This window comes from Spea bombifrons, chromosome 2 (genome assembly GCF_027358695.1).
Source record: "Spea bombifrons isolate aSpeBom1 chromosome 2, aSpeBom1.2.pri, whole genome shotgun sequence".
Taxonomy (NCBI): domain Eukaryota; kingdom Metazoa; phylum Chordata; class Amphibia; order Anura; family Pelobatidae; genus Spea; species Spea bombifrons.
The window spans coordinates 95,622,816-95,694,904 of NC_071088.1; the positions used below are offsets into that span (position 1 = coordinate 95,622,816).

Here is a 72,089-nt window from a genome sequence, read left to right on the forward strand (position 1 = left end):
ATGTTGGTGACGTCCTTATTTACAGCTACTATCTTCCGTGGCAAAACGTAGGCTAAACTTCTCTCCCGTTTTTTTTTTCTTTTAATGCTCACACCTACATCCGGCAACGTTAATTTTCCTTTAAAGTAAACCTGTCACGCAGTTGGGGGCAGAGGTGGTGTAGCTAGAATGGCAGTTGTAAGAGGCAGCTTGATATCCTTGGTAGCATGAAGTAATGCACCAGTCGGGATCCATGTCCAATAAAGCATAGAATGGCTTCCTACCTTCTAGCATCTTTCAGCCCTAGTAGGTAGGATGGCTAGGATTTTTGCAATGAAAACGTAGGTATGTGCTTCATGCTAGATTGTGTCTTATTTATAATCAGTGAGACATTAGTCCTGAATGTGAATGAAGGCCAAAGACCAGATAAGATGCAGTGGTTTTACAACATGAAAAGGATAGGCAGACTAGGTGGCCTAGATGGTTTTTACTTGCCATCAAATCATATGTTCCTATGTTAACTTGCACTGATGTCTCTCTTTGCACATATTCTACGGTGTGAGAGGACTTGTGTAATAGGGTGGTATTACGCTACACAATTTGATGTGCTATAGTTTTGGATACTAATGAAATAGTTTGGGTGACAGGTTGACTTTTCCGCAAATCAGTTTTGTTTACCTGTTTTATTCAAGCAGCAAACACGATTCACACAGATATTAGATATATAAACGCAAAGTGCCACCTTTAAGGTTAAACATCTGCAGGAGCCTCTCATCATCACTTCGGACCAGAGTTTGGACTTCACAAAATCCCTTATCTGTAATAACGCAATGTGGAATTAAAGGTGCATTCCTTTCTATTATGCGTTGCTCTAAACGGACCTGACATGGATTGCAGGATTTAAATCCAGTATTTTATATTTTTGAAATACGAGAGGCAGGTGTATGCCTATCTGCCGCCAACAAATTTAAGTATATGGTTGAACCTATGCGGTATAAAGCAGCCTTTTGACTCTTCAGATGTTATTTTGCCAAATAATGGATTGCACCTTTAAAAAAAAAAAAAAAAAAAAAAAAAAGTTTACGTAAAGAAAGGAGTGGTTTCCCCTAGAGTATCAATATGGCTTGATAGTTTTGCTTCTTATTAACAATAAATGTATTTGTTGTGCATTGTTTGCCGTAGGAATGATGAATTACATATTTTTGTTCCCTCTTACAATAAACATCTGCATTCCTCAGCTCAGCCTTCCTTGTATGTATCTTATAATTGGTTGAGCTGCTGATGGCAGGTGTTGCCAAGCTAACAGTACAAATCATTTTAAAGAGGAAGCTGGCGCGTATGGCAGCTGAGGAGCACACTCTGCAGGACACTGGACAAGACAGTAAATATTCAACTTTTAATGCTGATTAAAGGAGTATAGGTAAAGAATACGTAGGTATACGTTATTGGTGAGACAAACTATCCCCTTTATTTTGTTTTTTCACATTTTTTTTTATTTTTTTATTTTATTTCATAAATGCCTCCCAGTTTTGTAGCTGTCCTTGTTGATATGTGTGACTACGTTAAAAATGTTTGACTAGGGCCGGCTAAGGTGGGTTTAAGTGATTGCTGGATTGGGAGGGCTGAGTGTTAGTGCTAGATGATGTACATAGTTGAATGCGCAATTTTGATGTTTTTTTTATTTGTATTGGAGAAGCAAATGGCGGCTCTTGTGCTGCCCTGTAAGTCCCCAAAGCAGTTGAGGCAGATTAGAGGAAGAAAAACCATTAAATGCTTCCCGTTTCTAACATTTCCCTGTATCCTCCATTTAGGAAGAAGAACGTGCTAAACGTGAGGAGCTAGAGCGAATACTTGAAGAAAATAACCGTAAAATAGCTGAAGCCCAGGCTAAATTGGTAAGTGTTTTTTTTTTTTTTTTTTTTTTCTTCTATATGAGTTCACCTTTCATTTGGCAACGCTTTACAACATGTTCCTTTATCGACATCATTTAGATGTTCGTTTCAATGAGATCTCAATATGTGATAAAACCATTACAAAATTAAATAAGCAACATATGTCACGCAAACCCACCTGGATCTCCGTGGTCACATTTCAGATTCTGTTTTGGCAATAAGGTAGAAACTGAGTGGACCTGCCACCCTGAGACATATAGCCTAGTTTCAATAAAATATGAGCAGAACAATTGCGCTGGTCGCCAATCAAAATTTTACGTAGCTTTATTGATGGTTAATTATGCCAAAAGCCATTATGGGAACAGCTTCCCCTTTAAATTCTGTCTCCCCTTTTGTTTTGTACTTGTTGGTTCAGACAGCCTTTATAAGAGTGTAGCAAGTAGGAGGGAGTCAACTTCATGACAGGAAGGCTGATCAGACATTGGTAGCTTTCTCAGGTTGTTGCAGAAATGAGCTCCTCTTGGGTAAACCTTTAAATGACGTATAATCAAACTACTAGACTTAATTAAAATGATAAAAACACAAAAGTAAATCGGTGAATTGTTCTAAAAGCTGTTCTCGTTTGAGGAAATAGCAGTTCACCAGAACAAGCAGACTATAATTCTCATTGTAGACAATAAATCTCAGCAGGTTTTATCTGCAGCTTGATCCTTTTCTGTTATGTGGTGGACAGGCTTTACTATTCCTTCCCATGATTCGATTTCCATCGATTACCGCAAACAATGCTGTAAAGGCAGTGTTCAGCATGCTCGGAAAGCTAGGCTTCCTTAAGCAGTCAATGAATAGACAGGATAACTATCAAACACTGGGTTTCTCTCGCACTGCTGTTATGCGTTCTCAATCTTTGCATACTTTAATATCGGCGGCTGCAGCAAGTTTAGTGAAATCCTAATATTTGTAAGCTGTCATGCCAATTACATGCTTATGTGAGACTGCATAAGCATGTAACTGCATTTTAACATCTAGGGCAGGGTTCGTACAAGTCGGCACAAACTAAACTAAACTTTTTTGATGGTACCTATATATGACCGTGTCATCTTCTCTTGCAGGCTGAGGAGCAATTGAAAATTGTTGAAGAGCAGAGAAAGATTCACGAGGAGAGGATGAAATTAGAACAAGAGAGACAGCGTCAGCAAAAAGAAGAGCAAAAAATTATATTAGGAAAGGGGAAGACCAGACCAAAACTATCGTTCACATTAAAAAGCCCAGATTAACAGCAACCTCTTGAACATCTCTCAACCAAATCAAGACTTTGTATGATAGCTTCATGTTGAAGTGTTTTTTTTGTTTTTTTTTTTCCTTTGAAGTCTGGAATGTCTGTCGTAAAAGGGGCTGTGCTCTGAATCCCTTATTTTTTTTAGTATATCATTTCTTGGATGAAATTTAAATCCTTATCAGATCATTAATTTGTATTTTACAGATTGTTTCATTAACTGTATAGAAATCTTAGTGGACTGGGTTTCCATGATTCTTTGTAAGATTTGATAAGGTTTTAACTGACACCACAACCCCCCCCCCCCACACCACAAACATTTGCTGTTATATCTGAAATTCTGCAGTACGTTAGGTTGCATCCTGGGTTTGCATCCTTAAAGTGCCCACGGTATTGCTGGAGCTTTGTAGTATACTAAAACAGTTTAATGTCCCCATGATGCTGTTCCACTTGCACTTGATGATCCAGGTACAGGTAAGGATACAGGCGGTAAAGGAACTTCTGGGAGGTCTCTCTCTACTGCAGTATTTTCAGTCCAGAAATGGTTTTAATTAAATTAATGCAACCCAACCAGCATTCCCCTTCTATGTAATGACTTCAAATCCCTGAATAAAGTCTTAAATGCTTCACGTATGTTGTGAATGTTTTAAGGGTATTTCTCATCGGAATGAAAACATTCTTTTTATCCGGCTTTTTTTTCCCAGGCAAAATCCAAGGTGCTTGTGTATTTATCTATTTTCTGTGCTCTCCTGTGAATGTTAGTTTTTATGATGACTGCATCGCATTTTCCAGCTGCAGTATAGTGTTTAAACAGCTGGCTGGCATAACTGCCTGAGATAAACGCGTGAATACCTAACGCCTCCTAATTATAGCACAAAAATGCATGCAGTAGCAATCAAGTAAATTCATCATCATCTAGCATTTTGGAAGCTAACAAACCTTTCTGCAAACGAAGAGCAGGCATTGCAGAAGCAATAAAATACAGGTCCCATCAATGCAAATGTTAAACAATTACGTTTCCTTCGACTATATTGCCAAGTGTTTTTTTTTTTTCGTTTTTTTTCTTTTCATGCGGAAAAGCTTCATTGTGTTCCTGTTTCCATTCCTGAAAGGCTTATTTTAATTGTAAATGCCCTCCGAAATCTGTAAAATAAACTTTTTTTTAACCTATATTTTTCCAGACTTCATTGTTGGTTATTACTATTACTTGGCTGTAAGGCTGTACCTTTTCATTTTGCAAACAAAAAAAAAAGCAGTGGTTTATTTTAAAAAGATGTGGAACAGCTCCATTGCAATCCTACGCAGGATGAAATTCATAAACGACGTGATCTGTTCATTGGCCGCAGAAGGCCAAACTGTAATACACTTACATAAAGACGGAGACGAAAATGACTAAACGCCAGGAAAGGCAAGCTAAATATAGCATTGCTCTATTTAAGTGTAGGTTGGTGTGTCGCTGAAACTGGGAAAGTGTTGCTAAATGCTTCTTTCAATGCAAATTATTTTCTTTGCATATTTTCATTTGTGTGTGTGTGTATATGTATGTGTGTTACGCATACCTGTGCTAAATGGTTCAACATCCCCAGAAAATAATGGTGGGTTATGTTACTAAAAATAATGAGATGCCTCCCTGCTACAGCTGCCTGTGTGTATATTTGTACTGGAAACAATAGACCATTCTTGCTGCAGGCTATCATTGGACCACCAGCAAAAAAACAAACTTCCCTGCTGTAAAAACATGTCTCTTTTGGATGTATACAAATCTTAGAGATTTCTAAGGATCTGATTTTATATATATATATACACACACACACATACACTTGTTTTGTTTATATGTAGTTGTCCAGCTGCTGTTGTATCACTGTGTTGAGCCTCTGCCTTTGTCTTCCAATGGTTTAAACGTGTTGCAAATGCTAGGAAAGCTGGAAGGTGCTTTTCTGTAGGAATGCATAACACAATCACTTTGTGACAAAGCAGGTGGTTAATTTTGGATGTTTTTTGTAATGCTGCTTATGGAGAGCTAAAATTTGCAGTTAGATTTCTTACCTTCGTTATTCTACAGTTGTGTGCACTGAAGAAAAAAACATTACCTATTAAAATTTGAGTTCTGCCATATAAAGGGACAATTGAGCTCCCTTAAAGTTAACATTAAATTAAAAGTTCCCTATAGATAGATCTAGGAATCTGTTACGGGGTGGTTCCATCTCATTTTACAAGTGGCAATTTGAAATTATATTTACACCACTGGGAGCATTGAGGTAATCAGCTCTCAGGATTTACATGTCTATTCTTCCCTTACATTTGACCACCTCCCAGGGGTTTCCAAAGGTTCCTGGGCGGACCTCCATGTTGCCATTAGTTATCTTTTTCCCTATAGCCTTTGTGCTGGCTCCCTGGGACAGGCTTTTCTTCCAGGCCGCCAGTGAAGGTCCAAAGAAGTTCCAATAAGTCTGTTTTCACAAGAAAAAGCCATCTTGCCTTGTGGTCAACCTTCATGGACTTCTGGCAGATATCTTGGTTTTGTCTCTATCGTGTCTATCAGTAGCCAGTGACTTTTTGGAGGATGTATTTTGTGTCATCACACACAGATGGAGAGTGCCTCAAGTAGACCTTTGGAACGAGATGCACTGAATCCAGTCCTTCAGCTATTGTCTTCATGCACCTTTTGAGCCATTGGAAGAAGCTTCTCTAAAACAACTTACCTGTAAAGCTATTGGTGGTCATTATATCTGCCAGAAGAGTCTGAGCTTCAAGCATTCTCCATTCAGGAACCTTTTCTCATAATTCTTGACAGGGTAGTCCTGTGTCTATCTCCAGAGTTCCTACCTAAAGTGGTTTCTGACTTCCATGCAAACCAAGAGATCAAATGGGTGGTGTTCTGCCCCAATGCTAGGAGTCCCAAGGAAATTGTGAATTCTTGCCCAGGAATTCTTTGCCTGTTTTCATGGTGGCATATTTTTTTCTACCATTTCTTCTTTTTCATTTCACTAGGGAGGGGGGATGTTCACTTTTTTTTTATCTTGTTCCTGCCCTACCTGATAGCTGGAGCCAACTCTCCTAGTGCCACCGTAGGAATGGACAAGAAAAAGGAATTCCCATAAAACCTTACACATGAATTCTAAACAGGATAGTGACATAAATATATTTTATAGGTGGAAACCAATGGTACATTTGTTATGTTGCAAATCATATTACTTCGACTATGAAGTTTTATGTACATTTTATATTAACTTTAAATACATTTTTGTCCCTTGGGCCTTCCCACTAATGTTGAAAATGTATGTGGACTGGCTACACAGGTTTATCACGGGAGTAACATAGTAGTCTGTGTAACACAGGAGTGGTTGTTACGCTGCACAATGGAAGAAGCTCTCTGTTTATGAGGAAGGGAAATGAGTAATTGTTATGGGAAACATAATTTTCTGCTGTTAATAACTCGGCCCTTCTTGCAGGAGAAGCTCAGAGGGTTGGCCCTTCAAATTGTGGTGGTGACTTCGGTACCCAGTAAACCGTTAAGCTCACTTACAAACTCCCAGTTTAGTGAGTCTAGCTGTTATTTGGCAGACATTTCATCCTCTCACTTATACTGAGCTCACTCTTTGTGTTTCCACCAAGGGAGCAGGGTAAAGGAATGATGCGCCATTTACCATAATAAGCACTACATAGGGTGATTAAGGTGAGGGCTTATAAACTAGACTGATTTGTGATTTCAGTTTCTGCCTTATCAAGGAAAAAACCCAGTGAGCTTCTCTTGGAAGAAGGTCTGAGATGGCCCGGCATAATGCATGAGAAATGTGGGAGAATTTCTGTTCGGAACATCCTTGCTGATTACTTCACATGTAGAACCTTGCATCATAATTACTCCATATTAATATATCTAATTGTCCCTTTGTATTTAGTTTTATGCTGTAACACACCCTGCGTTTATGGAAGTTTAAGGTTTCTTAAACTGACTTAATCACATGACTGGAGAAAATGCATGTTTTCTTCAAAAAAGTCTTATACCCTACAATGCCAAGGGGGGGGGGGATCCAACCGTAGCACAACCTACTGAGAAAATACAACTGGAGAAATTTGCAAAAAATGATAAAAGTCCTGAAATATAAATCAGTGTGCACGAAATACATGTATAACAAACGGTCAAGTAGACAAGACGCGTATAACAAACATGATGGACATTCTTGCAACACCACTTACATAAACAGCATTCTTTTTTTTGTGATAGCGTCCTTTTGTTGTTTTCTGATTAATTCCTCAAAGATATGCAAACACTAATAACTGGTTGTGGTAGGGAACAAGATAACCTATCTTAGCAGGCTGACAAGCTATCTTATCTCCTTGAGCATGGCTAAACCAGTGACTGAGCACTGAGTAGCTTAAGGTTCCATTTCTGAAGGCCATGCCCACAATAACTTGCTTAATAAACATTCAGTTAAGAATTTAACAGTTCAACTGGATACTCTTAACAGATGTAGCCATGTGTAAAGCAAATATCTGACTACCATTGTTTCTTCGTAAATCAATCATTACCTAATGCCTCTGACCACCTGTGAGGAATATTGTCAATCAATGTGTATTTCAGGGGAACACTATAGTCACAGCTTACCAGGTCAACATATGATCCTCAAACTTTTATAGCCGTGCAGACCTCGGGACATTATTTACTTACACATGGGAACATATTTTTAACATTTCTTAAATATAGCTTAAAAAAAAAAGATTTAAAAAAGGGTTTCTGTCACAATGAAATCTAAGTACTGTCCACATATGGCGTTTCTTTAGTATTGTCTCAGGTTCTTTAGGTACAGTCATTCTTTTCACGCAGCATCTGTTCCACTGGGCCAGCAATACAAATGGCAAATGTGGCCAGTATTCATAGCACCATATTTAATATCCTGTGCTGTCTTGGCACAGTCCTTCATCGTGTACATGACCCCGTTGGGGTTATCGGAGACCTCCCTTGTAATGGGCCCATTGAGAAGCATGCTTATCCAATAGGGTGACCGGCCCCCAGTTTTGCTGCCATTCTATGACCTGTTGGCCTAGGCCAGTATATGTGTATAGTGCTAGCAAGTAACATGTATAGATCAAACAAGATATACTTACCTTGATTGTTCTTCTGCAGCACTGTGGAATAATATGTTTTGCCCTTCAAATTTACTCCAGGTTATCCTACAGATGGTTTGTATGTTTTCAGTTGGGTCCTAAGTAGACAAATATATGGGCCCCATTTCTATGACTAGCAACTCCTGTGCTTCTTACTGCTGATCTCCGGGATTTGATGTTATACCCCAGCGTTCCTCCTATTAAGGACGTGCGACACCTAGGAACGCAATGCAATGACGTCTGTGCCAGCTAGAGTAGCAGAGCTAAAACACATACAAATGGCTAATATGCAGCTGGCTAAAAGTATTATTATTATTTTTAAACTCAATATTTTTGAAAACTTATTTTTAATCTGATACCAGTAATAAAACTATCTCCCCTTTAAATTGTCCAGTTATTGTACCTTATCCATCTCTGATCACCACTTTTCCCTTTTCTCCCTTTGCAGACCATCGAAAATGTAAACCCCCCTTTCGTGTTGCTTCCTCCCATCTTGGTTAAATTTTATTCATTATTTTGGAACCCTGTCCAAGCTGCTGGAAACCGATTTGTGAAATAACCATGATCAAACACACCTCTTTGAAGGCAGAATAAGATCAAGGATCATCTGATTTGATTTAGCGATGGGAGCTTAACGGATCTGTACCTGGTTAAAGTATTTCTGGCTTTTAAATGCTGTAAAGCTCATAAAAAAGAAACTCCAAGCGTGCAGAATGGAAATATATACATGTTATGCTACAATCAGTCTCGTAAAAGAGCTTTTATGACATAAATGCTACTATTGTTTCTTTTAAAGTATTTGTAGGGGGGAAAAGTCTGACAATTTAATATTTAATTGTTTCCAATAAGCAAAGGCTGATGCTGAAACCCTGGCTATAACATCAAGGATTTCTCAAAAGGCCTCATCCCATCACTGTCACCAGGATCACCAAGTCTTGGAGGTGTAGAAGACTGAACAAATAGATTGTAATCTCCCAACCTCTGGACCGGTATGTTTTAATGAGTGTTTAAGTTGTCTTTGTTAAATATTTTTTACCGTCCTTTATTGTAATAGCTCAACAGAATCTGCTGGCGCTATATAAATGAATGCAATGTAATGTAAAATATGGATATGATTGTTGAGGGCTCTGATGAAGAACTGCTGTGGTCCAACTAATATGTCCTTCCTCAGGCTGCCCAAGTCATCTGCTCCACTATCTGGGTCTTCCTTGACTCCTGACTCATCCTGCCTGCTCATTACATGCTATTTGCACACTTGTAACATCCAGTATTATCCAATGTTTACCAAAGGGAACAGGGAAGTGAAAAAAGACCCATGAATCACTTGTCATCGTATAAAAGGAAAACAATTGTTACACAATTAGTACATGTGTTAAGTTAAATATAAACCTGTGGAAACCTCAACAGGATGGCCCTTAATTAAGAAAACCAAAATATTTTCTTAAGGCTCTGGTCTGATTGACTCATTGTGGGAGAAACTCAAGATATATGTAATAAAACATGATTTCATAATTATTGTTATAGAAACTATGATCCCTCTATACCTAATGTATTGGTGTGTCTTAGTTCTAGTTTTGTCATACCCATTCAATGAATGTACCATAAGATGATATGTGTAAATTGTTGGAGCTACATAAATTATTATTATTATTATTATTATTATTATTCCTTATTGTGTTATGATGCCAAAATTCCTGGTAACAGAATACCAATGACCCATAGATTGCAGTACAAAATGTGATTAATATGATACATTTTGGGTATGGTCTTCAAAAGCAGATAGGCAGCTCTAGATGTTGTAGACTACCGTTCTCAGTGACCTACAGTGGACTAGGTGTCACTGCTGATGTGAGATGTTGTCCATTGACAATGAAGACCAGAAGTTATCTATCAGCTTGGACAATCTGACTTTAATAAAAAAAAAAATATTTAGGGCAGTCTAATAGGAACTTGTTTTTAAAGTGAGCAGATGTGGGAGCTATAAGAATGTGGCCATTCTCCACCAACCTTCTGAACTTTCCATGGCATTTCATGTCCATTCAACCACAAAGCCTGAAACCTGGAATTCTATGGCTGTAGTGTGATAGTTTTATCCTGACAAGTCATTACTGGACTCAGTTTCAAGTTCTCCTGCTTAACCATTGAACGAGTGATGGAAATGCAGTCCCAGGCACGCATCGGGGTAAATAATCATCAAAATAATAAATAATGGGGTGTCCTGAAGGACCTCCAGATCATCTGAGTATCACAAAGCCCATGACAGGACATTAGCTGTTAGTGGATTGATTCTCATTTCACCCCCTAATAGGATTTTGAACACACAGTCTACAAAATCATAGGATTTTAACCCACTGAGGGCAGTTGGTGTTGGCAACACGATTAGGAGACTTCAGAAGAGAAACAGCTATATGGTACAAAGTAATACAAGTGGAGACATTTACCTGCTGATTCCTTTATTTTAATAATTTGACTTTTTGTACATAACCCACGATGTATTCTTTAGTACGATGTACCCGTTTATTTGAAAAGCGGCAACATATTCCGCGCAGACAAAACACGATCTGCGGCAATCTAACAATCTAATGTTTAACCATAACACAAAAGCATAACGTTTCACCTTCTTTGGGTGGCTTAGAAAAAGTGTCTGTCTTTAAAGCTGGATTTCCCCCCCCCCCTTTTTTGTTAGTATTATCACTTTGTTTAGGATCTTATCAGTAATTTAGGAGTCCTTTGATGTGAAAGCCCTGCTTTTGTAAGTGTATGTTTGCTGTGAGGATGCTTGGAAGGCTTACTCATTTTTAAATGTGTAGGGTTTTTGTTGTTATTATTTTGATTTTTTGTTTTGGATTTTTTTTTTCTTTTTTTGCCCTGTCTGACAAGTCTTCCGGGAAATATTTCCTGTGTAGTGTCTGCCCTAACTCTTTTATTGTGTAATTCGCAAGTGTATTTGTGTGGGCTTGTGGTAGCCTTTTGACACCTAAAATAAATCGCATAAATCAAACAAAAGCCCATGATTTAAGGGGAGAAAATCAGATCAGAGAATCCCAGATGTAATTATTTGTATAAAACAATTAAACATAAACATAGATTGGTAGATAACAGATATTTATTTATGTATTACAAATAAATAAATTATATATATATATATATATATATATATATATATATATATATATATATATATAATTTATTTATTTATATACTTAGACATTTCCATAATTTGTAAAACATTAAATATCTATTAACTACATATCTATCTATCTATCTATCTATCTATAGGATTTTTTTCTGTTTTTTTTTTGGTTTTTTTTTAAACAATTCTAATCCAGGTGACTCGTTCAATCGAATTTTCCTTGAATTCAATTTTAAATTCGATTTTTTAAAAAATTAACCCTGTAAATACAAATGTTGGTTCTTTTGATCGCCCGTGATTTCATTCTTGCACGTAAGTAATAAACATTGTGGCAGACAGTGGCATTCCCACTTCGCTATGTAATGTAATAACCATGCAGACTGAATGCATTTAGATGTCATGACTTGGAGACGAAGCAGGAAACGCCGCAACTAAATGGAGAGAAAGTGACACATTTTACACCGAATGACCCGACAGACAACTTATTAGTTGATTATTAAATCAACACAGCAAAAGCAATCTTTACATATGAATCAGGAGCTCGCCAGCCACGTCTGTACACAGATCATACCCCCGAACCCTCTTAACCCTGTCCGACAGGATACAACGAAATCATTAGAATATTACATTCAATCCGAAAATAATAATAGGCACAGACTACCGGCTACATCCATATGTGATCAGGGTGTAAACATACACAAACATAAGAACAAATGCATTCGTTTACATACAACTTCAATTAGTTAAGACTCTAATTCCTCAGTTAATATATATATATATATATATATATATATATATATATATATATATATATATATATATATATATATATATATATATATACGTTTATACACACAATATATATATATATAATATATATACACACATTCACACATATGTATATATAAAATACACACACACACAGGTATATATATATATATATATATATATATATATATATATATATATATATATATATATATATATATATATATTGATTGGATAGTGGGACAGAGATAATATGTGACTTTTAGAGAGAGGATTATGACTGATAGAAGTTTTCTCCCAAGGTATGCTTATCAGAGCAATTTGTTTGCTGGGATATTTTTGGCAAAAATCAAAATGAAGTTATATTTGGAATCAGTGTAAGGATCTCCATTTCCTTTGGTTTACTTGGAAGAAGGATGCAGCAGAGAGAGAGGTCACTACATACCCAGAGCCCTTTACATCTATCACAACGTGTGTTATTTTAAACAAAAAGAAACAAGAAAAGAAAGCAGGAACTGCATGGGATTAAATGTGGATGTGTGACATGAACAGTTTTAATGTATGGAGCCTGTTCCTCCATATGCATGCCTCGGAACATATATACAAGAACACTGGTTTTAAAAGGATAGTTTTTTTTGTTGTTTTTTTTAATACAAATCATTTTCTTGATTTGGTTCCCTTGATAGATAAGACCCAGCAGACACACACACACACACACACACACACACACATACATACATACATACACACTCCTATTCACTCCCAGCCAGAAACACACACATGGATCTGGACACATGAGTCGCCTGTAATTACTCATACCTCCTGGTTCCAGGACTGGAGATCTGTGTTTGGATATTCGTTGTTTTTGTGTACACTAGTTGATGGATATCTGTCCAGTTAGAAAGCCTGTCTCCTACCTAATGTGATCTGATCCCATTCTAGGAGCCAGAGCCCTTTATTCTGATGAAAACCGGATCCACGACCTTTGTGAAACTGCAAATTAAATTAATAGTTTGCTAGGAAAAAGACCTTTGGAAAATGGAGTGCGAAAGACAAACTGCTTTCTTGTCTTTGATGAGGCAAAACACATTTCTCAGATAAGAAACCACATTCATGCAAAGGAACTGGAAATGTGATCAAGAAAATCCCCATGTCTTCCAGGTTATGAGAAAAAATATACTATTTAAAATCCCTTTTTCCAGACTTCTCTCTGATTTAAGAGGTGGGACAGCATTCAGATCCTACTTGGCAATTATGATGGATTGCTATATAATCCTAGACCATTGATAAAGCAGCCTCTGAAGCTCCAGATGCTGTGGAGTGCAAATCCCATCATGCTTTGACAGTCAGCCACTCTCAGCTGGTGTGCCATGCAAATCCTAGCATGCTCAGACATCCTAGTTATGGTTGTTCCCAACATCATCTGCACTCTAGACATTAGAGTCTAGAAATGACATTAAACTGGCTCCCTTTTTGTGTATAGCAGCACTGTTTGCTTGGCTGGCTTGATGAGAGTCTGTTTTAAAGTAATCTTTTCATCATTTTGCTTGTGTTTGGTGCCAGGGATCCAGAACATTTACCAAACACTTTATCTTCATCACCCATCACTCAAAATTAATACATCAAAAGGGAATGGGGGAAAGAGGGTGCAACATTGTACCTGCACAGTGACCTGAATCATTCATTCATTCTCAAGCCATTGTGGCCATTGGATTAGTTAACAGATAAAGGGCATTGTCCAGCCAAAGACCCCCTAAAGCTCTTGTTTTCTCCCATTCTCCTTTTACAGTGTTTACTCCTATATGGATACCGTTATAAGAACAGGACAATGGAAGGCAGCATTTGGCAAAACAAACCACTGATGGGTTTAACTCTCATCATGCTCAGCTACAGACAGCCACATACATTTGTGCCAATCATTAATCACATGAAACAATTTTCTTGTCTTAAAGGAAACTGCGATTGGGTTGAGCTTCTTTAATAACAAGATTGGGTGCTAATATAGAATTTCTTGGGAAGTTTCAAATTAATTAACTTTTACAAGGGTTAAGGAGGTGGGTTTTAGGACCCAGCGGATTGCTGTTAAAACTGGGTTGTAAAAGGTGGCCGCTAGTGGGCGCTGTGGCTCCGTGTAAACGTACAGCAGCAGGCGCTGGGTCACATTAGACGTGCAGCTGCAGACTGGAGCATTAGGAAACCTCCCCCATCTCTGTTTTAGCCTGGGAAAGAAATACTGCCCATGAATTCTACAGGGCTTCTGAGACGTGCACTGAAACCTACGATGAGTCCATAGGATCCCAAAGATCACCTGCTTATTAGGACAGGAACCATATAATAATTGATAGTAATTAATTAGCCATCATGTATAGGCTGTAAATAAATATATGGTGAATATGGTTTGTTCCCATCTGCCTCTGATCGTGGCTCCTGGCCGCAAAGTGTTAATTGGTAATAGGTGGTGCGAAATATTACTATGCTTGCTATCTCTCCCCCCCACCCCTCCACTAAGACACCTCTTAAGAAAGTGAGATTACTTCCCAGACTTGGTGCAAAGCACTTGAGGGGACCAGCTACGGATCTACGTTAGTTTTTGTTTTATCACATATTTGCTTGTCGCAAAAACTGACACTGCTATGTGTGACATTGTGCAGACCCTTGTTGCGCTGCAGTATGTAAATCAAACAGGCCCCAAAGGATGTGTTAGGGGGAGGCACAGGGGAGACAGGCGGCTGTGGTGGTAGTATATGTGTGTTTGTGTATGTGTGTATGGGGATTGTTTGGTAGTACACCCCCCCTCCGCTTCTAAATTATAAATATATACAAAAAGCTATGTGTTATCTGTGCTGCAATAATACACACAGTAACGCTTATTTATATAGCGCCAGCATATACCGTAGCGCTATTACAATAGGGGACTGTGAAAATACTTAACGAAGACGATTCCAAAATACGATAACATTAACACGCGTTAAGACATACTGGTACAGAAGCAGAAGAGGGCCGTGCTCTTCTAAACTTCCAATCTATTGATAAGATAACTTTCAGATCTACATAAATATTGAGTACAGAATATTATTATCCGGGCTGTGTACTAGATTGTAAGCTCCTTTGAGCTGTTTAACTATTGTCCAGCTCGACGGAATGGTGCTATATAAATCAATAAATAATAATTTTACTTTTCCATGTGATGCTTTTTCTTATTGTTCCTGTATTTTTTGCTATGTTGCCCAAAATATTAGCAAAAACTCTAGCTAAAGAATAAGAAACAGTGTTGGCAATTAGTTCCGTGCAGTCTTCTGATCCCTTTATCCCCTAATTCTGGTTTATATTGGATTCTCTAACCCAAGACGGAGGTTAAAGATACGTGGATCGGGGCTTCAAATAGTGGTTCTCTATTAGAACAGATACAGCGGAGATAAAAAAGCAAAAGCAAAAAAAAAAAAAAAAAAGCAATAAGCTTCGCTAACAAAGTGTATACATAGTTGTGCCCCCTGTTTAAACACCTGGTGCCCCCAACTGCATGCGCATACAACATCCCGACCTTTCGGAAAATAACTCATTTCCCAGAGACGCTGACCTTAAAAGCACTTATTGACAGCTTTAATATTAGTATTTAGTACATGTTTACACAGATCGCCTGCTTTGCTTTATTTTCGCGTTCGTTCCAAGCGACATAGATACAATGGTATAAAAAAAAACAAAAAATAAATAAAAAAGAACATTTTTGTTTTATTACACTGGAAGGAAGAGGATGTGCACGTCGGGAGCCCGCAGAGCTCTTTGGAAAGTGTACATACTAAGCGGAGCGAATCCCATTACAATAACACACCTATCACAATACAGTCTTATTACGGACCACTTTAGTACCGGGGAGAGGGAGCTTTAACAATGTCAGTGTATATTTTAGAGTTTCTTCCATCCGGGCCTCTCAGGCCTTCTAGAGTGGATCCTGATCTCTTTTTAAATTACCTTCACTTCCTCAACCAAAACATATTTATCCAGCATTTCCCAAGGGTGGCTATTTTCTTACAAAATAAAGTTTCTAGTTTAACGTGAGATATGTTGCTGGTCGTTCCGGTCCTGTTGCATGAAGAAGAGAACTAGATGGTCTCGAAAGTTTGCAATCTATCGTACTTCAGTTAGCCAATAAAGGTATCATCCTCAGCAAATGTCTTTGTTTTCTTTCTATGGCTAACATGGTAGAACTCTACGCTGGAGAGGTCAGCAGATACCCTGGACCTTCATGGACAATAAACTCCATCAGACACATAATCTGGTTATCTGCTCTTAATCAGGCCCCTGTAGGGTCAAGGAGTCTGGCTGCCCCCTAAATCCAGATATTCAACATACACTTCTCTAGATAAAATTAACTTAATCTACTCTGCAAATAAAAGGGGAGAAAAGGAGACACTGGTGGACGTCTGGACATGAATTCATCAGATTTACCTAATGTAGTTAGTGTAATTAGTTCTATTTTAAATATATATATTTATATTTTTAATATTATTGTATACCCCTACTTTATAGAAATGTGAACATTTACGTAGATATATATACTCAGATTATATATCAGATTATTTATACAATACAAATTAAATATACATTATTTTTTCTTTTACTTTATATAAATGCGAACATATATATATATATATATACATATAAATAATATATATTTTAAATCTATATATATATATATATATATATATATATATATATATATACTCACATTATGTATACTATACTAATTATATTACCTATATATTTTATATTTGAATTAATCTTACAAATCTTAAATTGTTCTTAAAGTTTCAATATATATATATATATATATATATAAACAAAACTGTTACATTAATATCATTATACACCACATTTGTGTGTAAATATATATAATATTGATGTAACAGTTTTGTGCATCATCGCCCTAAAACGTAAGCTTTTTTTTTATCCAAAACAATGAAAACAATGAAAAAACCCAAAAGTTATTGTTGTAGTTGAGAGATTTTATGGCAATGGGTATTTTTTGTCTTATGATAACATACATTGAGCGGGAGTTCAGCAGAAGTTTATCTGTCTAATTCCTTTAATGTTATCAGAAGAAATCTTGTTACCCTAATCAACGCATTCGATTGAATCGGTGGCGAAGAAACAAAGCGAAGCTTGTCTGTTTAGACGGTGGAGTTGCGGGTGTCAGTGGGTCACGTAATAAATATTAATGCGGGGCATTCAGGATGCCGGCGGCTTCGCGCTGTATTGTATGGGAGGTCTATACCTGTCAGCCACAATATTCCGTCCTGGAACAGACAATCTCGGGCTGCGCTCTCGATTGACGCGGGACGCGGCCAATCACTGCGTCTCCTGCTCGTCGCAGCCAATGAGAGGGGCGGGCTAAGAGAGGGGCGGGCTGGGTTTATATACATACAGCAGAGTGCTAGCCGCGGTTACTTTGGTTCAGTAGCAAGTGACTAGAAGAGCTGCTCGGGATCGGGGAGCTGCCGTGTGTGTTTGCTGCAAGTCACTGGCATAGAAGGGCAGGAGCACCCGTTTGGGATTTACCCCAGTGTTTCTCCCCGGAGCCTGGGATACATATCTCTGTATATGGACTGGATTGATTGAGCTCACGTTCTGATTTAGATCGCTGCCACTCTGGGCTGGCTCCTTCAGGATTTCTGGTGACTGTGGTTGGTTCCTTCAGTCATATAGAGCAATAAGGGAACGCTGCTGGATGCTGGATCCCCGTGTTTACCATCGTGCCCGATTGGGATACCTTTAGGATACAGTGGATCCAAGCAGGAGTTGGCAGCTTGGAGTTGATTCTCTTTATACCCCTTGTGCTAGAATAAACCAGGAGTGAAGACTGTCCCTCTCAGGGGTGCTGCCCGGAGATCCTTCTGAGCACCTTCACTTTTTTTTTATACCAGACTCTGTGTCACCTCCGCCCCAGATCGCGGAAGATTTGTCACCGTATAATTGTCATAAACGCTGCAGCTTTTTGCACGTCGTGTTTCGGGGTGTTGGATCATCGGATCGGGGAGACCCATCACCATGGCGTTCAGCAGGGACTCTCTTTGGAAGTACAGCTTGGGCTTTTGGATCCTGTTGATCAGGACTGCTATTTCCAGATCCATAGTGTTAGAACCTATATACTGGAATTCCTCCAACCCCAAGTAAGTAATTATTATTATTATTCATATTGTTGTTGATATTATTATTATAATTATTTTTTGCTACGGTTGCGTTATTGCGGACAGCTAGGGTGGGCTGTGCGTAGTTACTGTGACCTCTTGGTGCAGACGCTAGCCGACTGATCAGATGCCCGGTCCTTCTGTTGCCCCAGCCAGGGGAGCGATGTGCCTCACATGCTGCATACTTTGTGCTGATTTAAAGCATCATCTCTCATTTATCCTTCGCCTGTAAATATCATAAATATGGACCCCCACATTCCCATTAAGGGGCCTGATCCCAAACTAAGGGGCACCATTGGAAAGTGCCCTGGGAGTGGCGGGGGTTCCGTGGCAGCAGCCCAGTCGCCCATTCTCATAGGCTTCATCACTCTGTAGATTAGGTCTGCATGGAGAGCCCCCCCCGACTCACAAATACAGCCCACCACCCTCTCCAGCCAGAAGGGCCTGGGTCACAATACGTAAATGATAAGGAATGATCCGCATTGCACCTAGATCTGACCGGAGGATAGAAGGGGGTTATCCGGCTCAGGGTCCCTCAACACGATAAAGGGGTCAACCAACTGAGATATGTTTTCCTTGACCCACAATCTTAATGTTAAATTGGGCAGATCTAGTGTGGGCTGCGTGTTACATATTCGGGTCTCGGCATTAGTAAGACCCCATCCTAGGATTTTAGGGGGCATCTGATATATGTATCCACATGAAACACAACTGCACTATAAATGCTCCTAATTCTGCTCCCCAATACACATTAAACTATTGGTTCACTTTAATTCCCTACTCCAAGCTAGCTGAGGCCATCCATCAACTCAGAATTGGGACTCCACTTGGCATGTGAATGGCTCTGATGGCACCAGAATCACATAGTGGCTTCTTTCCATGGTCTCACAATGCAGGCTTGTTGTAGGCAGACTGACTGCTGGATGTGTTCTGCTGTCCCCAGTTAGACTGTATATAAAGTCCCAGGTGGAAGACACCCTTCCATTAAAGTCATGTTACTATGCAGTGGTCACCAGTTTCATTTCTACAGGACTAAGGAACACATTATTTTTTACATTCCCTAGCCATAAACATGAATCATACCTAATCAGGTGGCATAACCTTTCTATATATAGACACACATATGTGAAAATGCTTCATATTCTTACTTCCCTGTAGAGATAGGGGAATCCCCACTAAAAAATCCACTTTTCTCTAAAGTGGAGTTTCAGGGTAGAATTGATCAGATGCCCTCTGAGACTAAGGGTACTATTTGCAGACTGCTAACAAGGTCCCCATCTTCTGATCTACATAGCACCAGTCCTTTAAAGCTTTTGCAGTTTCATTTTGGTTTTGTACATTATACCCCCCCCTCTTACAACTATTTTAGCTTCAAGCTACAGTGATCTGGAAAAGGAAAACATATCAGTTTAGAATCTGTTCTTCAAAGGTTGGATTTTTTATAAACAATGTTATCCCTTCTCTTCCCTCCCCCAAGGGCAAAAGGATCAGCAGGGCATTTCATGTAGGTCCTTTGTAGTTTGGGTGCTATTCCAGTGCACTGTATAATGTATAAAAACACACAGGCTTATATTATATAAAATGGAGTGGATTTTTCAGATGCTATGCCATCAATATTTACTCAGATAGGGCATGTTTCTTCCTTTCTAGAACATTAAATACAATGAAACTATCTAAACTCTAATATAGAAGACAAATACTTTTTAAGATTCAAACCTCTCATAAGGCTGGTTTCTAGATGTTGGCCAGTGTATTTCTCTACGAGGACCTGCTTTTTATCAATGTAAATCCCATGTTCCTATAATGACTCCGGTAGACTAAACGGGGAAGCTGAAAACACTGATCAGTTAAGTCCTACAGAGGTCACTCTACCAATGCACATAGTGAGATCTTACATTTAGGATTTCCACTCCTTGCTTTGTAAGCTTTCATGTCCAACTGTTCTGAAAATCTCATCGTATTTAAAAGCTTGATTTTTTTTTTAATACTCCTGAACAAATCTTAAGGTAATCAGGTTTTTTTGTTAATTATTCTAGATATTCCCTTTAAAAAAAAATCTTTTTTATACTCCATATCTGTTGCCAACCACCTAAGTTTTGCCGAAGATATTGTCTAAAATATATATATATATATACCATCTTTTATAATATTAAAATGTAACCCTGGAGTTTTAATGAGATTATAAAGTAGTGAGGACAGATTCGCCAATTAAAATATACCACCTAGAATTTTTATTGCCGTTGTCGAATGTTGTATTCAATATTAAGTATGTTTTTTTTTTTCTTTTGCCACTTCTCGTTATATTTAACTATAGTGGGTGTCTTGTGTGGTACTTAAAATTGCTGGGAAATATAGATAATGGACAGTAACATAGATCAGTTGTGGTTATAGAAATGTATTTTTGCTCTTCCTTATAATTAAATGATTGAGTGCCTGCTCTTAGGTGCTTTTATGTTGTAGACCAGCTCTTGAAACCAATATTATGGATATGCAATATACTAGCTGCTAAACAGAGCTACTGCTGATTAGCTGTACCAGATAAAAATGACTTTCCACACAGTTTGCCAGTTGCCACTTGAAATACTCCGAAAAACATCTCTCTAATGGAAATTGATTGAACAAAAAATATCTATCCTGTATATCAGAACCCCACATTGCTTATTCTTGGCCATTATGAAAGTGCACATGAAATCGGGAAAAAAATGTATTATGGGGTTTTATGTAAATGTAATTTTTTTGGTATGAATTTAGATTTTTTTTTTGGAAAAAAATATAATTGTAATAAAAATAAATGTGGCCAATGAGAAAGAGGTTAGGTATTAATAAATCATTCTACGGTGATAAAATCTTTTGAGGAGCTCTCTATGAATGCTCCTGGCCGTCGGTCTTTGTATTTTAAAGTCAGATTTTTGTAGGTAAACAAATGAACATTCAGCCTTATGTGAATGCATCCTTGAACTCTGCTCCAGAGTTTGCATTTGGGTTAATCTTGTCGGTTTTAATATAGAATGAGAAGAAAGGGGAACACGCCAGGGGTGGAATTGTTAGTACTTTTACATGCACATTCCTCACATTTTGTCAGGATGATAAACTGGAGGTAATGGTCCTTGTTTGAAGGGACAACTGAGCCAGCTCTTCAACAAAGTGTCTGGCTGAAACCGTATCTCGGTCTATGGTACACTGCTGTAGACAGGAATTTATTTAGGAATCCTTTCCCTTGGGATGACACTGTTAACCCTCACAATTAACGCTCCAAGCTAAAGAGAGAGTGAACACTAAGCGGATTTGCTAGGAACCTGCTCACCCAAAATGTTGCTGATGCCACTTGATGAGTTAAGGGACATCATTGATTTATTATCCTACTTAGACAACTTCCAACACCTGCACTGGACATTATCCCAGGTCAACTATTGACATGCACAACGCTCATAAAAAGCCAGGGGTAACGGTTTCTCCTTATGCATATTGTGTGGTTTATCTGGGGTTTAATTGTTACATTATCTACTGTCATTATCTAAAGCCCTTGTTTGTAAACCTCACTCAGGTAAAGGGCTTCATCAGTTGCCTTTAGTTTCAGGTCTAAATTGCTACTTAAAAAAAAACTATACAAAGTTATCCATCCGACCATGAAACTTTGCTGAGTTAATAGTTACTTTTGAACATCTATTAAAAAAATGTTTTATCATTAAAAAAAAATCGGTAGCCTCCCTTTTCCAACCCGCCCTTTGGATAGTGGTTACCCTTCTAATGCATGCGCTGCCATCTTTGCTTTGGTAACTGTAAGGCCTTGCATACTTTAGATCTTAATCTATATGTTGAACCTGCTTTTATTACAATTACTGATGCTATCAATTCTTTCCAGAGGTCTTTTGTACGGTTGTATTATTTTAATAATGGAACAAGTCCGTTTATCTTAAAAGTATCTTTAATAAATAAAGAAATAAGCATTGCATACTTAGCAAAATAGTTTTTATGGTCAAAGTTTGTTAGCTTTTAGTCGGCTTTGGAAAAATGTTATTGTAACGTAAGTTAAGATACACTTTATGAATATAGTTTCCGGAATATGTATAGCGCGGCAAAAGTGCACAAAGAGATTGAATTTGTACAGCAGAGGGGGTTATATTTTAGTTCCATCTCAGGATTTGATTTTGGAAGTTGTTTTAACCCTTATGTTCAGGAACAGTCGGTATAGGAAATGGGTGTGCATTATATTTTATATCCGGGTGTCAAACATGATAATTATCCCACACGTTCTAAATGGGGATTAAGATACAAACAGACGCATTTATAAATGGCTCGTTATTTTTAAGAATAACGCATGATTATAAAGTAATGCAGATCGAGAAGATCATTTTTTTTTTTTTTTTGCCTTTCCATTTGCCAGATGGTGCATTTGTTTTTATGGAAACAATACACGATATATTAAAATGCAAAAAAGTTCATCAAGCCCTTTTGCGTAGAAACTGTGTTGGTTTTGTAGATCTGTTTTTGAGGAAGCTATAAAAATGGAAGTTTCTGCTTTTGATACATCTTGAAGTATTGACATCTTAGATGTTTTTTCTCTTTTGTTACCTTTAGTGATGTGCCAGTAATTTTAATGATTCATTACCTGCTAGAACTTTGGCCATTAAGACACTTGCCCGCTTTATTTGGTACGATTCAAATTGGCCTTGAAGAAGACAGTTGTAGGTTTCTAGTCCATCCACTCTTAAGTCAAGTTTCTGCGAAACCTTCTTATAGTCATCAGCGTCGACTGTTAATAACATCATAATTAGAATGCATTAAAAATAATGATGAGAATGAAACATGTCTGAGTGGTTTGGATGAAATGAAAATGGTTTACATCAGCTCTCAAGAGAGAGACGTTCAAGCAAAAGTCTCAAATCTTAATTCCCTCTCTCTTTTGCAAAAAATAAAAAAATAAAATAAAGGGAAAAAACCTTTATTTTAGAAGATGAAAGTATTCAACGTAACAGCGCAACAGTTCAACCTATTAAATGTTCATATATTTAGTTGTTGAATATGTCAAATATTGATGGTCTAAGCTTTGTAGTTGTGTGTTTGCAAATTAGAAGAAACTTTCCTTAAAGAAAGCCGGTGATTAAATTGTTCGCACAGGCCTAATCTTTTCCTTCCTTGCTGGCTGACATAAGAAAAACCTGTTTTTCAGGTCATTTATGGTACAATTTTGGAGCTTTGCTCATGAGTTCATTCTTTGTGTGTGTGTGTGTGTTTTTTTTTTTTTTAAATGGGTGTGTAGAAGTGTTTGAGATATTTTGATTTAGTAATACTGGATTTGGACTTACTCTCAATAATTTTTTTAACCCCCCCAAAAAAAACATACAAAAAAAACATAACAAATAGCATTAAGACAGCATGGAAAACCCCTGTGGTGCCATCGTCTCTTTAAAGTCTCAAAAGACAAAAGATGTGATCCAAACGGCCTCCTTCCCTCATGGCGGAAAATGTTAAACCTTTTTACAGCGCTTTCCTGTTTAAATCTCATTTTAAATTCAGTGCCATACTAACTGTGTGAAATAAGCAGATTTCTTTAGTAATCCATTTTGTACTTTCACATTAAAAACAAAGCTGACACAATTTGTTCTTCCTTTTTAAGCAAATCAACCCTTGGCCGTAGTTAATAAGGGATTACATCTCGGGCTAGATCTTATACAGAGGTAATGTAAATCAAGTGCGAAATCTAAAGAAACTGATCCCTTTTGGATTGAAACGTTCCAAAAAAGCTATGGGGGGAAAAGCAAGGGGGCAGTAATCTGATTGTATAGCAATAGAACCACCATTTGTTTTCTTTCTCCCACCTTACAAAGAAAAATTTAGTAAATCCATGCAGTTCCTACAAATCCAAAGGCAGATAAAGGGGGAAACCATGGCAACATATAGATTAGCTTGATGGTGGATGTGACATGTTTTTGAAAAGCGTCCTGAAAGAGTTGAAGGCCTCGCTTGGGGCTATAGGGTATTGTGCTCAAAGTACGTACAGCGGAGACGTTGGGCTGGCCCAGTGTTGGAGAAGGCCTCGTGTGACTACGCAATTGTATCTCTAAAATGGTTGTAGAGTCGATAGATCATGCCAAGACACCACGTGTATGCCAGACAACTACCGTATTCACTTAGACCTTCGCATTTTTAGTTTAATTTAACGACTGAGTGTAACTCCTAGGAATATTATCCTTTTTAACCACTGGTTTTAAACGCTGCAGTGTCGGCAGTAGCAGCCGCATCTCCGGGATTAAACGGAGCTCTGAGATTCTTTCTTATATGTATATATTGGCTCTGAGAAGACATGCTGAGAAGCATCAGAGAACAGAGAGGGTAGGCAGGGACAGGGGTTATCTGAATAGAAAAACAGAGGCCTTTTGATTTCAAATGTGGCTGTTAATGCGAATTCCCCACTGCAGGAGGAGCTAAAAATAAACATGTCACTTTGAATCCCTGATACATATTTATTATTGAAAAATCCACGAAACGACAAAAAAAAGTCTTCAAATTAACATATTTTTCCATTATTTTTTTTGTGCTGTGAGGCGGCTCTCACTTGTACATAAGCATTGCAGAACGTCATGTTAAATGCATCACACATCTCTTTGTTTAAAGTCATCGGCTTTGTTACGCAGTAAAGCAATAAAAGAGAGAGAAGATTTCCTGACTTTTGCTCTTCAGCTGAAAGCAGAGCAGTAAAATAAAGAGAGAGGTAAAACTGTTTCGCTTTTTGTTTCCCGACGCACTTTGTCGCTGTAGACACAAGATGCATGAAGGAATGACACTAAGGAGGTCTTTAAACTTCACGCTGGGTTGTGGTCTTACAGGTGCAGGAAGAATAAAGACTAGTTGTTTTATGGGCTGCCCGCATGTGTGCTATTGGAACGGAATTCTTTATGATGGAAGGATAGCCCAGACTGGGAGAAAAAACAGAAGCCAATACTAACTGTTCTGTCTGCACGAATAATCCTAAACACACTTTTTTGATTAAGTGCGTCTCAGATGATTTCATTAAATCATGTTTCTTGGCAAGAGTGACTTGGATAACTTTCCAGGTTTTTACATCTTTCTTTGTTGCCGGGGATTGAAGAACAGATACCTTACATTCTAACTGTAGCCGAATACTGCCATCGTAAACATGCGCACACATAAAGCAACCGAAAGAGAAGTAAATCTGGAATGGATACATAGTCGTGTTCAAATGTTCTCCGCGGCAATGGTCAGTTTGTGGTGGGGAATATTTTATAGACTTTCACTTCCCCTTAAAACGTATTTCGTAAAACAAAAGAACAATAAATTAAGTAATTTAAGAAATTCGAGTAACTTAATTTATGACCTACTTGCATATGACTGCTTTGCGGCCCAATAAGGTTCAATGTGGGGCCAGCCAGTTGAAGGACTCTATACGAGTTATATGGTAAGCCTACTGCCTCCAGTGGCTTTTACACTAGGGTATACTTAGGGGTGCCAAATAACAAAGGCCCCTTAGCTTGATTGCTTACGTGTACCATAAATGTTATTTGATGTAAATAAGGTTACCCTCGTTTCTAAGACTTACTGTAGACTTCTTTTTGTAAGATGTGACACCATACGTGGATGCTTGTAGGTGGGAGAGTTTCAATTAAGGAGGTAAATTGTGTTTTGGCCGTTGGATTCTTGCTTATCCTATTTTTTTTTTTTCCTTCTCCTCCTCCACTCTGAATCAGGAGCAGGCGGACACCATGCTATTCACTTGTCTCCATTCATTTAAAGGTTATTACAATCCATAAGATTTGGCAGCTAGTAAAACGGCATCCTTGCGTTTTCAAGCATAGAAAAAAAAATGAGATGAAATCCTTAACAAGGAAAGAGAAACATACGACATCAATCACCCCTTTGAACAAAATTAAAGGATGATGGCCATAATGAAGCTTTTTTTTTATTAATGATTATGCTTTCTGATGCTCCATGCAATGCGAACAGCATAAAAAAGATGGTTTGTAAGAGGAACATTATCTTGTCAAATTCACGTGGCAATAGATCTCCTTTGTTGATAAGCCGAGTCTTTTTTTTCTTCTTTGCCCTCCGTAGTATACATCTGTCGTAGCAAATGGTCGATGTTTCTGAATTGCCTGGTCATAGGACCCTTTGTGCTTATATTATGAGTCAAATTTTAACGTGCTGTGTAACACACAAAATATTTGTTTGATTAGATATAGTGGTCAAATGTTTTTTTTCTGAACTTTTTCAAGAATTACAAAGCAGTTAATACAAAGTAACATTCAGCTCCTTCCCTGCCTTCATTGCTCAGGCTGTCATGCCGTAGTAGTAGCGGTTAACCCACTGTGCTTTCAATCACAGGGTTAATAGCGAAGTTATATACGCCTTCTTTTGAGAAGGTTAGATGTATCTGATCCCTAATATCGACGGGGATATCGGGTCAGCCGCAAAAACATTAGCGTCTGGAGATGGCATTAAAAAGTAGCCTGGCACATGAATACTTAACTACGTACAGGAACAGAGACGCACTGTAAGCGGACGTGTTACAAAAACACATTTTATTGAAAGTGACACTAAGTAAGAAAGAAAAAAAATGAATCTATGTTTGGCAGACGAACCTGAAGCCAATGTAGATCTTTAAAGATTTGGAGATTGAATATGTAACAGCACCAGGTATTATGATGTCTCGGCGAGGGGTTTTAATCACAATCTCGCTGAGAGCTGCATATTTTTTTTGAGATTGTCGAAGCAATGATGTCAGAACCACGACAATTGAGCTATAGAGAAATATGATTTTTTTTTATTGTCTGCTCACAATTAGCTGTCATTTTGGGTTCAGGAACTATGCCAGCTTTCAGTCGATCAGGGCTGCCAAAGTCTCCGAGTCATGTCTAGGCCGATTGCTCGTCAAACTTGAATCCTGCTTCCTTGGCTTTAGTTGAGTTTGACTAGCCCCAGAAGGATTTTCAGGATATATGCTACTCTGTCTGAATTTTGCTATGTTAATTGTGCCGCGCCGGTCTCCGGGGTCCCCACCTCTTGGAGAGCCAACCTAGTGAGCCGTTTGGAGCTTCGATGAACTCTGACAGATGTATTTAACTTGAAATGCGTGGTTACATTATATTCCGTAGCACGTAAACAACTGAGGCTTCAGGGGAACCCTCGATTCAAATTTACATTTTCTGAGAAATGATCTAGACAATGTAAGGTGAGGTTGATAAGAAGTCGTGAAAAATAGAATCATTTCTTGGTAAAGTGTGAGAAGCACTAGGTTAATACAAAGCAGAACATAGTTTATTGTAAACCAAAAATAAATGCATATTATATTCATATCTGGCCGTATCACTTGTACCCACTTCTGCGGAAATTTCACCTTCGCCTTCAATCCCATTCATTTATATGTAAATGCGATGTAAGTCTTTTTGAGCGTTCATGTTAAGCTGGCGGATGGTAAAGCGAAAAAATAATGTCCACGACAGGGCAATTATAGATTTTATTTCATCGCATCCCCACTCATACAATCCTTCCCAGAGTACCTGACAGCAGCGTCCTGTGACGGAAGACCACTCCTAGCATCCGTAACCAGCAAAAAAAATGCCTTCCCGCAGAATGGTAGACTTGCAGTTGGCACGAGACAGATGGGCTGGCGGAAGATGCTAGTCATTGTGTAAAAAAAAAAAAAAAAAAGGAGGTCAGGGATTGGAAATGTATTAAAATGGTGGCTCGGCGAAAAGGATTACTTTTCACAAAAGCATTTTCTATTGGCTGATTTTTTTTCTAGCCCTAAGCAGTGCCAGACTGGCGAGTTAAATTTGTCCTGGCGCTTTAAGGCCAGTAGCCGATAATTCGTCAGGAGCCATCGGGCTTACAATAGAGCGACTTGGTTTGTGGCCTCTAAGTGGGCAGCCATGTCGCGGAGGAAACATGACACATAGGGACATGTTTCTGCGTAAAAACAATTGTCTTAGAATAGGGAATGCTAGATAAGAAATGCGTTATAAAAAGAGGTTTCTATGAAAGCATTTCAGCTGAAACACATGAAATCAGCCTGCATTATTTTACTGGCTTTGTCACTGTTTGTCTAACGCCGCCTCGCCTTTGAATAGCAAGACGTGCCGCACCCTCTGTCGCTGTCTGGGTTTGGAGCGTTGCTGCAGGGAGCCTGACTGTACAGGTGTAAATTACCTGCTCACCAATTGATAGGGTGCTCTTTAGTTATTCCTCCATTTCAGGGTGGAGAGTTGATTATCTTTACTGATTATACAGCTTGGCGAAGCCAGATGACTTGCTATTCTTCGCTGTCAATCAGCTTTATCTCGTGATTTATGATGCCTTTGCATAGCACAGTTGTTAAACAGCTGCCAGCTGGGCTTGGTTAACCATAGATTCCATGATAGGCACCGCTGGTGTTGGCGACACTCCGTTCTCCATAAAGGAAGCCTAGCATAGAACGGCCTATACTTTCTAAAAATTCTTCTCTATCCGGTAGTGGCTGCCGTGCTGCATGCAGCAGTTCAACACCCTTCTTTTTTTTCAAGTACTCCCTCCTGATTGAATGGGCTGCTAAAAGAAGGACTTGACCTATGGCCCCGGATTATGCAGCACTTACTCCTCGTTTCCCTGGTAGCAGTTTTACTTCTGCTTTAGAATATTATTGAGATACATCTATATCGATGTATTCATTTCAGATAGAATTTCTTCCTTGCCGCTTACACCCCTCCTGTTCGATGCCTCAGGCCCCCTTTAAGTTACTTATAAGCAACATATCAGGGCTGCTTATGCATTAATAATGACCTGAAATCTGTCTCTCCCTAGCCTCATTCTGCTCCTCTCTTCTGAGCCCAGGAAGGGTTAACAGTTCTTGATGTATCGCAGAGTCAGGTTACATTAGAGTTAAGGCTCAATTGTGCAACTCCTGTAGGCTGTGAAATTTAATATTATGGTTACTTCCATCGTAATTGTTAGAAGGTTGAGGAAAATTGATTAGGGATCGAATAAAAGTGTACACAAAAGCACATATTCTTTGTCTAACTGAACTTGAGGGCACTGAGGAAAGAATAGCCCCCTCTGGCAATGTCAGCATAAATTACTATTTAGTAAACAAATTGCTATTATTATTTATTATTATTATTTTATTTTTTTAACCTAGACTAAACTCAGATCTGCTGAAACAAGTTATACAGACACTTGCTGAACTGGTTTATATTCAGATGGAATACTTTCAACTGGCCTCACCCATCTTGCACTCAAGGAGTTAAAAGTCATAATCTCCATAAGTGCCATTTATTGAAAGGGCGTAAAATGTTGGTGTCCCAAAACAGTCACCCCTTTTAAAGACTATATCGCCTGTTTCCAACTTGTGTAAAAATTATTTCTAAGTGGACAATCTGCTTACAAAATGGACCAAAGCCATCTGCAGTGGCAGGTCTGGAAACTGCCCCCTAGTGGTCATTTGTGTTATCGAGGAAAGCCAATGGCTTCCTACATAACCTTTTGTTTTACTTTCTTGTCTCAAAAAGCGCATCTGTTCAGATCAAATGAAATGATTTATTTCATTTTCATGTACATTTTACATACCACAGTAGTATAACTATCACAGAAAAACATCTGTGTCCCGAAGCAGGCAGGAAAAAAACATTATTTTTTTTCCCCAGTGATATTTGTTCATGTAGTTCTGTTGTCGCCGTGGCTCGTGTGATTGTGTATTTTTCTTTAAGCCTGGGAAATTGGTTTGTACACAGTTTGTCACAATTCAAAATTGCTTTTAATTCTCTCCACCCTTGTTTTGTTTACAGCCATTTAATGAGTAAGATATGATGGCTTTTTTTTGTAATTATTATTTCGTCAGCATGGGGTTAAAACGGCTTTGTGACCTGGAAATGCTAAACAGAACCAAAAAAAAAGCTGGTCCCCATGGGGTTGAAAACCCCTTCTTTTTTTATACTAAGAGTGAACGTCAGCCTTTTAAAGATTGCAGGGATGTAGAGCCAAAGTAGTGAAGTGTGTAGCTGTGTCATGGGTCAAGAGCAAGCCCTCAACCACAGCAGAAACCATCATTTATCAAGAGTAACTAGAATGAGCAACTAATTACAGAGCACCACTGATTACTTGTGCATTCACAGACCCTACCGTGGCCCAGCACACTCTCAAATTGTTATCTTTCTCAAGGGCTTTGCAGTTCTTTGATACAACACAAGCAGCAAGTTTTTTTTTCTTTCGAGTCATTAAAAATACGTTGTATGTTAAAAAAAAAACAAAAAAAAACAAACCCTATTTGCACTTAGTTTGTACATTTTGTACGTATCAGTAGTTGTCATTTTGCCGGCTCGTTACAAGAACAGCCTCAGATAATTTCCGAGGATGGGGGTGAGCACGGCGTTCCAGAAACTGATACAGTGACACATGTATATGCATCATAATGTCACACAGGGAAGTATAGAATGGAACTGATAGATACTGCCGGTTACACAACCTCTGGCACCGTCAGCTAGGAAGACCTGAAAGTGGTGTGATTCCAATAAAAATTAATGAGGTGTGTGCTGCTGCATATTGGAGAAGGACAGAGAACTATGTGTTTAACGTTGTTTCCTGAATTATCAATTCCAAGCACATCTAATCAAAATAATGATATGCTCATGAAATGCACTCATTTCTTTCAGCTCCATTCTCCTTAGGTGGCATCGCTCATAGTAGAGATGTTTTTAAGTCCAATCCCCTTTCAGCTTGGGGTGTGTGACACTGACGTGAAAAGAAACAGGATTAAGTGAGAGAATCGGGTCCTTTGATAAATAAAGACGTAAGCCCTAGTAAATGTATTTTCAGAAGCCTTTAAGATGACATTTTTTTACATTATCCCGAGACAAAATGCCCTGTTATTGTCAGAACTGGAAAATCTGCTTTTATTGCCCTGGCATGGGGTTTATTCAGACAGTACGCTATAGAACGTTCTTGCTTGCTTCTGATTACCAGTAATGCTTGCTAACAAATCAGTGCTATTAGAAAGATAGGAAGATCAAATAGACTTAAGTGCGGCAGGATCCATGTAGGCCAGCGATTGTGCCTTTCAGCTGACATGAGAATTGATTTAACAATTAATATATACACCTGGTGGCCTTCTTGAGTCTAATACAAAGAGATCTCCAGCTTAAAGCTTTTTTCCCTCAACCTTTAATATTTTAATGAGCCTCCAGGCTTTGGCTGCTTTCAAATGAGAAGGGATTTCTAAGTGTTGTGTTTAATGTTCCTTCTCTGCAAAGTATACTGAATGGGAGGCTCAGGCGTTCTGCCGTGGGCAATATATACAGAACTGCGTAGCCACAAGGATGATGTAGACTTCAGCAATTGGTAGTTCAATGCAGATCTCATCCAGACATTTAAGACCTGTTTCCACCGCGTACCTTCTCCGTACAGAAAAATCAATATTCTACACTATTATTCGGACTCGGTGCGGTGGCTTTGGGCAGTGTATTTGATATCCCGTTTGATAAATCACAGATAATAGTGTGGGAACGTATGAACAGAAAAGTATCGGGACGTTATATAGCGTGGTGGTTTTGGATAGCGAAGAAGCTCTTGGGCCTTTGAGAAGTGCTTGTTGAGTCGTCTGGAGTTTTGTTTGTTGCGGCAATCCATACTTTAAGAAGATGATCCCACAGCTTGAAAATAGAAACAAGGAATTCACAGCCTGATTCTGAACAGGTTTATAAATAGGCCTGCGAAATAAAGGATGTTCGAGACATGACATTTGCCCTTTAAAAGCTCAGCATTTTTACCATTACCTGTCATTACAGTCTCATAACTGCTCAATTTTTGTTTCAACTTTTTAATGAGATGATTTTTTTTTTCTTTCGATCTGTGGGGAAGCATAAATAAGAATCACTTTGAACTCCTTTGAAGTGGGAGAGGAATGTAGGTGGTGGACTGCAATAGAAAAAAAGTTGACCTATGGAATAAAAATGTTTTCTTCTGCTATCAAGCAAGCCACCTTTACGCCAGAGTTTTTTTGATGGGTTGATATATTGTATATAAAATACATATATATATATTTTATATAGAAAAAGAACATCATCAATGTTGTGCTCAAATGTTTTTGTTCATAGTTATTTTTTATTGATCTGTTATGTTAATCATTTTAATTTTTTTTTGTTTGTTTGTTTAGATTTCTACCTGGACAAGGGCTTGTACTATACCCTCAAATAGGAGATAAACTGGACATTATTTGCCCCAAAGTGGACTCCAAATCGGGTGCCCAGTACGAATATTACAAAGTGTATCTGGTGGATAAAGAACAAGCAGATAGCTGTACTATAAAAGACAGGACACCCTTGCTGAACTGTGCAAAGCCTGATCAAGATGTGAAATTTACCATCAAGTTTCAAGAGTTCAGCCCAAATCTCTGGGGACTGGAATTCCAAAGGAAGAAAGACTATTACATCATATGTAAGTATACCTCGCTTTGTTATCTAGAGTTCATATCTCTTAAAACTTTTTCAGCTTGTATCAGATTGATGTGCTGTGGACTATAATCCGTGTCGTCCTAAAACAGACATTCCTGACACAAATACTATCCCAAGCTTTGTCTAGTAGGAAACGTCTTAAATCCATATAGATACCATGTTGGTTGCAAATCCTCAAATTACGATGTTTGATAGAGCGCCATCTTTAAAAAATTTCATTTTAAAAAAAACATATTGAAAAAGTTTAGCATATGGGTTTTTTTGCTGCAGATATTGAGATGATTTTTTTACTCAAGGCAGTATACTTTTTTGAAAAGGTCCAGGTATCAACTCCCCTCCCTCTGAAATATAGTGAAGCCAAGATATGAAAAATACATTATGCATGCCACTTAAACTACCTGTTTTTTTAAGTGGTTTTGCTGGCTGAGAACTGATCAAAGCTTCTAAGGACCTCAAAAACCCAGTTGCTAACCTTATTTTGAAAGAAGTAGTGCCATATCACGAAATATAATCATTTTTCGGCTTACTAACATCTTTTATGACCTGTGAAGTGAGTAAAAAAAAAACCGCCTGGGGAAATACTTGACTGGAAACCTTAAGCATGCATGCGGACCTCATTAGTTCGGCTTACAGTTAGATGATCATCCGCTTTGACAAGAACAAACTCAAATATGTAGGTTTCCCTAAATGTTTTGTTCAAACTTTTTTTTTTTTTTTGCCAAATAACCTTAATTAATTGCTCTCTTGCCTCAGTGCAAACAATCTAATTCCCAAACCAACTGCATGATCTGACCTAATGTGGAATGCGGGCGGCTTGGACAGGTTTTTTTTTTCATGCAAGGTTGCCTACCAGGCTAAAAAATGTTTCTGAAAACTAATGGTTTGTTCATAGCTCTTGTAAAATTGCCTTTTTTGACGGCATTTTGATTAAATGAGCAAAATGCTCAAAAGATATTGAGCCTCTAGTTTAATAGGGAGCTTCATCGCCTATAAAAGTAATAGTTTGAATAAAATTTACTGGACTCATCTAAAGTACCCAGCGTAGTACAACTGTCTATTTCACATGCAGCAATAGGGGGCTGCTTGCGTCTCCCCCGGCTTACCATAGTTAGAATAGTAGCCAATTGGAGCTAGAAGGGCAGAATACACTTACCTCTACCAACATTTGTGTAATTAGTTTACGAAAGGTCAAAGTTCCTAACAAAACTTTGAACAAGATGTGCATTACTTCACATCCTAGAGGAGCAACATCATCCTCGGCTAGCTTGGTCAAGTGCCTTTATGTTGTTGGTGACACTTTGCATTAAATGTATTTTTTCTTAATAGTTCCTTAGCTAAAAATTTCCATGCCATTCTAGTATTAATACACATCTTTTAGTGCAGCTCGTTTTGAAAATGGGCACAAAAAGAAATTTCCAAATGTAACGTAAGCCAGTTCAAGATGATGGCAACTGTAAATCCACCAGACTGTCGAAATCAGGCCAGTTTTCATAAGCGCGGTCACAGAGAGAAGGCTGTTATTCCCAGGTGAAAATGATCACTCCTAAGTAGAATAACAGTTCTAATAAAACAGTTGTAGCTATAGGTTTTAAAGCCCCCTAGGTTTAATTGTCGTTTATGTCGATTGATGTCTCCAATGTCTGCTGGAAAATTCTTTGAAGCACACGTAAACCAGGAATAAACGACCAATACGGTTTGGCATCTTGGCCATTGTCTCTCAGAATTGTTCAACCAAATTGTCCAATTGAAATGGAAGTTTAAGCAAATCCTCCTGTATCACATTCTACCCTCAAACAATATGGAAGACAACTCTTTTTGCCAAAATATTCACGTCCATATAACTAAATATCTAGGTCTGTTATAGCAATACAGAAATTCCACATGGACTGCAAACAATCAATTCCAGATTCTATAACTTTTACTGTTAAAAAGGAAAATGGATTAGTGCATGGCAGGACCCATATATTGCCAGTGAATTGGATGCTAAGATTTCAAAGTTAGACCAAAGATGCATCTGCTTTCTTCATTGTACCAAAAAAATCATTGTGGAAAATTGCATCTTCACCATGAGCCATGGACTTCTTAGTGACACCATATACTCTCCCAAAAAATATCTAGCCGTCCATCAGAGAAATCCCTCTGAATACAGGATTCCATTATTTATTTATATTGCACCAACATATCCCCATGGCACTCTTTGAATTGTTCCTCGTGTTGATAAGGTGATTGGATTCTAATGTTTTGAAATAATGGCTGTCATATAATAGTAGCAATAAACAGAATGTCTTTAGATTTGTACTGATGCGTCTAAATTTACAGGTCCCAGCGGAGTCTGGTTCCATAAGGGACCTCATTCCAGACCACATTAATCTTGTAGCCTTGCACAGAGTTTTAAGAGTAATGACCTTTGCTCATATTTTGTGCCATTATTGTGACTATACTGACAGGTTTTTTTAAAGAAAGGCAGTGGCACTGCAGTAGGAAAGATACAAGTGAATTCCCAAGGGCAGAGACTGAGTACTAGGTCATTCTGAACGCTAAAAACTAGAGTCTGTAGTAAAACAAAATGAAGAACGTGTAATATCACACAAATCATAGAAGGACTGTGTAGAGGACTGTGTAGGGCTTAATATAAAAGACTCATATCACATGTAACAAAGTTCTAAAGAACATGGAGTTGTCCACATATTATGGCTAAAATGGCAAAGTAGTCACGCTTGGGAATAAGAAGGAGTCAGATTTAACCATTTAACCACTTTATTAACCATAAACTCTCAGGTTTTTGAACTAGAAGTTGTAGGCAGTCCGCATTTAGCCTTTGGTGTTTATGTATTTTGCAGTCTCAAGCAGGTTCAGAAGAGCGCTCAGTTGTTGGTTTCCGTTTATCAGATGGCAAGGTTGAATTTCTGTAGAATGACAAGTTTTGTTTTTGTTTCTAATCCATCTTTTCTAGGGCTTTGATGTGCAATCGGCGCAAGGTGAAGTTATTTTTCATTAGACCAGGCATGTAGAAAATTGCACTAGATTACTATTGTATAGAGTAGCTCCCCTCGGAGAAATGAGGTTCATCACCAGGGCACAGTCTAACTGTGGCACTTTATTGGGGTTACCATTAGGCCATTCGTCGTTGAAGCAGCTAGCGTCACGTCCGTCTGAGCCATTATGCCTTGAGAGCAGAGTATTCTCTAATCTTTAGTGTTGTATTCCAAACTGTCACTTGGCATTAACTCAGTTGGTGGTGAAGTCTTACCACCAAGAGATGAACTTTGCTTCAAAATGATGTTTTCCACTCCAGTGCCACTTGTACAGCAATTACTGGGTCATTAATATCATTGAATGCAATTAGTGGCAGTAGAGCAAACGTGTGTGTGTGTCTTTCTATTACCCTGACCCTTAGTATGCCAGGGAATTCAGCTGCTAAATGAAAATTGCTTAGGGTGTGCAGGATTCGCGAAGAATATATTTTTTTCACCACAGTATTGGTAGCCATCAAAATCGATTACTTCCGGATGGCTTGGAAGGGGTTAAATTATTTTTTATACTTGCATCTTCTCTGCATTACTGGCTGATGCAGGCTTAAAAAAAACTCAATCATGCAATAAGTGTTACAGATGGTCTTATAGGATTGAATACAGTTTCTGCAAATATTATTAGTATGATCTATTTTATCATTGATTAGGTGACGTGTATTCTACAAAAAGAACAGAAATGCCAGCTATTTCAAAACTCTAAAAAAGGGAATTTCGACTAGAATTACATTAAGCTCATATATTTGCATATACAGAATTCTGTGGGTCTCTGGAAGCAATCACTAGATCACTATGGCAATAAGGCACCATTTCCCCCCAGTCTCTACTGAATCTTATGTGCTTAAGTAAGAAAACACCTCCTTCTTCTGTGCTGAGTGTAGAAGGAGCGCGACAATTTATTACCGCTAAGACTATTTGATCTTCTTGAGAAAATGCAGGCGTATTGCGCTCCGGCCTGGGAAGGTACTTGAGTCCTTGTCATTCTTTCTCTTTGCTATCGGCAAGGATGGCAAGTAGCTGTTCTATACAAAGACAGCTGTGGCCTGTGAAATCTGTGCTCATTAAATCAAGACACTCTGGTTTAAAGTGATCCTGGTAGCTATTCAAAGGCCAGTACATGAGAAATAATTATAACGGCTCCTGCGTTTGGGCTCGAGAAATGGTTATGATGGAAAAAAAGAGAGTTTGGAAATTCAGCTTTTTTTTTCACTCCCCTCCCCTGCAAAGAAATGTCTTTATATTATACAGCTCCAATTACAATTAATGGGAAGGGGGTTTATGTTACACTGGGGAATATTCATAAGCTCCTACCATGCTTTTGTTTCAGCACAAGAGTTCCTCCTGATGGGATGAGGTCTAGTGATATAAACCCCAACGCTTCATTGAGTTTTCTCAAAAGCATTTTAGAAATCCGTTGTTTTACCGGCGTGCTTTATACATTTTTATTTTCCTTTTGGGAAGAAATGCGCGCTCGCAATAGCAAAGATATATACGGCATTATCAATGAAAAACCAGTGAAATCTATTGAATGGTCTTTTGAAATCCTGAAGCTAGGAGACCTTTACTAAACCAGGGCTGCCACCATGCAGCTTCTAATCTTTCAGTAGATGATTCTCTAATAAGGCATTTGTTTCCCTAATTAAGTAAATATAGTCTTGCTGCATAAGTGAAATACCTTTCTTAAATGCCCCCAAATCTGTGTGGTGGCAGTTTGTAGCCGTAAAGCACCAGTGTGAGTTTATTTAGTCTTGTTTACTGTACAGGTTGGCAGGTTCGACAAGAATTCTTTAGATAATGCATTGCATATTGGTTTGTGGGCTGGGGTAGGATCCTACATTACCTGTAAAGCCACCTCGAAACGCCAGGTTATCACAGGATATCACGGTGCTCTAAAGAGCAAGGTGGCCATCTTGGGTACTGCAGTAGAGTTGCAGGTCAGGGGAGGCCCACTAATCTCCCTAATGAGCCATTGACCCTCACTGTCTGCAGAAGCTGGACAGTTGGCAGCTTGATGGACCTAACCTTCTTGCTTATAACGGGAAACTAGGGAGGTATGGTTTAAGCATAGGGTATTAGACTTAAATGCCCCTTTTCACCCATCCACCAAGATATCCTCTAATAGCAAAATGTCTGTGTTATCCATTACATGGTGCAGCAGGCAAATTTTAGACACTCCAGAACAAGGATGGATTCTAGATTAACATTGGGGTGGATTGTCATATTCATATTCTGAGTATATTTTGACTTTCCATAGGCTTTGAAGCTGTCTCCATATTGTGTCTTCCATTGAAACGCTATGCAGTGGGAACAGCCTACAAGGGTCACTCAAGTTTTGTTAATTAAAATAAGAAATCCAGCAGTGTGCACGGATAGTACTTAAGGAGGGTGTCAGACAAATTAGAGCAACCAGAGCGTGCTGGCCTGGTCTTGCCGCCAAAGGATTTTCTTTGATAAAAGAGCTGTGAGCTTGATAATCCTGTGAAGCGGACATTAGATCAAGTACAGCTCACATTAAGGATTGCTTCTTATTAATGCCTGATACCAAAGCCTTTCGCTTTTTTTGTTACGGAGCGGAATGGATTTTTTTAACTAAGTCCACAGATGTTTATTATGCTTGCCCTCTTCTCCAGTTAAAAAAAACAACAAAAAACAGATATGGCTGGAAAGATGAATATTCTTTAACTAGGCTTTAAATTCCTGGGTGATTCATCTCACACCATGATTAAATAACCACATAGTACGAATAAGGTGGGGGGAAAAAAAGTCTGGTAGAGTATGTGATCAGAAAACCGATACAGCATTTCGGTACTCCCTACACAACTCTGATCTTGTTAAAAAAAAAAGTAAAGTTTTTTTTTTTCTTTTCTCTCCCCCTCCCATTGGGAATATTATATTTATTTATTTCCCGTTTAATCTATGCGAATAAGTATATGTACAGGCACAAATCCAGCCAGCTTAATGCTCAGTCTGATTAGTGCCGTGTTACTATCTTGATAGGCCAAAATCAGCCAAAATCTATGCAGCAGCTTAATCTCCGGGGAGGCAACGTAATAACGATCAAATGAAGACATATTAAAATGTAATATTACTTCCTTCCATGGGGACTATATAAAAATCATAGCCAGAAACAGCTTGCGTCTGCTGCTTCTGTTTTAACTGCTTATTCAGTGTCTTTTTTTTTTTTTCTTCTTGGGTTAAGTCTCGGAAATGCTACAAGGATATTGAAACCTTAATTTGTCTTTTATAGGCACATCTGAGAAAAGCAGCCATTTTTTATTATTATTATTTTTTTTTTTTACATTCTTTCGCATAAGCGTCGATTCACTTGTAAACAGAATATTCATTCAACATAGAACAGTATGATCTTCATAAAGGATGATGGCTCTAGAAATCATTGTAATGGCTGACTGCAAAGCGTTACATAATTGTTGCCAGTCGAGAAACACTTTCCAATATTACAGGCTTGGTTCCACGAGCCCAACTAATTTGGATGCCGTATCCCGATTCATCCTCCTTCAATTACAGTTTGATCTTTGCCTGCCAATATGTATTTAATTCTTGATTTATCTTCTAAAAGGAAGCAAAGGACGAAGAATGTGCCTTTGTTGCCCTTAATTTATAGTTAATATTGACAGCATTTTTCAATTTTGCAAATTTTACATGATCTGCAAATATTTTTTTTTTAAAAAAGTGTCTGTTCGGGACCATCACAAGTATTGAGAGCGTTTACTATCCACGGGTACAAAAAAAAGGATGCTGGAAGAAAATAGCTCTTAAGCAATGATGTCATCATGATGGTACCTGGCTAGTATCCACAATGAATCCTTAAGTGGCATTAGCCGTTTTGGTTATTAATACGCACTGCAAAGTATATGTTCAGCATCTGCGTGCATCAGACCAGCTACATGTAATATTTCCAGCAGTAAACCTTGTTTTGATGATAAGTTGCCGCGTCCGTCATTGGCTCTACATCAAACCTTAAGTATTATAGTCCTTCAAGTGTATCGCCATCTAATATAAGTTATTTATAGGCGAGTGTGGCAATCCCTGACACTTTGTTATATATGTTACTTTTATGTCGCCAGCGTGAATAAAATGTCCATGGGTGACAATATTCATTAATCTTACTTTACTTAAAAGGGGGAAAAAAAGAACACCCTAGCTTCAGATCACAGATATTATTTTTCCTCTTATGTTGTGTCTCCTCTCTAGAAAAGCTTAATAAGTTTAAAATTCGGTAGCACTTTGTTCCTAGGACAACAAAAGCCAAGAGCAAATGATAAAATAATTGAAGCAAATACTCTTAAAGTAGGAACAGCTTTCAGCCTCAGGCGTTAGAAATTGCACATTCCATTTGTAGCACTTCTCCTGAGCGTTTTAAGGTTTTTGGCTATAGCATTTGTAAAAACAAAGCATTTGGAATATTAATACCCTTTTAAACGGCAGGAAATTAATGTTGTGACTTTATTATTGAGCCAAAACGGATCCATTGTAACCTGAGCACAAATTGGATAAATTTCTTCTTGCGTGTCGTGTTATTGCGGCTTATAAAAGATAAAAAAAAATAATAATCGCGCGTCTGTTTCTCCTTGGTTAAGAAAATGTGTTATTGGGGTGTTAGGAGTCTGGCCTACTTTATCGTGGGGGCGTTAAGCACCTTCTGAGCACTAGGGGCCCTCAGAATAAATCCATAACGATGTGTGTGGCTGCTTGTGTACATGGAACTAGTGAAAGCAATTTTACATATACCGACCAGCAGCGAGGAAATTATACTAGGGCTATTTACTAAGGGAAACATTATGGGGCGAGAAATAAAAGCCTCTTATATTTGCGTCTGCTCTTTTCTTGGATATGGAAATGTCACGATAAACACGGGGGCCAGCCACCGAGCGGTTCCCACTGCTAGTTTCTATAGTGATACTTCTAATCATTTTAGGGCTTCGCTTTAAATGTCATTGTTCGATGCTTAGAATACAAAATGGCCACAGAGACTACCCCTTCAATATCAGAAAGGCCGTCGAGTCATTTTGCGTGTTTGCTTAATAAAAAAGCCTTTCTTGTACTTTGAATAGGGAGGAAAAGGAATGCGTCCAAATTACTGGTGTTCAGAATTTCCCTGCAGAGGTTGTTACAAGTAGTCAGTTTTAATTAAGGGTGTAATGTGGCTTTGGCCTTTCGCTGTGCTACAAGATAGAGCTTCGGTTTCAAGATGAGCCTTGAAATGCCCACAGCTATTTTAGGTGTTTCTACAGGGACTGTGGCATGCAGAATTCATGCACATTCGCAAAGTCCCTCATTCCTCAGAGGTGAATATATATATCACCAGAAATATATAAAAACAAGTGTACCGGAACAGTGAAGGTCCATTACCTGTGCTTATTCTTAAAATCAGGATTCCCGGTCTTGAGACATATTTACGTTGGCATTCTATTATGCGCAGCATCTCCCTGGAATTACATCTTGACGGCTTAGTAATCAACCACCATGTTGCCTTTCCTAGCAATGCTAACGGTGACTGTGTTTCCACATTAACCCCTCGTGCGCTCATGTAAATCTGAAATATATAACTCGTTGTAAGTAAATTTTGGCCTGGGAACACCCTGCAGCTTAAAATAAAGAGCTATTTCATCTCTAGTTCCAGCTCAGTTTCGACCGTACCTTTTCCTCCTCTCCATTGTTTGCCCGTACATTGGCAAATATAGTAGGTTGTTAAAAAAAAAACACACACACACAAAAAAACCCCGCTTCTATCACAGACACATTTGATTTATGTCTGGGGCTGCTGTTAGCTATTGATTTTTGTTTCCGCTAAAAAAAAAAAAAAGCCATGTCTCCATTATTTTGTGAGCCTTGTGTTCTAGTGTCACGCTGTCAGATATACTTATAGATTAAATTACTATTGCAAGTTTTCTTTTATTTTCTCTCTTCTGTCTCCCTTTAAGAGGGATTTAGAATAGAAAAAAAAGTAGGTTTTGATAAAATGACTTTATAAGACCAACACAGTGTGAGTGCATTGGAATGTTAGGTGACAAATTGTAACCGATGGTGAGGAAAAACCCTTATAGAATGGGTAAACTAGGGAGGATGTGTATATATGACTATAATATGTTGTGTGAACGGCAGTGAGTAGCTCACAATAGATGGATGGGTGTTACCGAATGTTACAAATACACAATGGGAAACACGAGGGTCTGAGACAATTAGTGGATGCTGTATAAAGGTCTTCCTTCAGGCTCTATTGTGCGACAAAAAATACAAACTCGAGACATAAAGTTCTCAGGGTTTGTCAAGGGACAATGTACAGATTAAATACAGACTGATAACAATGTGTAGGTCCTGTTAGTTCTATGGACATGCAGATGGCTATATGGGAAACCACATTTATCTTTAACAGGAACGTTAAAATAGAAGCATTTCCAGAATAATTGACCCATCAGTTAAGATGAGGTGCTTGCCACATAATATTACATTAAATGTATGTAAAACATGAGAAAAAAAATGTCTGTACCTGCCCTGACAGGGAGAAGTTAACTGTTGTTAATGGCAACAATTAGCCGATACATTACACCATAGTAGCAATTTCCTGATCTTATTTGTACAATATTATAAATGGGTTTAACATGGCAAGACTGGACGTTTTTTTCATCAGCCCGCCACCCACTCTCGAAACAAATGACTAGAGATTGAAAAATTTGCACAAAATACAAATTGTATGGCGTTACTGAATTTTTAGCAGACACACAGTCTTTTTGTGCTTTTTGCAAGGCACTACGTGGTCATTTTTCAAAAATGTTTTTTTTTTCTCCTTTCCAGCTACATCCAATGGATCAGTAGAAGGTCTGAATAATCAAGAAGGTGGTGTTTGTGTAACAAAAGCCATGAAGATCCTCATGAAAGTTGGGCAAGGTGAGGACCACTTTAACATTCACAAATTTTGACTTGGCCTTGTTAGATTTGTGGGTGTTTTTTTTCTGCTACACCCAAACTTAACCAACTAACCACATATAATATATTAATATTGCATGAGTTGTACCTTCGAACAAAGGAGTTGGTATTATTGTCTATTTATCAATACCCTGTCTAGCTGTATCGTGTATAAAATATGGAATGATACAGGATGCACAATTTACTACACCACTATGTGACATTTAAACTATCAGTGCAGAGCCAAGGTTATTTTTTTCATTAAATACTGTCATTTAATCGAAACGTTGTTGCAAAAAATAATTATCTACATTTATATTATATTGACTGTAAACATGGAATTCTTTAGTTGTTTTAGGGTGGCACTTTATCAGTCTGCCATTCCACGAGGGCTTTTTTATCTGTAATGTTTTCATAGATACACTGTGTGTCAGCGATGAATGATATTTCTAATTAGGACTTGGTTTAGTAGCCGGTCAGCTCTATGAGTTAAATTGAAATGTCATCTGCAAAGCTTTGCTTGCCAACTGTGAGAATCCCTATAGTTTCTACAGATGGTCTTACAATCTCAGTGTTTAAAATAACTTATGTGTTTTCATAAAGGGGAAAAAAAATCATTTGTGCACATGACATGCACATGAATTCGTATTATTGCCTAATATATGTGTAGGCACCATTGCGCATGATTTACATTCATCTTTATCATAATTCATAACTGTAGGGAATAATTGTTCTAGCATGGAGTACCACGCTAAAAGGTTGAAAGAGAATCGGTATCTGCTAGGATTATTGTTAAACAGAATTTTAGATTGCATAAGGTTTCAATGTATGATTTCCAAAATATACAGAATATTAATGTGCTCTGTCTGTTCTGCTTTAGATCCTGACTCTGACTCCGATAAGGATGCTTTGCCAACAAAACGTCCAGATCACGACTCTGGTGCGAATGGAAAGAGCTCAACCACCAGTCCATTTGTCAATGGTCCCTCAGGTATGTATAGTCAGAGCAACTTAAACAAAAAAGAAGATATTGTGTATACTTTTCACGTTACTTCCGGGTTCTTATATATTTTTTTTTACCCACTCAACATCTCCTTTTTGTTTTAACTTAGAAACTAGCTTGGTTATTGGCAAGTGGTTTGCGATAAAAATGAATATCACACATCATTGAAACTGAAAAGGGAGGAGTCTTAGACAATATTGGATTTCTTTAAGGTTGCCGTCTGCGCGTTATTGCTTTATGCTATATGTGCTAATTATTCTAATGAATTCATAACATGCTGAGAGCATTGAATATTAGAATGTTCAGTGTGACACTTTTTACTGCTTGCCAGATGTGCAACCATTTGTTTTGTTAATTGACTTTAAAATACGCTGAATCCTTAATATTTCTACTATGTTGCCCAAATTAACTCTGGCTTTAGTAAATGTAGACAGATTCTTATCCCGCACAACTAACAACTGCAATACAATATACGATGCATCTTGATTGTCAGCTTCTGCAGTCTATATTGATGGCTGTCAATGTTCGTAAGGAAAACAGCGTGGTTTAGTTTTAGCATGAAAGTAAGATTGTGAGACACAGTCTTGTTTAATATCGATTGCTGACTCCCACTGTTTGCACACAGCTACCTGCAAGGGTAATTGGTTTGTCAAAGTTCAGCTGCCAGCCAGTTAATTCTATATACCATGCTGAGAATAATTCTAAAGCAAATTTAAGGTGGCATTAAGTAAAGGTTTGAACAGTTTCTGATGCTTTGTCTTGTCTTCTCTTGTTTCCGTATAGGTTCTAGCACAGATGGCAAAAATGCTGGACATTCGAGTATTTTGGGATCAGAGGTGGCCTTATTTTCAGGGATTGCTTCAGGATGTATCATCTTCATCGTCATCATAATTACTCTGGTGGTGCTGCTGTTGAAGTATAGAAGACGGCATAGGAAGCATTCTCCACAACACACAACCACTTTGTCACTTAGTACATTAGCCACACCAAAGCGCGGTGGCAACAATAATGGTTCAGAGCCGAGTGACATTATCATCCCTCTAAGGACTGCTGACAGCGTTTTCTGCCCACATTATGAGAAAGTCAGTGGAGATTATGGACATCCTGTGTACATTGTTCAAGAGATGCCACCTCAGAGTCCAGCAAATATTTACTACAAAGTCTGAGGAAATCGTTGGTACCTTTTTGACATGTTGAGGACTAAAGGTCCATTTCTTTCTGATGGGGTTTCTTGGTGACTCCTTATGCATCAAAGTGGACTTGCATAGGGAAAATGCACATACGAAAACCTCTCTTCAGAGAGAGCCTCCTTGGATAGCTAATGGAATCTGATGGTTCCTGTATCTAGGAACGAGCTGGAAGACTTTATATAATATGCCCATTCTGATGGCTATACCATGGTCATGTTCACCCTCCTTAAAGCCATGAGCTCCAGACATTCAAACATATACACAAAGCCAGGTTACCATGGAGTGATTCAAGGACCTAAATCAACTGTAGGCAATTTAAGGATGCTTTAGGATATTTATCTTGAAATGCAATCTGTTCACTTGATATCTCAGCTTTCTCAGTGCATACTGGATTGGTCACAGAGGCCCGTGCTTCTGTGACTAAAACAAATAGTTTTCTTGTTAGTCAATCACTGATTCATTTTGATCTGTTGTGTTCGTTGCCTGAAACCCTTGCATTGGATTCCCTTTCACGTCACCTCCTTTATCACAAATGGAACATTAATCTTTGCAACCTCTTGCTCTATCCATTTCTTCTTGCAATCACACTTGAATGGGTAATATATTATGGGAATAGTAATTGCTAATACAGAGCCTTCCAGCAAGAAGCTAGAATGTCAGCCAGGCCAGGAGTCCATAGGATGTAAGCACTCCATGCAGTTAAAAAAAATAGCTGGAATTAAGCTTAAGATTACATGACAAGGGCTGTAGAGCACTTTGGTATCTCTAGACAAGATACAACCAGTGACGCAATCTGCAACTGGAGCAATTTGCAAGATAGAACACCAGTGTTCACAGGTCGGACTCTGTAGTACCTTCACTACAGCTGAAGAAGGTATTGTTGGACATAGGAATAAGCAGGTAGAGAAGGACAATAGTAAGTTGTCAATGATGTTGAGGAGAGCTGGCAATAAAAAGAAGTTCTAAGAAACTCCTAGTCTGTTGTGTTTGATTTTTTTTTAACAGGCTCAGGTGCTATAGTGTCCATATTATTTCTCAGACTGGGAGCGCTTTCAAGAAAAAAGCAGAAAGCCAAATGTGACCTAGAGGTCCAAGAACCAATGGTCAAAGATGAACAGCTGTTAATTTCATTTTTTCCCAGACGAGAGATATTTTTGTTATTAGTTTATTTTTTATAGAGCCATGATTCAAAGCCTACGCATACCTATATATAATAAAATATTTGGACACCTTTGCTTTTTAGTAATGCAGTTCCAGAGGAGTGCATCTTTAGTATTTCAGTGGCAGACATAGCAATTTACTGGTGCTCTGTTTTAAAGAAAAGCACATATTGGAATAATTTTACAGTTCATAGGGATAACATAAGTTATTAGTATGGGAGAGCAGGAAATAAAAAAAAAAACGAATAAAAAATATTTAATAGGTGTATAGCACACAGGGGATATATAGTAAAAAAGAGATTTTACTAATATATAATTTAAGATTGCACAGCCTGCCCCACTGGAAGATGTGAAATCTATTTGCAACAGTTAAATAGGTAGAACTGTTGGCATAACACAGAGCAGAATTAGACGGTGCTTCTGGGGAAGAAAAAAAAAACTATTCCAAAAATAACAATAATAGGAAGAAATGCAAAAATAACAAATCTCTCTAAAGGCGCCTCGCACAAGACCAGACTAGGAAGTTAAAACCCCAAAAAAGCAGGAAATCACTGTTACGGCATCATGTATTAAACAAGAGGATTCTGTCAATTGTTTCTTGCGTTACGATTTCCTTTTGCCTTAATGCAACAATATTATGAGAATTCAGCAGGTTACAGAGCGCAATATCTATCCTTTCTCTCTCTCTCTCTCTCTTCTTCTTCTTCTCTCTCTCTTGCCACTTTCTTCTCCGACATTTATGTGCTATGCAAAACAGATATCATCATCACAGTCCTGTTTCTATGGTAACGCTTTGCTCTCTGAATTGGAAAGAGAAAAAAAAAAATTACAACAACATTTTAAGGTTCTTGAGTCTCTAAAGAGCACCTGCGAATATGAACTGTCACGGAAGGAGTGCTCTCTATTTTCTTGAACCTATAAATGCTATCAGAAAGAGAGCATTGCTGTACGGTCATTTATGACAGGACTTAGGGCTAGCCTTCTTTAGCACGTGCAATGCCTATTCTGGCATTTTATTTGTGAAAATCCACATTATTTTGTGTGTGATATCTATTTTTTTTTATTTGTAATCCCTACTCGGAATCAAGAAACATGATTTGAAAAGGTTAGCCCAAAGTGTGCCGTGGGGTTTTTACAACAAGCCTCTGAACTATGGAAAGAGAGTAGCATTTTTTTTATTTTTATAGTTTTTTTTTTATTATTGTTGTTTAGCAGTGTGATTTTGTTTTAAGCTGTGAAATCAAATCCATTGATAAAAAAAGCAACCTTCAACAGTGTCAAACCCTTTTCTTTTTTTTTTTTTGTGTCTGTTATTGTGTCTGATGCCGAATGACAATCTTTAAAATGTTCCCATTTATTTAGAAGCTGGTTCAGGTTTTGGAACCTTTCTGTAAATGCCTTGCTTGTGAGATCGTCTGATCCTTAGTCACCTGACTTAAGAATTTGCACCATTATGTCAAAGTGAAGATGCTGTAAATATATTGAGAACTGTGTCTGGATTTGGGGTGTGTCCGTAGCCTTATTCAGCTTTTTAAATATTAATATAGAGAAAGAAATTACACTTGGGGAAAAAAAAGAGACAAAATGGATTTTCTTAACCAGATTGTGTATATAGAGCAATGTTGGATTTTTTTACAAAGTCTAAGCAAAATGTTTTGTATAAAATTGAATTTTTGCAATGTATTTAGCTACCGCTTGTCTAAAGGCAGTGTCATTTCCCTTTGCACTGTAACGAGGAAGAAAAGGTTAAAAAGGTTGCCAAATTGCTGCATATATGTGCCGTAATTGTGTACCATGAATATTTATTTAAAATAATTTTTTGTCCAATTTTGTAAGTAACACAGTATTATGCTTGAGTTTATAAATATTTGTTTCATTTTTTTTTTAAATAGCCTTTTCCTAGGTTTACAATTTTTGCTTTAGTTTCACATTGTATTTAGTCCCCCTTCCTGTTCCCTCCCAGACAACAATGCTCTGAAATTTCACATTCCACCTCTGTTTCAAACTGAATTTGTTCTTAAAAAAATAAAATATTTTTTCCTATGGAATTTGAACTGTTTCTTGGTTTTTTTTCTTATCTTCTGTGAATCTTAATACATGTATCCAATATATATATGTATATATATTTGATACATTCGGTCTCTGTTAATTAAAAAGCCAGCAGTGCTTATGTGAAGAAAAACAGAAAACCATCACTGTACCAGATGCCCCTGTTTTCATCGGACAACCCCTTGATTGAGAGCTCTGTGTGCCAAATTGTCAACAAAAATGTCCCCCGAAGCCTATCTATGACGAAAGGCGAATTAGGTTTATAAAGTAACTTGGTGTTTTACTGTAAATTCCATAGTCTTCTTGGCAACTATTAAGTTACCTTTATACTTGCATAAATATGTCCCTGGATTTTGTTAAAATAAAATTGGCCGAGTTGATGGTACCTAGAATTAGACAATAAGTCGGCCCCGGCCTGGCCACGTAATGTAATTGATGTGTTTCTTACACAACCGACAGATATTAGGTATCTGTTTACATTGAAGATATTAAAATTGTGCCCAATAAGATCAAAATAATGAGATCATGACATTTAAGCAATCAATGTTGCATTGTATACTAATACACCACATCCACTTCTCGTTTGTCCTATGTCTTCTCATACCTATGATCTGCTCCACTTGTTTCTATGGCTTTTTTTGTACATCTGTATCATAGCTGCTTTCACCAAACACATAATCTGGGCACTTTGGGCCGTTTCATCCATCTTCCTTCATTCCTCAGTGTAAACTGTATTAAAATTCTGGAATCGGCCCAAGCAAACTGCGCATGAGCCTCTAGCGCTTGCATCCATTCAGAGGCAACGCTAATTTCATAAATATCCAAAGCTGGAGCATTTGGTTAAGAGCATTTGTGACGAGGCAGCTCTCACAGCACGTATTGATTCATTATTATATATTTATAGTATTCAATTATCTAAATAAGTTAAATAATTGAAGGACATATGGGGACATTCTATGTTGATGTCTTGACAGATTCCTTATGTGGGCTTTTTTATTTTCCTTTTGTAGAAAGGGTTAAAACGAACAGGGCACGGCAAAGATGTGAGTGGGAGAAACACTGTTCTTTCGAGAAGTAAAAATACAATAGAATGCGTCATTATGTGTATACATTAATATTCCTCAGGTATAGGTAACCTTAGCTGAAACAGCTTATTTATTCTCAAGCTATTTTGCCCCCAAAAAAGAGTAAAAAATAAAAGAAATCACCTTTCAAAAACCTTTAAATAAACTTTACATTTTGCAATTTAACCATTTTGTCACCGGTGCTATGTGATTGTTAATTTGAATGCTCAGTGCTTTTTCAAGCATCTCATGTAAAATTGGAAATTATTATAGATGCAATATATTTTTTTTTCATTACGTGTCTTAAAGAGGCTATGATCATTAAAAATTATGCAAACCATACTCGTTTTAGAACATACACAGATTTGTATTAATTACACAACTTGTGTATTTCCAGATAGTTTCAACGTGCTTTGCTAAAATTGCAGCCAAGAAACCAGAGCAGGATAAGAGCTGAATTCTCTGAAGGCTCCATAATACCCACTCAATAAACCCTTTCTCATTCCTCTATCTGGAAGGATTTAAAGCTATTATATAATGCAGGCTTGGATGATACCCCAGCTGTGATGGAGATGGCAATTCTCAGTGTGCTGTGAGCATAGAAAGCCCATATATATATATATATATATATATATATATATATATATATATATATATAATTACATACCATATATATAATTATATACTATATATATATATATATATGTATATATACCGTATATGTCATTTTATATAGCGCTATATATATATATATCCCAAATGAAACCAGACAATTTGAAGAAATCCATTGGTCACAGTTACTTTAATTCTCATGGCATAAGCAAAACATGTACCTGAGCTTTTGTCATCTATGTTGACATGATGCTATTATCAAACAAGAACAAAATGTGAATTAACTGCCACAATTATAAATGGAGTCATCTGTCAGAGCACATAGGAGCTGCTAAATAATAATAATACCGTAATAAAAAATAAAAAAATCAATGTGCTGTTCATATGGCCCTGAAAAGCCCAGCACGTTAAAGACATAAAAAAGGTTATAGTTTGCAGTGAACATTATCCACATGAGGCATCAGCATTGTGTTGGCAATGACATGTTGGTTGTTTGAACACGGTGATTATGACATATTAGTAATAAACAGGGAAGAGGAGGTTATATGCGTTATGAAAATGCATTATCATAGCTAATGAAGGAAACAAAAAATAGTACAAAGTATACTATTCACTTTGTACATCATTCTACTAAAATTTTAAGGCTTTTTAGGGGAAATGTTTTGCTTTGGTTGGAGACATATTTATTATCCTGTGTAGGCTCCCCTCCCACCATTTTTAAATTCCAAAAGAAAAAAAACATTCTTAAGCCTACGAGAAAGGCATTGAGTCCTCTTACTACCGAATTATGTAGCGTGCGCCTCTTCAGGATATTATGTGGTACCTAAAATGCTTATATGGGGGCTTTTCTAATGAAAAGTTGGGTCCTGCTTCTTCTTATAGGCCAATTATCTATTTATTACCTTTATTTTTGGTAAATATCTCCCAGGTTTCCTTTCCGGGGATGTGTGAGGATCCATCAGTTATCAGGAGGAGCTATAGTCCAGGGTGACCATAACCTGATGACCTTCTTGCTTTTACCCTCTAAAGCTACACCTATTGTCATTTAATTTTAATTACTAACCACTTTATTTCATGTAAATTCCTTTATATATATATATATATATATATATATATATATCAGCTTCTGCTTGTTCAACTTCTACTTAACGCCAAATTCCTTGATTGATGATACCATCATTTGTATGAAACAAACATGAGTGAACACTACAGAGGGAAGTTTAGTTTTAGTATTATTTTGAGATATAGGTATATAAATGGTTAAGACAATTTCATAAATGGAGAAACTGGATACAAATAATTCTTAATTTATGCGCTTGTGGCATTATTTTATTCAATTATATTAAACTTACTAGCTGATCAAGTGTCTTTTTCACCTAATGTGTGTTTATGTTTTCTTGGAAGAAACATTCTGATTAAGAACGTTTCTTGGAAGAATTGTTCTTGTGATTTAGAATGGTTCTTATCTGAGTGATTGAGTTGTTTTTTTAGTATATTATTTTAAATAAATGTTAGTGGGGGCAATGTGATTGCTCAATTCTTCATTAACATCTGTTGTTATTATTATTATTATTATGGAGGATGGACCCCTTAAAGTTTGACCTGCCCACCAACAGTTCTTCTGCCTGTTTTTCACTCTGTAACTTGGTGCCATATTGAGGATGGATGAAGAGGGCTTTTTAAAGACATTTCTTGTTGAAATGATAGCCATCTGCCCACCATTCTGTATGCTCTGAGCATGAATCTCATTACGAACATGTTGTTTTCACTTTCTTCCAGGCAACACACTTGGCTGTCTCTTAGCACAGCTTTTCCTCCTACTTCTCTTTCAACCGAAATTTCTCGCAGAGCTTCAAGTATTTAATTCTAAAACATTTGTGTTTCCCAGCAAGCCAGGTTATCTTTTTGGTGTATTTTCTGGTACTATGTGCGCTATATATCACTTATTAGAAGAGTTCATTCTTATTTTGGACAACATACACACTATCCTTCTCACCTATTTATGATGTTTAGTCACTGTTCTTTATGGATGGACAACTCCAGTGAGCTTCTCTTGCAACAAGAGTTTGCTTGGCATGAAACGTACAGGAAAATTACTGAGATTTCTTGAAATTCACACAAATTGACCTATGAATAATGCAAGGCCATCTTGTACCTTTTGTCAAGGTTGGTGTCACGGAAGCCTCCAGGAGCCCATTTCTAATAGTGAAGTCACGTATAGTGAAAGCAGTGATAATAACCTTACGTTTTCTAACAGTTTTGCTTTTCTAGGTTCCCTGCTTGCTCATTCATGTCCCAAAATGCAATAAGGCCTGATGCTCACCGAGGGGCACACCTCAGCCTTTGCGTTTTAGGGAAGCACATTGATGACATTCAGCTAGAACACTTGCCAAGCTGTTTCTAAAAAGGCCCGTCTCAACCTGGCAAAACCAGGCAAAAATTAACAGGCACTGATTCACCATCTGATCATTATATCTGAGAATTTGGTGGGTCTGACCCGAAGCTTTCACGTGAAACCTGAAGAAGGTTTCTTCAATCTCCGGGCAGGAACTTTGATCACACCATCTCCCAGCCACGGTTACATCCAATTCATGCCTCATTCCTGACAACATATACATGTTCCCTTACCACTAAAGTGCCTAGCCATTCCATCTACAAAGCCAAAGCCCCAGATGAAGGGCAGCAAGCACTGGAAATGTCCCAGTTATGTTGATCATGTTCAAATCCCTGTTCAGGGGCCCATTGACTCAAATGAGAAGTAAATATCACTATGGGTAATGTGGGTGCATTAAGGGATGGTGGCATGAGGCAGCTGAACAAATTTACGTTATAGTCTCTCAGTCCTTACTTTAAGGACACGTCCAGGAATGCTGTCATTTTTTCCCATTCAGTATGTGTTAAAAGAGACTAAGGGAACACCTTGTGTTCCGGTGTTCTGAATCACAAAGTGACCCTGTACTTTTATAAGCCTTGCAGTGTCCGCTGTCAGAAACTAAATCTGTTTATATAATCAGTCCCATCACACCTCATTCTCTGAGTGCAAGATATTTCAGATATGCGGCAGTAACAAAGGAAATGGCACTTAAAATTTATGGGAAATGAATTAAACAGGCATAACATACACAAAGTAAAGCGTATGGACGTAATGTGCTTGGCATTTGTTATATTTGAAAAAAATAAATAAATAGACAAGTTAAACCCTGGAAACGCAGAACAGAAATGTTAAAATGAACTAGGATATTATGAAATTCTGTTTTAAATAACTCTGCATGAGGCATGCACGCAGACTGCTTTCCTCTCCAAAAATATAAAGGTCACAAAGTAAGTACATTACATATTACTATTGTTCACTATTGAGCTGCCATCCAGACCGCTTACAGCTTGGAGCAGAGTATCATGAATCCAGTAACAAACCTTAACACAAATTTCATTGGGGAACCAGACCAATATGTATAGCACTGAAATTACCATCTGTTGCTGTGCCGGGGCCAGCTGTCCAACAGTTAATTAAAATGCCTGAAGCTTTGTATACTCAGACTAGCCACTTTAATTAACTAAAAATGACACTATTTAGTAATCTGATTATCTCCAATCTAACCACTCTCATACTTTCCAGGAGTCCGACCTGATAATGGCAAGCCCTTCAGCTAAAATGTACACAGTGCAGTACAATGATCAAAGGAGGACTTGAAATCAGGTGGCTGTAATTTTACCAGTGACTCTCCGCAGTAAATCTGAGAAGTAACAATGCATGATCTGTCTGTCTGTCTGTCCATCTAGCCATACAACATATCTACAGCATCACTGTGTTGGCCTTCAACGTTTAAGAGACACAGAACTTTTATTAGTCGATCATTTACTATGTTGTTAAATGTTGTTTAAAGAATGCACATTAAAGTAGTTTCTAAGTATTTTATAATGCATGCTCTAAAGCTTAAAATACGTACCTTCAGGAGAAGCTGCAGCCACTAGTACAGCACTCACACACGAGTGCTAACCACCAGCTGACCATAAGCTTGGTGGGCATGACCAAGGTCATTGACCTTACCACACAAGAGGTTGGGGATGACTGAGACCTGACTTGCCATCCTTACACCCAAACTCTGTCACCGGCAAGGACACTGGACCCATGGCCTTGAATTTGAATCCAGTGGATCAACTGGAAACCAACTGGATATTTCCTCAACTATAAATCTTCTTTATATAGTGTTAAGATAATATGGTTATTCAGTCATCTTACGCCTCTCTAGTAGGCTTCTGTGTGTGGGAGGATTTGTTTCTTAATTAGTATACAATGCGTGATAATGATAATTAACAAAACACATTAAAAGAGTAAATTTTAGATAACAAAGTAAGCATTGTGAACAAAACTAAGTAGCAAAAAGACCGTACTCTGCATGTGAATGAAGTAAGAATCTTAGAATGTAATCTGTCGAAATAACAGCAGGATAAAATTCAATTTAGACTCATAGCATTCTCTGTGCAAAGCCAAACCATGTGATTGTTCCTGTTGTTTCAATATGGAGCATGCATGGTGTAAAGAGAACTCTGGTGTGATGATTATTGCTTAGCACTTTGTCTACCTATATGAATTCCAGCATTGAAATCACCAGGTTCTTCATAGGCAGAAAATAACACGAGGGGAAATAACAGAGAGACAGACAGTTACGGAAAAAACAAAATCAGAGAAATGCAAAAACAGAGTTACTGAGTGGCATGTAGGGCTGCTCAAGGCTTACTGGTGTTTGAGGCTAGAAGCAGCCCTTGAGCCCAATAAAGAGGTCCACGTATAGGATCATTGACAACACGTCAATGAATGACATTGCCCTAGTCATGTGAAAAAAACTTTGATTATATTATTGTAAGAGTAAGAGAAGCTTGAAAGAAAGCAATACGATGGCTAACGATGCTAATCTCTCAGTAAAGTAATCAAGCCAAGTTCACTCACACTCTATCAATCATAAAAAAATATTAAGCATAAGTCAATATGTGCCTTAGAGGTTATGGCATTTTGAATCGATGATCAGGAACAGACAAGAATATTAAAATGCTGACAGTGGGCAGTTTATTAGAAGCAAAGATATGAACTTGCTAGTTGAGTACAGGATAACTCCAAGGAATAGTACAGAGTTCTCAAATGCAAACAAGGCGAGCAGACTTTGCTCTCCTAACTCTGTGGTGCCCCTTTGAAACTCTATACCCATTCAGCTCTGATCATTGTTAGCGATCAAAGGATCGATGAATGGAGCCGACTGCCAATATGGTTGCTTGAAACCTTGACAACATACTGTAGAAAAAAGTGCCAGCATGCTGCCAGATGATCTATTGTGATGTCACTTGCGCCCCACTCGAATGCTTTCTTTTTTGGTGCCCCCATCACTCTAATGCACACTAACATCCACTCACTCTAACACCATACACTTACATAAACACACAATCTTTCTTTTGCTCCTTATTCTCCATCTCCCTGGTGCCATTAACCCTAGGCTCACTCCCAACACACACAAAAACAGCATAGGTTGACCACATCCCAGGCACACATGCTAACACCAAAAACTTGCTAATACACACGCTAATTGAAATAACAGATGCACAAACTCTGGCACCATACACCTACACTCTATAACTCTATATACTAGTAGACACACACATGCAAACACCATGCTGTCACATCCTCAGGCCCCACCCTCGGGTACCTGCTGCTGGCGGATCTGCCTATAGTGTGGGCAGATGTGGCACATACGATCACAAACAATAAGATCTTACAAGATGTTACATGCTAACACCATACACCCATAGACACACATTTTAACACTATATGCTTACATACACACTCACACACACCATATGCGCAGACATGCTAACATCACATATGCACACACTTTCCAACAACATACACTTACTCACACTACATCAACACTATATACATGGAGACCTCTTACTTCATGGACAGCTATTTTCAGCTGCAGCACTGCTGTCTCACTACTACCAAGGTGTCAGGACCCCACTGGCCAACAAGGTCCTACCCACTTCAGTGCTCCCCTGTGGCCTATCAGAGGTGCCCGACCGCCCTCCTCATTCAGGTGAGAAGGCAAGAAAGCCGGCCCTCCCTGCTTGGCCAGGCCCAGTACACCAGTACCGAGCATCCCACCTTGATGGTGGCCCTGGTTGGTACCATTCCTAACATAACACGTTTTACAGGTAACATGCATTTCGTGTCTTACCGGTATAAACATATAGAGAATGAATAGAAAGTAGAGAAACCATAATAAAAGCACAGAAATGATACAGCGAGTGAGTAAATGCTGATTTAAGTCTTCATCACTGCATCCTAATATCTGAATGGGGAATTGCAAATAAAACACACCACAAGGCTTCTCACTGGTTCCATAAAATCCTTAAAACAGAGCAGCCATTGTTACCCCTTGCCAACCTTACTTTCCTTACCTCAGTTACTGGACGTGATAATGGTAATGTATGTGTAATGGAATAAATCTGGTAAAAGGAAGCCTGTAATGACCATTGGTTTATCCTAACCTAGGAGAAATTATATAAGCTGTTCATTGCTGCAATTACTGACTTGGAAGGTTACAAGTAGCCTTTGTATTAATGGAAGGAAATATTTGTAATGCTTAGTGGTTTTAGCTGTATACTAAGCAATCGCAGAATCAGTTTCTGCCCAAGGCAGCTTTTTCCATAAGTCAGAATAGGGGCTTAGCGAAGGTGGCATAGTAAGATGCTTCCCTTGTCTAGTTCTGCTCCGGGGCGAAAAAAACGAAAGTAATGTTCCCTGCAAAATCCAACAGTGGCTGTAATTTGTAGGAAATCAGTCACTGAAAGTTTGTTTAACCCCTTATATCAATATGTTTGAATTGCGGCAACTTCCTTAAATTGATGAATAGACATTTTTCAATAGAACTAAAGAAATAATACATGAATTACTTCATTTGTAGTCCCTGACACCCTTCAATGAAAGATAAACAAAAACACGAGTTTTATTTATATATCTGCCCTGCAGAGTTTTCAAGTTTTCTCTAATTAACAATTGATCAATTAGCTTTGCTGTATAAACCTCAAGTGTGTTAGTTTGTATTGTCCTGGAAACTGTCAATAGTCCTTACGTGTTAAAGGTTGGACACACTCGGTATGCATAATTAAGGTAAACATTAACATACAAATGCAATTTGCAAGTATCAGTAAAATGAGTTCTATTTCTCACCTGTTTTTCAGAGCAGAAGTATCACTGAGAGAAAAAATGAAGTATGTTTTAGTGTAGAAGAGTGTAATAAAATGCTCTGTTACCTATTGTTAAACAGCGCTACTTCTGATTACTTGGTTAAACGTTGTCGTGAAATATTTAGGTAAGTGAGACCATATGGTATGAAGTTTCTAAAAGATGTATGTGGTTTTAATGGTTCCAGCACTATACTTATTCTAGTATACCTATTTAAAAGGTTATTCTGGTTACATTAATCTCTGGGCCAAGCCTACTTGGAAATCCCATTGAAGTTAGCTTTGTCCCAGATGGACCATTAGGCTGAAACCTGGAAATGTAACTTGACAACAGATTGACGACAGATCAGACCCATTAGGTCCATCTACAGCAGTCTTTCCATTTTCCCTGATGTAAAGCCTGAGACTATAATCCGTCCTTGGTCTCGTCTTAGATTTTGGTTAGCTTGTTGCTTATCCCATGTATGTTCTGCTGGGGCGCTAGATCACCTAGTCTTTCCTGAGGACTGTTGGTGATGAGTCCAAGTATTTTATATGGTTCCAATGGTTTACTTAGCCTAGTGTATGGTTATGTGTGATAAATATAAAAGATTCAAAAAATAACAGACAACTGCACATGGTACAGCATGCTAACTTTCAGCTAAGGTATAATAGATGGTAACAAAGAGGCTAGCACAATGCATAGTTGAAATCTGGTGTACTACACCGTGATATCCTATAAGTTTTACTGTGGCAGCCTATACATTATAATAAGTCATTACATAGAATGTCTGACATTCAATACAAGACACCCACAACCAACCTCACCTTTTGCTGGAGTTGTGTTTACTTAATGCAATATCACTTTTCAATCTGCTTTGTAATCTCTGTAAAATGGATTGTGTCCTGTATCGTTTTGGCTATTGAAAGGATATGTACACAAGCACCACATCATACAAATGAACAAATACGTTAGGTGAATAGATCATTTATTCTTGGATAACTAGGATACACTAGCATATGCAATGGAAGGTGGTTTTGTTACACGCAGAGCATTGAATGATTGCACATGACAAAAGCTTATTCAGGATACTATATAGGCTGACTAAATGCCAGCCGCTTGGGGAAACGATATACTTAAGTAAGAAGGCAAATGAATCCTTGAAGCAAATAAAGTTGGCTCGGTCACGTAGAGTTTCCTTTTCATTAAAAAATATATATTATGGGCATCATATAAATGGAAACCTGGATGAACCTTGCATTGGGAACCAGGCCCACAATGACCATTGGGTAAACAGGACAAACGCGGATTTCCATGATGAAATATTGAATTTTTCTTCAGAAAACGAGTTTCACTGCCGATTCTTATGGCAAATTTAGTGAATTGAATATTAGATTTCTGTTGACTGGTCTGGCTACACAGAGATGCGCCTACATTTGTGTTTAATTATAATAATAAAAATGATTATAATAATGTGTTGATAAATATATATTACATACAGGCTTAATAAAGAAACTATATGGTGCCAACAAGAGAAAAAAAGGATATGATTTTTTTGTTTATTCAAATTAACAGATAGTTAATGTTGAAATGCAAAGAAACAGGAATGGCTGAAAAAATAAAAAAAATTATAAGCTAGCAAAAAAAAACTGAGCAGCAAAACACATCCAATCTGTTGGGATATAGTACATAGAGGGAAAACTCAGCCGTTGCAGTGAAGAACCCCCCTCTGGTAAAATGATATCAACAGGCAGCAAGAAATGGGTGAAGCGACCAGGAATTGTGAGATCTCATGGCAATGCTTTCTGCAACTATCCCTGTGTGTCTATGAGCCGTCATGAGACGCCATGAGAAAGAAGATGAACAGAAACATTCTCCCTTCCTGACAGTGACTGGAACAGATCCTCTTGATGCACACAGCATGTTCGTGTTCAGAGATGTAGTAGCAAACAGGATTTTTTAACTGCATTGCAGAAATCTGAAGCCTTTCTCCTACCACACACAACGACATAAGAAAGCATGTCTTGAAATCGGGATTACAAAGGCAACTGCGGTGTCAATTGAATTTCTCACCGGCCTTGAACTGAATATTTAGCCTTTCCTAGAACAACACACAATTGGTACCATGCTGTATGAAAAGCTCAGATGAGCATTTTCCTCTTATGTGAACACAAAGTACAGTGAGGGTGTTCCCATAAGAAAAAAAAATATGGGTGTATGGCACCCCATAGCAATTATACAAAATCAGAGGATGTACATTGCTGCTTCCAACATAAAATGTACCAGAATTGTTAGCTTTTACAAAAAAAGCTGCATAATATCTGCCGCCTATTAGCAAAGTTTGGAATTGTTCAGGCATAAGCGCAAGTTATTGGCCAAATGAGTAGCATTGCAATTGTCGGTTAGCGAGTTGAACCATGTGCGCAGAATAAGATTAAACCAAAGCTTGGCTCACCAAGAGGGAAGATGTGTGAGCTGGAGTCAAAGCCAGCTAAGCCCCCTATCATCGATTTTGGTCGTCACCCATATTCAAAGACCTTCCATAAATAGTGATGAACTCTGGCTCAGCTCACACATGGATTTAACAGCCAAGTCTGAGGGTTTTGAGAAGTAAGAATGCACATACATGTGAGCTGTAATGTACTGTGTTAATGTTGCATATCTATAAGGAACTAATATGGTCTGATCATAAAAATCCAAATAGATAAAAACAACCAAATAAGGTTGTTAAGGCAGGTCATTTAATGACATCAGTGGACACCTTGTAAATGATGACATATACCAGCATTAGAGAAAAGCACCTAAAATATGTAGTTCTAATAAATCCCTATTTACTAAAATAAGATGACAGCTACCATATGCATATCAGGTTTTACCCTTAAATGTAAAATCTAGGTATACTTAATATATTTAAAAAATAGACAAAGATGAAGACAGTGATTAATCACAGGAATTATACCGACTAAAAAAGTTTCATTCATTGACTTGGAATGCCTGCAAGCATCGATGTAATACAAAGTTGTAACTAGAGATCTTGGCGCAGGGTTGGAAGTCCTGACCAGTGCTGATGTCATATATATAGATTTTTAAATGTTGAAGTCCTATGATGTAAATACTTAACACATGAGCCGCTCTATATTAAAAGGATCCATCGTGAATTCCATTTTTTTTAAAATAATACATGTTTTGGTAAATAATGACTGCAGGGCACATGTATCCTTGTGTATCATACTTAAAATGAAAGAAAAAACTGAATGTTCTTCATTTTTCATAATCAACAAGGCACTAGTTTTATTGTCAATTTATGCAGTTATAAAACAGAGAAAAACAAAATACATTATCAAAAAGAAAAACAGTGTTTCATGAGAGGAAGAAAGAGTTTTCTAGACTAAATAAAAGTGTAAAAGGGTGTGATAAGTAAAGAAAAGGTCAGAAAGAGAGAGAGAGGTACAATGGAGGTACAGTATAATGTATTATATTATTTTAATCTCAAAATATGGAGAGTGACTATTCTCTGATGTGATGAAATTACAATCAGTCTGATAAAACCCAACTGCTAGCAGTCAAATACTTCTGCGTGAGTTTATAATAGTCTTTGATTATTTTGAGGGAAACGTAGCAGAAATCATTAAATTGCAACACAATTTCGTCTGGCCACCCAATGAGTCTTTAAAAGGTTTTGTACTTGTTGTTGTATATTATAACTGTTTGTTAATTGACGGTGGTGTAGCAAACCTTTCCACAGACTTTGGATGGTTAGGGCTTCAGGGTAAAAAAAAAGGATGCATGGTAACAGAAAGGGAGACATCTATATGCTTCTAATGAATTCTTTTATATCCCCATTTAACACGGGTAAATGTTTTCCTTCCTGTTTGCCAATATCTCATCATAACATTCTTTGTTAAAGCGCAGTCATTGAAAATATATTCCATACGCAAATCAAACATATTAGGGTACTCTAGGGTACTTTAAACCATAATATGGTTAACATAAATTAGATATTCTATTATAAGAAACCTATGGGATTTATATAAATGAGTTCCTGTTTCATTCCTAAAGTATATTGTTTTAGCACTTTTAGACGCTTTAAAGTACAAATGAATACTAAAGTACTAAAGTAAGCATAAATGAATACTCATTCTGTATGGAGTTGTGTTAAATCCTGTATAATAAATTGTTTTCTGGATGAGTGTCGATGAGGCATTACGCACTATTAGATACATTCCCATCAAGGCATTTTCATTATTATAGGTTTTAGCTGTGTTAACACTTCATGATGTGCCTGTACACATTGCTGCACCTTTCATTCAAACAGTACAAAGAAAGCAACAAACTGAGTCGAAGAGGAATAGAGTAACAGAGGTAGAGTTGTACACCCATCTGTTTCATTTATTTTCATTCATGCTTCTTATCACAGACATATCAAAACATATAACTTATAATCGCATGCACTCCTTTCCATCATGAATGATATCGTCATCTTCCAGCATCTTACATTCTAGGACATTCATGAAATGCTATCCTTACTAGCCTTTCTTACAATTCTCCCATTCTCTCATTCTTAGCGTTACTGTGCCCTGCCCCCCCCGCCAAATTCTCATCTACCCCCCATCAAAAAAATAAAATCTACTTGCTTTAATTTTTAACGCTACCTTCTGTAAGCATAGCCATTCACTATCTTTGGCCAACAGGTACATTTTAACAAAGTACATTTCCAATAGATTAAAGGGATTTGAGTCACAGATGTGCTAGTGTATTAACGTATTATAAATGCTTTAATTCTGATTGAAATGTATTAAAGATACCAGTTAGTAGCTACGGTTCCCAAACAATATCATTTTCCCTGTTTTCCCTGGCAAGGTTGATAGGTGATGGATTTCTTTTAAGAATACTGAATAATTTATGTTTAGCCAGAACCACAGCAAAGGCATCCTAAAAGGGAAACAAAGGCCTGAAATGTCCTGGTCTTCCTTTGTGACAACAAAACTCATGACCCATCTGAGTCAAAATTGTCATTAATATGTATGAAAAGGAAAGAGGTGAATATTTGAAATGTCATTTTCTGTTTTTCTTCACTCTGGGGTCAAACGGATTAATTTACCTTTATGATAGCATTAAACAAATACATACTGGGACAATACAAACCTTTGCATGGTGACCTGCTCTTTAATAGGGCTGTACCAAGAACAAGAGTTGACTTGAAGAAATGATTTTTCATCTAAAGTAGCAAAAAGGGTTGTTTGCAGTAAAAGCAATAAAGATTTTAATTCCTTGTTCGTCCCTGCATCAGACTAATTTACTGCCTAAAGTAGCTATGCTATCAAATTCAATAAATGACTTTGCATATGGGCTGGGAAATTGAGGGGATATATTGGGTTATAAGAAAAATGGTTAGTTTTAGCTTGTTGATTAGATTCAATTTTGGAGTAAAAAAGAAATGTTTCTCCTTTTCGAGGCTCAATTGGAAATCACTTCAATGTGGATTTTATGTCTTCTTCTAGATGAGCAGGCTTGAAGTTGATGTTTTGAAGGCTTACGTGCTTCTTTCAATTACTGCGTTACTATGTTCCTTTTGTTGGAGTAGGCAGTTGTAGGACAGAAGACATAAAATGAATACATTGTACCTATACTGCACATCATAATATCAAATATAACTGTACATACTTCCACAACTTCCACAATTCACTGAGTGAAGGGCATATACACTATATTACCAAAAGCCTAACCATCCCACCTAATTGAGCTTGTTGGACATCCCATTACTAAACCATGGGCATTAATATGCAGTTGTTCTCCTGCCATCTTCAAAACCCAGATAAATCGATCAGATTTACAGTCCAGTGGCAGTGTGCGTTACACCAATCCAGCTGATGCTTGACATTGTGCATAGTGATCTTCAGCTTGAGTGCATCTGCTCGGCCATGGAAACCCATTTCATGAAGCTCCCGATGCACAGTCCTTGTGATGATGTTGCTTCTAGAGGTGGTTTGGAACTCTGCAGTAAGTGATCATACAGCGAGCAGGTGATTTTTACATGCTGTGCGCTTCAGGACTTGACAGCCCCGCTCTGTCATTGTGCATAGTGTTCCTCTTTGTGGCCGAGCTGTTGTTACTCCTTGATACTTCCAAGTACTTCCAAGTGTCCACATACAGTTGGCCAAATCATGTACCTGCAATACACCATTCTTAATTCACATAGCAACTGTGGGTGACATTGTATGAGTACCGCTGCCCTATTGTTTTTATGTTAATAATTTGGGATATTAATGGGTATATTCAAATATATTTCAAAAGCCATGAGTGTAATACCTTGCAAACTGTTTACGGTTACAAAAATAGCAGAGTAAGTTTTATTAAAAACAATAGGTGGTAATGCAAATACTTGAAAGGATTTACATGCATTGTAATGTACACATGTAATTGTCATGACAGTTCTGAGATGTTCCAGATTGTCATTATGCAGAAATAAGTCTGAAGCATATTTTAAAATTAAGCGCAACTCATCAGAAAAAAAGAGCCTAAAACCTACACTAAGCCCAAGGTGGACGTCAACTGAAATAATTGTCCCCGCTGTTGATTAGAGTGGAATTTTGTACCAAGAATGCCATTCAAAAAAGTAAATGATTTTCATTTCCTTCATGGATGTGAGATCCATTTTTCAGAAGCCTGGGATGTTATACCTAGTACAGTAATAAAAATAAATTCCAGTACAAGGGCTTATTGACTTTATATAAAAACATTTCATTCACTTTTTGAACAAGGCAGTCAACGTCTATAGAAGCAAGGAGGGGGTTTTAGTAATTAGACTTGAAATAATAAATACACTGCATTTTGATGCATGGATGAAATGGGGGGTAACAATTGGTACTGACACTTTAAGGCTAGTGAACGATAAATGATATGTGGGCTCCACACAACATTTTTGGAATATGGGACCACGTGTATCTAGCCAGTGGCTTCACCCTAAAGGACAGGATCTGCTGCGTGAGTGGCAATAAAAGTATCTGGGAGGTGCCTTTGGGTTACTGGCCCACTGGGCATTTGCTTTGTTTGACCCATTCCCAGTTTGAGTCTGGTCTGATTTTAAGCACCAGTTGTGAGAAGGTTTTATATGATTCCTTTAATTCCCTTAAGATAATGCTTATTTATATGACTATAACATAGGGCTGATATCACTTACTTCCACATATCACGTAGGTGCTGTTTCTAGCGCATGTGATTGACCTGTTCTTGTAAAGAAACGTGAGAAATTGTGCCTAACTAACTGTGGCCTCGACATAGGCTTTAACAGCTGGTACCTGCTGACAGTTATTTAACCCATGACAAAATGCTTACATTTGTGAAACCAAGCAGTTCTCCATTGATTGAGGATGTCTTATAATGATTTCTGGACAGCAATGTAATATATACCTTTAACATAAAATAGACAGTCCGCACAAAAAGGCTATCCAGGTCAGCATGAAAAAAGTGTTATTCTGCAACAGATTGTGTCAGGTAAGAAAATACCATGTCTCGCAATTTTGGTTCTCACAAATCAGTATATTTCTGCATAATTTATAGACTAACTGATTGACAGAAATACATAAACAACTAACTCGCCCTTGCACGAGGGACATTTATATTTTGTAGAAATGTTCTCTCCGTTGAAAACTTCCATGTGTATTTTCAGCCTGATAACTACAGGTATTTAAAAAAAAAATTCCATTCTTTGTTATTCTCCCTAATGTATAAAACATAGTACTTTATTGAATTATAGTATGTTGCTTCCCCCTGGCCATTAGAAAAATGATATAACACAAATGGCTAGGGTCCCTCTTCTCCATGTTTTCTGAAGACACAAACATGATTGAGATGCATGTAAATGGCTGTAAGTTTGGACTCTTCATTGTGCATTACGTGTGGCTGTAGAGCCTTGGGGAACCCATAAGACTTTCCCACATGTGCTGCTAAGTAGGGCTAGATTCTACAATTCAATCTGTACATTAGGGACCTCTTTTATTGTCATATCTTCTACAGTTGACTTGAAGGCAAAAGCGGCATACATATACACTGGATGTGATTAGCAGGAAATAAATGATATTGTTTTCTTTGCATTCACTGGCTTACCCAACCTTTTCGTGATCTTATTTATATAAAACCCCATGACTGTATTCCAGTTTAAGCTGTGTATAGAGGGTGTGTAGTCAGCTGGCATCAAACACAATTTAAAAACAAACTGATTATTTTAGAGGCTGACTTCCTTCATTTAAAGTTACACATACTAAAGAATATTCTGGACCATATTTAACGTGGGGCAGCTGCCCATGTAGTCACCATAGCCTAACCGTGGTGCATCCACCGACAAAGACCAGTCCACAAATGCCTCTGTCCTTGTGGCCACATCGACTGCTGGTTCAGGGGGATATGACATTATATCCTGGCACAAAAAAGAAGGGGGTACATAGACCATAAAGGAGGCAAAGGGCCTAGCTGGCACAACCTCCATAATAAACTTACCCAACCCTGTATGTCCTAAAGAGGTAGACTGCCTGGGTATGACATCATATCTCGGCAAACAGCAGATAGTGGAAGCAGAGGTAAGTGCTAGCAGTGGCCACTGATATTACCTTATTAATATTCTGGATAATAACGAGGGTTAACTCAATTATATAGAAAATTGCATCTAGCTACATGCTAGATTTTCATATGGTAAAAACAAGACAAGGTGGATTACATCTGGCATTTCATTAACATATCATTGACCCAAAATATCAAGAATGGAGAACAGGCTCTATTAGTATTCAGTAGATAAAATGACAATGATTGTTACAATTTACATACATAAATAATAACTATAACAGACTTAGCCTGAAACAAAATGATAATGCATCCCACTACCATTTGCTCCCAGCCTGTGGCAACAGCTGGATACCTGAAACCAAACGTGTTTTTGGATTTCACAAACGTGGATTTCACAAATGCCACAATCACGCCTTGATGAGACTTTTTAAAAGCTTGGGAAAAAAACACTCTGTTCCAAACCAAACTAATTTTAATGAAATACTGAAGGACAATCTGCAATTAAACTCTTAAAGGAGCCCTGTTTTCATGTCGATTGCATATTGGAGTCAGTCTTGCATGGACTCCAGTGCATGTAGATTGGCGCATTCTTTCTTTAGCTCCAATTGAAATAGATGGAAACGGCGGCAGCCAATCACACGCATGCTTTCTGAACACTGGTATTTTGCTAGCATATATTGGCTGCTGCTTCAGCGACTTCAAGGGGAGTACTAGTGAGAATGTGAAGGAAATATCCTTCCTGCTTATACTTCCTGGTTTCAGTAAAATAAATAATTAAAAGGGGCAGTCTTTACAAAAAAAATACAGTTTTGTGTTCTTTAAATCTAAACCTAAGTTAGTTCTACAGGCAAAATTCTCCAAGACAAAGACTTGGAAGGGGGCACAAGTCTTCGTGTCTAAGTGTCCCAAATGTTCCCCAGAGTTTAAACCAAAAGTTACAAACTGTTCCAATATGTAATTGGCCTGACCTGACCATTTCCATGGCCGATGCCTGTTTTGCAACAGCGCAGGCCATATATGAGCAGAATGTGATGAAAGATTATACCACCGACCACAGCCACATTCTATATCTGATTGACCGGTACAATAAGTTGCAAGCTTTGGCTGGGCACATGCAGGTAGATGTATTTAAAAAGCATGTCATGGAAGTAACTACATTTTAAGTTATTAATGTCAGTATGTTTAATGAGGTTTGATATTTTATATTATATAATGATAATATTATTATAATAATTATATATATTACTACATTTTCAATCCTAACAAACAGAAACTACACAAAGGTATAACAAGGTAACACAGGAAAATAGTTTCCCAGGGAGAAGTATGACTTTTTTCATTTGTGAAACACATTGACAAATGATTTATTGCTTTTGTTTGGATCAATATTCACATAGCCACAGACAAAGCCTGGCCATCTCGACCAATTATATTTCAACATAGATTGGGCAATTGGCAAAACTCACTTACCAGAATAAGTGACAGTGGACAATTTATTTTTATTGAAACGATTGGCTTTATCAATGAGCTAAATCTGATTTCTTTAAAAAAAAAACAAAAAAACAAGCCATTGTCAAAATTAGGTAAAAGTCAATGCTATTGAGGACTACAACTCCCATAATGCTGTAAATATTGGGACAAAGGCACGATAAACATTTTTTTTAAAAAAAAGGTTGATACGCAACTATTATAAAAAACAGATATATTAAAGTTTACAATAGCGAAGCATGCATATGACATTTTAAGACATGTTCAATGCCTAAAGTAATATAGAGTTATGCTAATGACATATGACAGCATAACATAGGATTGTGGTAACCGCAGCTCAATATTATATGATTAAATTACGTCTTCCACTTGGGTTTTAAAAAGGTTGCGGTTTACATATTAATTACACAAGCCATATTATCCACTTTGCTGAGCTCACTTTTGAAATCAGAATATATTTCTATTATAAAGGCAGTAATAAATGAGGTGTCAACAGCTTAAGTGAGTGTTCTGAAAGTGAACTTAGTAATAATGTTATTAAACTTTCTTTTAACATTGTGCAGAGTTACATGCTAATTAATTAAACACAACATTGTTATGGCATTGTTAAGGACAGACATTATTACACCATACATTCTGTCTGTCAGTGCTATGAAATTCTCCAGAAATAGTTCCTTAACTGCCTGTGGGTACCACGAACAAACAGGATTTTACAATTATGTCTGTGTTTTAATTTAAATTGAGTTATCATAGCCAGCGTTACAGTACATTCACTATTATTCAGTATACTTTTGGCCATCATTTTTGTATAAGGTTTAGCCATAGTCTGGAAGTTCCTGACGCACAGAAACTGACACAGTGGAGCCAGGTCCATAAAAATGCATTAAGGTTGGGGATGGTGGCTTGTCTTCTGGACACTGCCTCTTCTTAAAGACTTCAGTGGTTATCTTCTTTGGAGGAGGACTAAGAAGAAGACTTGTGCAATTTTAATTAATTAATCTCTCACACTCTCTAAGGCTATCTCACACTCTTTCACGCACTCTCTCTCACACCCCCTCTCAATCTCTCCCTACTTTCTCCGCTGACTGCTTCCATGTCCCTGTCTCCTTTCCCACAGCTCCACTTCTTCTTTTGACTCTTCATATCTTCTGTCTTCATCCGCTTCTCCTTGAACTTCTGCAAAAGGGCGGAGCCTTCAAGAACACCCTCTTCCCCAATTAGAGTGGTCAGTATACAAACACTTCTCTTTCTCCGTGAATCTGTCTTCATTATTCTGGTCTTCCGTTGCACTTCGGCAAAGGACGGAGGCTCTGGGCACACATTTTCCCTGACTGGAGGAACTGAGACAGTGTACGCCCGGAGGCTCTGCCCTTTGCCAAAGTGCACCGAGAGGCCAGGTTCAGGGAGAAGCAGACAAAGACAGAAGAAAGATGATAGTAGAACAAGAAGAGGGAAGAAAATAAGCAGAGCTGTAAGGAAGGAGACACGGACACAGAAGTGTTGGCGGAGAAGGTAGGAAGATATTGAGAGACAGAGCGTGAAATAATGTGAATGAGAGTGTAAGAGAGAGCGTAAGAGAGTGTAACAACAAAATTTTGAATGGAAAAAGCCTTCCAAATTCATTTCATTTGGTCCATTTGCACAAGTCTACTACGGATATCTACTGAGCTTTCAGCTGAGGAGGGGACAAAGGGGTCACATTTCCCTTGAGAAAGTACAGCTCCTGAAGAGGAAGACTGGGGACTCGATGATCCACTGATGCTCTTCAATCAAGAGCTTGGCACAGGGTTGCCTTTTGTTCTTCACATGGAAGAACTGTATCCTGGGCCCCAATAAAATGTCAAAAAACCCCTCAATTTTCATCCTTGGTAGTACTTGAAGTGGCTTAACACACAGAAAATACATTTTAAGAAACTACAAAGACCTAAACAACACCCGATTACTTATGAGTCACTGTGGAAATTGTATTAAGGGAATTACTGTGAAAGCATCAAAACTATGACAAGGGTACACATTTTAACCATCACTAGTATACCAGTATAAGTATAGCTTTAATATTTTTAATGTTAATATGTTTACTGCATTGTCTGACGCTTACTGTTTAAGAATTTAGGCTTATTAACCCCTTAATGACAAAGCCCGTACATGTACGGGCTCAAAATGCATTGTTTTCAATGGGTTTAGGGACCGCCCATTGTCCTTAAGGGGTTAAAATGTATCTGGTTGTATGTATACATAAAAATGCAAAATATTTGTAAAAATCTACAATGATTTTCTAGTAGCTTTTAAACGTTATATGTTATAAGCAGCTGACAAAAGTTGTCACAGTCTGCATATTCCACGATCTGGCCAAACCTGCTGCTATCTTGCTTTCCTTTGGTTTCAACACACCACCCTGTTGCATTCCTGCCTGGTTGCATGATGTCACACTTCGAACTGGGTGGGTCAACCACTCCCAGGTGAAACAGATACCGAATGTTATATTTACTTATGTGTTCTTGCCAGGTTTTATCTCAATGAAAGTGTTTGTGCCAAAGCTGCTAGATATGAACGACAGCTTCCGTTTCAATCAAGTTTCATTTAGTAGAAATAAAAGAAGCTGGCTCTCCCACTGCTCTGATTGATGATTTGTCTCTCTGTACTAAAACAAAGGTCAGTTGTGTCTTCTAACCAATTCCCAAATTACAGATATTGTTACTGTAAAGCTGATTACCCCCCCATAGAGTCTGTTGCTTGATAAATAACAGATACACACATGGACCAGTTGTAGGTTGTTTCATTTATCACCCAATATGTAGAGTATTTACAAATAGACCTTTCGGAAGTCTGTCTACTTCTTGTACAGCTTTGACGTGTGAAAGGAGCAGAAAGATCCAAAATTGAGAAGGTGGAAATTCAAGTTCAGAAAATCCTTTTTTCACTACATTTTACATTGAGCTCACTTGGCCTCTGAAGAATATAGTTGAGCTGGATTATATCATTTTTGAGAACATGAAATGACATGGTACCTTTTGAAACATCTCTCCTGCCAGTATGCCAGTGAAATAAACTGGTCTGAACACACTAAAACACACTTATGAAGGATCCCGTCATGGCTGCAGTCATTTTCTATGTTCTTGTTTGACTTCTTGTTTGACTTTATTGAGGGATCTAGAGACACAGTACAAAATACTATTTTTTTTTTAGTCGACGTTGATGCCTTTTGTTGGGCCAACAAAGAAAATGGTGTAGATGAAATGAAGATTTTTTTTTTCCATCTAAGGAAGAAACCTCTGAGGTCCCAAACGCTTACGTGAGTCTACATCATTTTATTATTTTGGCCCAATAACAGCTATCACCTATGACTAAAGAGCACTGTTCTGCAATGTAAATTCTTTCTCTTAGCCAAATGGTAAATATATTTGCTTGCCACTCCTAGCACTCTGATAACTCATAATTTATAATCATTATATTTGATATGACTTACTTGTATGTTTACTTTCTGGGTGGGTGAGAGAACGGCAAATTTGGATTCTGTTTATATCCAGTTTAATTGGTCAAGTTTAAGAGGTAAAGTGTTGTGAACACTCCAGTGTATTAAAAAAAATACTTATTATGGGATATTTTCTACTTGCTTTTCATTTTTGTACCTGGTGTTAGTTTTATAATATAGGGGAAAAAAAACATTCCCGGTTATGATGAGCACCAGTGGAAGAATTACATGCTATGGGACCTTGATGCATTAATATATTACTTACACAAGGATATGGTGTTTGCCTTGGGAACACATTTTTTTTAACATTTGTGAGAAGAGTCAAAAAGAGATTAGCCTCATTCTGTGTTTCCCTACAAAAAAAGTTCAGATTCAACAATCTCACATCAAAAGCCTAAGTTCTGTTTTTTTGGCACAATACTGGCTATGGATTCTGGTTTTTAAATCTTGCATATGCTCAGCAACTCATAAGGAGTTATTGCACATTTCTATATAAATAAATTATACATCTAGTATATCCTCTAATAGCAGGATATACCAAGCCTCCTCAATACAAGAACATGTTATGAAATCATGACAGTTTATTTATTTTTTAATAATGATGTGTGTTTTTTTACTTCGGTATATGCATAAGTCAATGAGTTGAAATTGTTGTTTTTATTTTATTTCTTTTCCGTATAATGAAAGCTTTTTATATTCATCCTAAATGTTGTGTTGCAATTAATTATGTTTTAAAATCCGAGAACGGTCCACTTTTTTCATATGAGTGTTCGCTACTGGATAAGGACACAGAAGAAATACCATACCCAGCCACCACTAACCCTACGTCAACTCCTGTAAGGTTCCTGGAGGTTCAGAAGATCTGATGAATGAGTGAGTGTTGCTTCTTGTGAGTGATGTCACCATTACAGAATTATTTGATATAATTATCATGTTTAGCATTTATTACAAGGGTAATCTTGGCAATTGTGCATAGGCATAGCTGTGAAATTCTCATAGCCCTGAAGGGTCTATGTATAGTAACTGATTGTATGGCCTTCAGGGCTGTGTTTTTAATCTCTAGGTGTGGTGGGAATACCATTGTGCAACATGCACCCCCCCACCTACATCTTTTTTAGTTTCTCTATAATAAGCTTATGATTTGTTTATTTCATTCCGAGATTAACCTTTAGCTCAGGTATGGAATTTATTATTTTCAAAGCCTGCTGGTTAGATACAATGGATGGTTCTAATTATCAGATAAGAAATGTACATTGCATTGATGTTCTAGAATGCCCTTTCAAATCACGAAGCATATACATACCTCAGCTAAATAGAATCTGGCACAAATAGCTTTCTTCTTAAAGGGATAGTCTCCTGTAACGTTCCATCCAGCCTCACCAACAAAGAATGCATATTCCAGTGCTTTCTAAGTACTATGTTATGTGCCATGCAGCCTTACCAACAAATAATGCATAGTGCTTTGTACGCATTCATTAAACCTGTTAGAAAATAACATTAAAACACTAACCTTTGGGAGAAGCTGCAGCACAACACCCCCTCCATGGCACTGCTT

At 37.8% G+C, this 72,089-nt stretch overlaps 2 protein-coding genes across 3 annotated transcripts in view; both read left to right on the plus strand.

Moving 5' to 3' along the window:
• The window catches only part of ARGLU1 (arginine and glutamate rich 1), a 6,849-nt gene extending 3,076 nt beyond the window's left edge, over positions 1 to 3,773 (plus strand). For both annotated transcript variants that reach the window (XM_053455273.1, XM_053455276.1), the window contains 2 exons: positions 1,791 to 1,874; positions 2,981 to 3,773. In XM_053455273.1, coding sequence (XP_053311248.1) covers positions 1,791 to 1,874; positions 2,981 to 3,145 — 249 coding nt within the window. In that variant the 3' untranslated portion in view covers positions 3,146 to 3,773. The remainder of the gene's footprint in view (positions 1 to 1,790; positions 1,875 to 2,980) is intronic.
• A 14,076-nt stretch (positions 3,774 to 17,849) lies between these two features.
• EFNB2 (ephrin B2) lies at positions 17,850 to 48,125 on the plus strand. Its single transcript, XM_053455272.1, has 5 exons — positions 17,850 to 18,318; positions 32,474 to 32,754; positions 42,614 to 42,706; positions 43,605 to 43,715; positions 44,511 to 48,125. Exons 1-5 carry the CDS (start codon positions 18,197 to 18,199, stop codon positions 44,891 to 44,893), a joined length of 990 nt encoding a protein of 329 aa, XP_053311247.1. The 5' UTR covers positions 17,850 to 18,196; the 3' UTR covers positions 44,894 to 48,125.
• Positions 48,126 to 72,089: the final 23,964 nt, after the last annotated feature.

What these genes read in the sequence shown, in the direction of transcription:
- EFNB2 (XM_053455272.1), top strand. Translation starts at nt 18,197, where the DNA reads ATGGCGTTCAGCAGGGACTCTCTTTGGAAGTACAGCTTGGGCTTTTGG. An exon ending in GAAAGACTATTACATCATAT is followed by an intron (nt 32,755 to 42,613) that starts GTAAGTATACCT and finishes TCTCCTTTCCAG; the next exon opens with CTACATCCAATGGATCAGTA. An exon ending in ATTTGTCAATGGTCCCTCAG is followed by an intron (nt 43,716 to 44,510) that starts GTATGTATAGTC and finishes GTTTCCGTATAG; the next exon opens with GTTCTAGCACAGATGGCAAA.